Source organism: Populus alba, chromosome 11 (assembly GCF_005239225.2).
Source record: "Populus alba chromosome 11, ASM523922v2, whole genome shotgun sequence".
Taxonomy (NCBI): Eukaryota; Viridiplantae; Streptophyta; class Magnoliopsida; order Malpighiales; family Salicaceae; genus Populus; species Populus alba.
The window spans coordinates 13652314-13724402 of record NC_133294.1 but is presented as its reverse complement, the minus strand read 5'-3'; the positions used below and the strand labels follow the sequence as shown (position 1 = coordinate 13724402).

Here is a 72089-nt window from a genome sequence, read left to right as displayed (position 1 = left end):
ATCAAGTTCTAATTTTGGAAACCCCACTTGTTCGTAGGCATCATCGCAATAGGCACAATGGACATTGGCTTGTTGGTAGAAGTTACGTGGATCATCTTCGGGGAGACTTTTCATCAAGGAAATGGCTTTAGCATATTTGGCCACGTAGTCTTCGTCAACTAAATGGGCCGCACGTCTAGTGCGCAGCGGGGAGAACGGAGAAGGAGGTCTGAAGTCTATGATCTTTCTGGGTAATGGAGAGCAGCAGTCTGTTGGATTTTCGGGGTTTGGTAAGTCCACCAACTTACAATTGGTCAAGTCTGGAGAGGTGATTGGCTTAGCGTAGGCAGTTCTGTCAGCAAGATTGGTAGCGCTATATAGGCCTCCTAGACCGATGAGGACGTCTCTTCTCGTGGCAGGGTTTTGTGTATCATCTGTGGCTTTGCATGAAACCCTAGGGACGTATGTTTGATTCAGCCTTTTGGTTTTGGTAACTTGCTGTGGTTTTGGAAAGAAAGGACTGAAAGATAAGGTGGACATTACGGTGAGGCTGAAAGTAGGAGAGAAATGAGAGGCTGTGGTTCAGATTGGATGTTAGATGGCCGATAAGAAATACTGTCTTGTAATATATATAGGCTTCATTTTGGTTAAAGGTACTGAAAAATATCAAATTCATTATATTTTCATCGGTAGTGATTCGTTGACAAAACAATATTAATTGCACTTGTCGTGGCATTCTACAAGGCCGGTAATGATGGTGTTGTTATCCTCATAAATGATGAAATCTTTTTTTTATCATAGATTAAAATAACCTCATAAATCTAATTTTTAATCAAATACAATATCAAATGATGAAATTAAAAAAAAATTAATAAAAAAATTAGTCAATTAGATTAACCTACTAAACCCGCAACCTAGGTCGTTAGACAAGGACAAACCAATAAAGAAAAAAAAATCATTATTGAAGGACATGAGACTGAGATATCCTCTTATAAAAAAATAAAAATAAAAAACAACATGATTTAACTGGAGTCAAAATACCAAAACCCACGATCCTAATTATGAGACCAGGATATCCTTATAAAAAACAAATAAAAATAGATTATGAAGTTTATTTCCCAACAGACCTAATAATAAATGATAAAATTAAAAAAAAAAATCAATTAAAAAGATCATAAAAACAACTCTAGTTAACTCGTGTTAACTTGTTAAGTACTATTATCGTATCATGAGATTGAAATAACCTAATAGAAAGCAAATAAAACAAATCATGAAACCTAATTTCCAATTAACCTAATATTAAAAAATAAAATTGAAAAAAAAAGTTAAGTAAGGAAATAAAAAAATAAATTATAACAAACCGAGTTAATTTGCCAAACCCACAATCCGTGTTATGAGAATGAAAAAATCTAATAAAAAATAAATCTAATATTACAAGATAAAATTTTTAAAAAATATTAATTAAAACAATTCAAAGAAAGAAAAGAAAAAAAAAAACAAAGGCAAATGTTTTTGTTATAAAGGCCACACACTAAGATGGTGTTTGGTATTGTGGCTGCGGGTGAGGTTCACCCGCAGCCATAAATTTTAACGTTTGGTAACGTTGCTATCACAGTTTTTTAATGGTGGGTCCCACCATCAACTGTGGTGCAACCACAGTTTACAAGAAGCAGCTCTTAGCTGCTTCTTGTAACGGGAAAATGGATGAACAGTGAACAATGGAGCATCCATTTAAATTAAAAAACATTGAAGCCATGCTCAACTGTTGATCCATTTGAAATTGATCCAGCCAGACCGGTTCGGTTCAAAGTTAAAAATGCATTGAACTGGGTCCGACTCAATAAAATAAGTTTTTTAGATATTTTTAATTGTGTTTTATTCAAAAAACTAGTGTTAAATATTATTCAATAACTACATAAAGTAGACAGAGTTCGCTTGATGACGCCGCATTTACAGAATTTGATCACAATCTCAATTTTATTCCTGATTATATTTTACTTGATGTTGTTGTGCTCTTACAAAATTTGTGAAAACTGTAGTCCTTGTCGAATATATTTCATACGTGATGGAATTGTAGATGGTTTAATGGAAGAATAAAAAATATTTTATATAAAGTATTATTTATTTCATGATGTAATAACAATAATTACAATATGTAAATTAAAAACCATCAATATTAATATATATTTTTTTAAAATTATTTTATAACCTCAATTTCAAAAGCATTCTTAACCAAACACATTAAATTACTCTTTGTTCAACCTTAATTTCAACCACAGTTTTAACTGAACACTTATTTTTTCAAACCAACCTCAACTAAAAGTACTTTTTATAAAACAACTTTTTTTAAACCACACCCGCAACAATTACCACAATACCAAACATGCTCTAAGAAAATTACTACTGTTCATTGCGTACAGTACTTTGCGACGTGTTTCAGCGTAATGTTAATTGATTAACAACACACAAGGTATGAGACAAGAGGGGCAACTGGTAGTAGTAGGAAAGCTCTGCAATGAATTTTTAGGTGGGTTTCCAAGACAATATATCCACCTTTGGGAGATTTTTAAATATATATTTTGTTCTTATTTTATTAATGAAAATCTTTGGTGTTCGTATCACATAACTGCAAGCAAAATCTTCAAAACTTCAAAGAAACGGACAGGAAGGGAACTATCATCAAGCTTCTTCGTCGCAGCTCAGAAGATATTTACCACGTGCAAGTATTTGAATGCATGAGAGCAGTTGGAAGAGGAGGAAGAAACACTTTGTAAACAGACAAAGCAAGGAAGGACCGCCACTTTAATGTAATTAATGACTTTCTTTTTCATTTTGTTTCTTCTTTCCAGAATATCAATCAACAAATCTTCACATTACTATATATATATATATATATATATATATATATATATATATATATATATATATATATTGAATTGTATATAACGTGAAACTATTGAATTATAGAGGATAACTATCAACCACAGCCACTATTTACGTGAACAGATGGCTCCATTGTTCATCAATTTAAATTAAAAAACATTGAAGCCATGCTCCACTGTTGACCCATTTGAAATTGATCCAGCTAGACCGGTTCGGTTCAAAGTTAAAAATGCTTTGAACCAGGTCCGACTCAATAAAATTATTTTCTTAAATATTTTTAATTGTGTTTTATTTTAAAAAAACTAGTATTAAATATTATTTAATAACTATAAAGTAGACAGAGTTTTCTATATAGGCCTCCTAGACCAATGAGGACGTCTCTTCTCGTTGCAGGGTTTTCTGTGTCGTCTGTGGCTTTGCATGAAACCCTAGGAACGTATGTGTGATTCAGCCTTTTGGTTTTGGTAACTTGCTGTGATTTTGGAAAGAAAGGACTGAAAGATAAGGTGGACATTACGGCGTGGCTGAAAGTAGGAGAGAAATGAGTGGCTGTGGTTCAGATTGGATGTTAGATGGCCGATAAGAAACACTGTCCTGTAATATATATAGGCTTCATTTTGGTTAAAGGTACTGAAAAAATATCAAATTCATTATATTTTCATCGGTAGTGATTCGTTGACACAACAATATTAATTGTACTTGTCGTGGCATTTAATTTAATATATATATATATATATATATATATATATATATATATATATATATAATTGCTTTACAACATTATGTAATTTAAAAGCTATGCACCTAAGATGGAAAATGCGACTAACATCACTTACCACAATAATAATGCGGTGGTCAATAAGAACATGCAAACCATGATTAATTAACTCAATCAAATACACAATAAGTTTTAATAGATTCAATCAAGCACTTTGTTTGTCTGGATATCTAGGGTTAGTCCTAGGATATAGTCCAATAACAAACACTCGAATAAGAATGTTTAGAAGTTCTTAACTTAATCTTGGATATCACATGACTATACAATAGGAATCATAACAAGTTTATCACCACAAGAATTCACAGTTTTACCGACGGAATTATTCCGACTAACTTACCGATGGAATACGTCCGTCGGCTTACCTTTCGTCGGTGATTCCCCATTCCGTCGCTATATCAGTCGGCAAAACAAAAAAAACCATTTACTGACGACTTTACAGACGGAATTTGCGCGCAAAAAAAAAAAAAAACAATTCCCGCTTCAATAATACCGACGGATTTTTATTCCATCGGTGATATCACAATTCACCGACGGTTAATTTCCGTCGGTAAATTAGTCGGTGAATTATTGAAATACCGACAGAATATACCGTCTGTAAATCCGTCGGTAAATTATAATACCGACAGAATAAATCCGTCGGTAAATCTGTTGGTGAGTCATGAAAACACCGATCGAATTAATCCGTCTGGAAATTTGTCGGTGCGGCTACTGTCTAATGCCGACGGATATATTCCGTCGGATAAATCCATTTGTAATTTTTTTATTTTTATTTTTTTTATAATTATTTAGAATACATAATATAAATTAATATAAATTAATGGTAATAAAAACCAATTATGCAAATAAAAATTATATTAAGCATCAAAAATAAAAAATGGATAAAACATAATATTCATTACAAAATGAAATTGTTCAAAAAAACATTAAATGAAATTTTAAATGTAAATAATATTTATCAAAAATTAATATAAAGGAGGTTGAGGAAGATCAGAAGGAGGAGGAGGCTGACTGTTATGCGGCCAACTTGGATTGGGTGCACATGTTCCACCTTGTGACATGTTTATGACCATTTGACGAAGCTTTTCATAGGCCGCTCTTTGTTGTGCAGATTCTGCTGTGTATTGTTCCTTGAGTTGTGTGTACGCCTCTGATATCTGGTCGCACCTTTGCTGCAAGGCCACAAACTCCTTAGATTGGGAGCTCGATACTGATTGGGAGCTCCCGACAGTTGAAGTAGTACGAGTCGTCCGCAAGGTGTCGGCCCTAGTGTTGGAGAGGCCGTAAACCCGATTCTTATCGGGTCCACTTGACGATCCAGCCTCCATCCACAAATCTGGATCGAATTTCGGATGGGTCGAAGGGTCGTCCCCGTATGTCTCCCTCAGCCGATTATTATAGGTCTCCTGAAAATAAAAAAAGTAATCATCATATTCAATTCAATAAACATAATAATAACTTACAAAATAAAATGGATGAATAAACATACCACAAAATATTGAGCGCGGCTGTCAACAAACTGTTGCACCCCTTTTTGGCAGTCTTGACTCCTCACGTGCGTCTCCACAAACAGCTCCATAGGGCTCGGCTCACGTCCAAGAGACGTAGCCTATAATGAAAAAAATTTATTAACAAAAAATTAATTGAACGATATATTTCATTTAAATTAATCTTACCATCCGTTTCGCATGAGCAGCAAACGGAACGGAGCCGCCGGTGTGCGTTGTCATCGAGCCATGAATTGGCCGATTCCGGTTGCCAGCACTGGACTGTGAGCGTCGTGTGAACCGCTCAGACGTCACGTGCTCAAGATATTGTGGCCATATATCATCCGGGATGTATATCGGTTTGAAATCCCTCCAAACCGCAACATTGTTCCAGCCTTGGAACCCCTTATCCCTCGTAGTTTTTTTTGCCTTTTTTTGGGCTTCGTACCAAAAATCACGCAACCTACTTAACACAATCAAAAATTACATTTCAAAACATAAATTTCTTTGTAAAAAAAAAGTTGTATTGTTTTCGATGTTACCTAGTTGCCGCGTGATTTTCCCACACCCTCCTCACAACATTGTTATAAAAAATAATTTTTAAAAATGTTAATAATTTATTTACAATTATATTAAGAATTTATTAGAAATAAGCTGAAAATTATATATTAACACGAACCTCAAATCTGTAAAACCATGCATTGATTTGAGGCATCCATTCAGGATGCCTGGATATTTGACTCCATTGAAACAATGGAATCTCCGTCGACGCTTTAAACGCCGATGATATTACTCGGGCGGCCTCAATGTTTGTGAACCTGAAAAGAATTGAAATTAATTAAATATTGACTTCATAAATTTGTTTTAAATTTGTTTGTGAACCTCAAATTTGTTTTTTTTTTTTTTTTTTAAATAAAACCTTAACAAACTTACATTGAAAGGTCGTCCTTCCATTGTGCCTCGTACTTGCGGTTGCATCGATTTCGCTGCGAAGGCATGCCGCTTCTGCGACGTGAAGCATCGCTGGAAGAGGCAGCATCAGCTGACGGAGCAAGTGGTGTAGGTGCCTCTTCTTGAGAGGCACCTAAGGAAATGTCTTCGTCGCTGCTAGACGAAGTAGATGCGACCGTACGTGAAGCTCTGGTTTTCATTTTGTGCATCTAACCAATTTTATATAAATAATTATATAATTCAATTGAAATGTTAAAAAAATTTCGGCAGCACCTCCCCTATACTTGGATACTACCCAAATCCACAAACCTGCAAATATTAACAATATCCACAACCAATTGACCCAATCTATACTAATTATTCCAACATATTGAATTACTAATCCTAAAGTAAATTCTACATTAACAATTACAATTCAACATATTATTCAATAATTATGTCAATACAACAATAAATTATTCTAAGGTAAATTCAAGCATTTACAATATTAATTCAACAAATTAATCAACAATTATATATGGCAATACAACAATAAATTATATTCAATAAATTAAAAAAAAAATATAGAATAACAATTAAAATCAATGGAAATAATTAAATAAAAATCATGCAATAATAGAGTAAAATTACTAATTATTCTAACATCGTCAATTATTAATTCTAAGTTAGATTCAACATTAACAACAAACATCCAACAAATTAACTAATACCAATTATAACAACACAACAATAAAAAATATTCAAAAAATTCAAAAAAAAAACCTACATCAAGAAAAGGAACGAAATATACATACCTTAATAATATGTCCAATTTAAAACTTTATTTACATTACAAAAAAATATAACAAAACAACAAAATAACTAAAATAAAAACAACTACAACTAAAATAAAAGAAAATAAAATAAAACAACCACATACCTTTATTTTCGAATCTTGCAAGAGATTCAAGGTGCAAGCCTTGAAAGATTGAGAGCAAAAAACTGGAAATCACAGCGCAGCGGAGGAGAAGAAAAACGGAGGAGAAGAAAAAATTAGGGGAAACGACGGGCGCTGGAACTTATAGGTCATTTGGCAGATTTACCGATGGATATTAAAAAATATTATTAATTTTTTAAATCTGTCGGTAAAAGGCAAACAATCCGTCGGTAATTTTTGAATTTTGCTCCGAATTTTTTAATTGCGCTCCAAATTTTTCGCGGTCCGTCGGTGATTCCGTCGGTAATCTGACACGGTCAGAGGTGCATTTAATTCACACCCTTTGGAATTCACGCATTCCGTCGGTATTTTTGTCGGTAAAATTTTCCACCGACAACTTACCGATGGATAAATTTTGTCGGTATAAACGTTGATAAATTCGTCGGTATGGACGTCGGTGATTGTGGCATTTCGGTGTAATTATTTTTGAACTCTCTGTGAGATGCTGACAGACTGAGGTTCCGTCGGTATTGACATCGGTGATTGTGGCATTTCGGTGTAATTATTTTTGAACTCTTTGTGAGATGCCGACGTCCGTCTGTCCGTCGGTGATTGTGGCATTTCGGTGTAATTATTTTCGAACTCTTTGTGAGATGCCGACAGAAGTCTGTCCGTCGGTATGTTTGTCAGTAATTGTGGCATTTCAGTGTAATTATTTTTGAACTCTCTGTGAGATGTCGACGCACGGAGGTCCGTCAGTATGGACGCACGGAGGTCCGTCGGTATGGACGTCGGTGATTGTGCAATGTACAAAGGTGTTGTGTTTGTATTTTCTATTTACCTTCCTGCAAAAAATTCAATAATAAACCATCGCATAAAATAATAGCAACAGTGTTTAAACAATAAATATATATTTCATGTTACAAAATATATCATCCATAATGTAAATTACATGAAGAAAAGGGTTTTACACAGGGCTTCTTTTTTATAGTTAGTCAGAATTATCTTCTTCTTCGTCATCAATTGAATAGTCATCACCTTCATCGCAATCTTCAATATGAATATCATCTTCTTCATCGACATTTGCTTGTCCACTAGAGCTCAAAACAACGTTCAACTCCTCTACGTCAACATCAACAAGACTATCATCGGAAACATGAAAATTTGAATTTTCTTCCAATTCAATCGAAAGAGCAACTCGATATGGTTCAACCAACTCACTAACTTGAAAGACTTCATCCCGCACACTTGTTTCTTCATTCTCATCCTGAACAACCTCGACACGACCCCGTGGTTTCGTTTTCAAAACGGACAACCAATCAACTCTTGATCGATCCTTTCTAAATGAAGGGGTGTATGTGTAATAAACTTGTTGACATTGCTTTGCGAAAACAAAGACATCGTTTATGTTGCGGAGTCTAGCTTTTGAGTTGATTTCGACCAGACCATGGTGCTTATCAACTCTGATTCCTCTGTCCGTCGTGTCATACCAATAGCATTTGAATAAAAATATTGTATTCTGCTCGCTATGATATTGTAGTTCGATGACCTCTTCTAATCTACCATAGTAGTCAACTTCTAACTCACTACTTGTGGATCCTTTAACACAAACACCGCAGTTGTATGTCTTTCTTCCTTGCCCGTATTCTTCAGTATGGAAAACGTATCCATTGACAAAATACCCGTTGTAGCACTTAACTTTTCTTTTAGGCCTGAGGCTTAGTGAAGACAATGACTTAGACGCACTTCTTCCCATTTGATAAACCTTGTATACATGTAATGTACATCAATAAATGGTAAATGAACGAGAATCTCGTAATGGCATGCATACGTACAATAATTTTGCAAGTTAGAATGAGTTTGTGATAGTGCTTACATGTGTTCTGAACCATGTGGCAAATTGTTCATCTTGTAATTGAAAGATCTGAGAGTCGGTCAGCTGCGAGTTATTGGAGAGCAAATATTGTCGATGTTGCCTGCAAGTGATAATGAGTGTATGATTTCACAATATATAATTACCAATATTTTACTGACAAAACACATATATAAACAAACTTACTGAATAAATGGTCTCAGCTCATCACAGTTAAATAGAACATAGTTGTGTGCTTGTTTGAATTCTATTTCCTACAAAAATCTTCCTCGTACGACATTTTTAGGTGTGGGTCATCCAGTTTTGAAGAATATTGACAAGTTCCTACTGGAAGGCACTTCACCACCATCGTCATGCCGTGGAATGCGATTGATTCTTGTTCTCATATGAGGTTCGAAATAGTACGAGATAAATGTTGATATCTCTTCAACAATATAGGCCTCACATATCGAAGCCTCAATATGCGCCTTGTTCTTAACCTTTTTCTTGAGATTAAACAAGTACCTGCATTGAATTACAATTCAAGTATTTCCAATTAAGAAAAACATAGAAAAAACTTTTAGATATGAATTCTATTGCCACTGTAATATCTCACCGTTCGAATAGGTACATCCATCTATACTGGACCGGTCCTCCAGCTTTTACCTTGAACGATAGATGTATAGGGACATGCTCCATTGAGTCAAAAAATGAAGGAGGGAATATTATCTCAAGTTTGCATAGTGTCTCGATGATATTCGTTTGAAGCCTCTCAATGTGCTCAACATTCAACTTGCTGGAGCATATATCTATGAAGAAATGACTGATCTCCGTCAGTGCATCCCATATTCCCTTTGGCAACAAATCACGAAAAGCTAATGGGATGAGTGTTTGCATAAACACGTGGCAGTCATGACTCTTCATTCCATACAATCTGCAGTCCTCTATGTTAACAAGCCTTGATATGTTCGATGCATGTCCATCCGGAAAACGCAGACTCTTAAGCCATTTGTAGACTAGCAGCTGTGCGTTTTTCTCTAACACGAAGCTTGCCCTTGGTTTTGCGACCCGTGACTCCTCATAAACCAACTCCATATTTTTACGGTTACAGTATAAAGCTATATCCAATCTAGCCTTGATGTTGTCCTTTGTCTTCCCCTTCACATCCATGACGGTGTTGAAAATATTCTCAAACACGTTCTTTTCGATGTGCATGACGTCAAGGTTATGGCGGAGAAGATTGGTCTTCCAATAAGGAAGCTCCCAAAAGATACTTCGCTTTACCCAATTATGGGTCAAACCAAAACCAGAAAATTTTTGCTTATCTGATTGAAGGCCAAACACAATGTCACCATACTCTGATACAACATGATGCAATTCTTCACCAGAAAGACGCGGGGATGCAACATCTTTTTCAACTCTGCCAACAAGGAAATCTTTTCTGTTCTTTCTGAACCTGTGATTAAGTGGCAAGAAGCAACGGTAACAGTAAAAAAAAAAAAGCTTTACCTTCGTTTGCTAGCGTGAATGCCTTGTTGTTTTCCATGCAGTATGGACATGCGAGCTTCCTATGTGTGCTCCAACCAGAAAGCATTCCATAAGCTGGAAAATCATTGATAGTCCACATCATAGCCTCCCTCATAAGAAAATTTTGTTTCCTCGATATATCATAAGTCAGAGCTCCGGAGGACCACAACTGCGCCAGCTCATCAATTAACGGTCGAAGACAAACATCTATATTCCGCCCCAGGCTGCTTGGACCGGGTATGACAGTAGATAAAAACATGAACTCCAGCCTCATACACATTCCCGATGGTAAGTTATAAACTGTGAGTATGACCGGCCAACAAGAATAGGGAGCAGCAAATGACCCAAATGAGTTGAATCCGTCTGCACACAACCCAAGACGCACATTCCTTGATTCAGCTGAAAAGTCAGGATGATGCATCATGTGTTTGGTGCTATGTCATGTGCTCAGCAGTCCTTCGTGACATGAATAACCTCTGCAGTCTAGGTGTGATCGGGAAATATCTAAGTTTTTTATATGCCACTAGAGTCTTTCCCCTGGCAGTTCTGGGTTTGTAACGCGAATGCCCGCATGTCATGCACTTGGTCATCTCAGCATTTTCAAGGTAGTATAACATGCAGAAGTTAGGGCACATGTCAATTTTCTGGTATTCTAAACCAAGGGGTTTCATCATGGACTTCGTAGCATAGAAGTTCTCTTTGAGCCTGTTCCCTTCAGGTAAAATGCTTCTTGCCCAATCAATAATTTTGTCATTCCCGGCCTCACTCAACTCGTGATCTGACTTGATGGTGAACACTTGTGCCACGGCCGATAATTTACTGTGGTTTGTGCATCCATCCCATAATGGTTCGTCAGAATCTTTCAACAAATCAAAAAACCTAGCTGCCTCTGCATTAGGTTCTTCTTCTACGATTGGACATTGACTAACATTACCTTGATTCATTCTCATTGCATCCATAACCATGTTTCTGTAAGGATTAGTGTTGTCATTTGCCGCTTCATGCACATTGCTACCACTTGAAGTTGACCCAACCACCGTTTCTCTCATTCTCCTATTACTAACAAATACCTCTCCATATGCATACCAACACTGGTAATCCTCCACAAACCCTTTGTGTAGAAGATGCATCATTACAACATTCGGATGCAGATACTTTTTATTTTGACACTTCCTGCATGGACACCTAATACCGCCTTCAGTAAAATTTATGGGAATAGATGTTGCGAAATTAATAAAACCCTAAACCCCATTACAATAATCCATCCTCCGCAATCCTTGGGGTGAATCTAGATACATCCATGAACGATCATCCATGACTTCTATCGAACCTCTATAAAATTATGATGACATCATTTATATATTAATTAACTAAGTTAGGTAAATAAACTTGTAAATATATTACTTTACCTCGAAATTATCCAACAAACCAATCATAACTTCTCATAAATATTAAATATTCATTATCATTTATCAACGTCCATACAAATTAATATATATATATATATATATATATATATATATATATATAAATTAATAGAAATTACCACTCTGCAATACCATCGATAAAACTTAAAAAGGATCCATTAAGCAAGCTATTAATTATTTCAAAACATAACTTGTAATTCCACAAAGTTTTAACAATTTACAAACAAATACAATCTTACAAAATCTAAAACAAACCATAACAGGTATAAAATTATACATTAATAAACTACAAGTTTGTTTGAGAAATAACAATAAAACATGTACATCTACTAATAAAAATACTTATACTAAAAAAACAAATTGACATTTAAATGTTAAAATTTAAAAAGATAGAATTACTTACAAAAATTGATAAAATCCGTCGGTAAATCAAAACACGGATGTTGTGACCACAAAACTTCAAGAAATACAACTGCTGAGATGAGAAAGATTTTTGTTTGGGGGTGAGGGGGGGCTGGTTATTTGCAGATGGGGAGACTTAGGATTAGGAAGAAGAAGGAGAAATGGGGGAGGAGAATTTCAGTAATATATTCACTTTTTCCGACGAACTCACCGACGGAATAACACCGTTGGTGAATCCGTCGCTAAATGTCACGGGGAATCGACACGTCACCGCACGGACCGCTTTTTTCAAATCCCTTGGTGATTCCGTCGGTATTTTTTGACTGTGCACCTATCACGTCGTACGTACGGATCTGGCATTCAAATCCGTCGGTGATTTCGTTGGTATTTTTTACGGCGCGAGTCCCAGGATTCGAATCTGTCGGTGATTCTATCGGAAAAATCACCCGCCAAACCCCCGCCTCAGGTACCCGCCCTTTTTTCATTAATTCTGAACTTTTTGTCCGTAATTCGGTCGGTAATTACCGACGGATTATAATCGTCGGTAATTATCAACCAAATTACAGACGAAAATATTTCGTCGGTAATTTTGACCGAAAAATACCAACAGAAATATTCCGTCAGGGATTCTGTTGGTATTTAATGAATTTCTGGTAGTGTATATCAATTGGTGCATGATTGACCATAAGGTGCATTTTACCCCACCAACATACATGCAACATCAACCAATTATATAGCCCAACAATCTCATCTACAACTAATTAAAGATATGCTTATGATGTTAAATTCCTTATTTAGTGTCTTCTAGTAAGGCAATCTCAATCCTCCAATATGTCATGAATCTGTTTTCAACTAGTAAGATGAGGAGAAATTGATAAGGTTTAATTAGCCTAATACTTAAAGGAGATGAGGTTGGATGCTGGAGGAATTTACAAGTCTATATATAATCAACAATATCCTAAATGGATTGGCATGCCTGATCCAATTCCTAGAGGGATCAAGATTACTAACTTCAAATTGTTTTTTTTTTAGAGAGGACAACTAGTCAATAAAGGATCACATCACCATGTATACTAATTAATGCAATGATGGTGTTGTTAATTTGTTTGCTAAAATGAGTCTATCTGGTTTGTCTCTGACCAATATTATCTTTCATTGATTTTTTACATTACCATCTAAATCCATCAATAGCTTGGAAGAAATGAACATTTGTTTTCATAAGCATTTTTTTTAGACTGAACTAGAGGTAACACTAGCTAACTTGGTTAGGATAGTTCAAGACCCAAATGAGTATATAGATAATTATTCCTTTTATTTCATGACTTTGAAAATCAAGTGTACTGTAATTATAATAGGGTATGAGTAAATTAAGTTGATTTTGGAAGGGATCCAATAGAATATGTATAAAAAAAGGTTTATAATGACCAAGTATAAATTTATAGAATATCTATAACTTTATAGATAATGTTGTTAAGCAAATAAGCATAAAAGAAGCTATTTAGAGGAACATACTCAGTTGGCTACTTAAACAACATCACAATGACCCTCTAAATGATTGATTTAAACTTTGATAAAGAGTTAAAAGAAGTTTACTAACAACTAATATCAATTATAATACTTAAAGATAGAAAATCATTTAAGGTTTTTGTATTAAGAAAGCCTAAAAGTTAACAAGCCTATAAGTAAATTTAAAAAAAAAAAAAACCAAAGTGACTGATAAAAATAAATAATTTATATTCAACATTAAGAGAGTTAAACAGATATTTTACCAATTGATAAGATAAGGAAAATCAAAATCCTAGGCAATTACATAATCCCTATTATTGAACAAATGAAGGGGAAGTAATGCTAGAAGTGTCCTGATTGATGGATATATGATACTAATAAAGCATTGGAAGCTGGTCACATTAACTTCTTGAAAAAAAGAAAGATAAAGGTGGATAACAATATATTCTTAGAGATAACAATAACAATAGCTATTATTAAACTAGAAAGACTCCTTGATGAATGAGAAATACAACAAACCAAGCCTAATAGACCAAGGGAGAGGTTGGAGTTAGTCACACATACTATCAAAGAAAAAAGGTATATTGATCATAGTAGTGCCAAATATATGGCATAAGAAAATCATTAAACACTTTTAAAAAATATATAATTGTGTTACACTTATCATATAATTCTACTTAAGGGAGAAGACTTGCATGAAAAAACATAGTAAATTAGCATGCAATGAAAGATCAAAACCTTTAGGCTTTAAAAGCCTGTTAAGAAAAATTAACATAAACAAAAGTCATCCAAACTGAATCATGTGGATGATGAATTAACCATTGATGACTAATATCTCTTAGACTTGGAAAAAAAGGTGACAAGGTCAACTAACCAAGACCTAGTTCAAAAGAATGTGATGTCTAAAAACATATATAAAGATGACATGAGACCATATACCAAACCAAGATAATAGGTTTTAGAAATAAAAAAGACCAATTGTTTGGTCTATAATCAATAGCGACAAGCACCTATCATATTGATAATACATGATGTTGAAGATTAACCACACACATGATCAGTGCTAGAAAGAACACAGCCCAATTTTGTACCATATCGAGCCTAACAACACCATACAATGGTCAATTTTTGCTAAATACCAATTAACTCTATAACAAATGACTTTTGGTAGAAAGGGTGAACAAGACTACAATCTAAACACCATCTTCATTCAATGTCACTTTAAATTCTAAACAACTTTGAAGGCAAATTTATATAGAGATTTTCTAGAAAGGAGAAAGGATATTGAAAAACTAATAAGGAAACATACATAAAGTGACTATCCATAAGTTAAAAGGAAAAAAGGTAATGGTTAATCACATAAAAAAGCCAAATGTTGAATAAAAAAAAAACACGATAAAGTTTCCTAATACACTAGATTGTATTTGCTTCAAACATTGAAAGTAAATAACAAAATATTTTTTTTAGAAAACTAGGGTTGAGTTTTTTAAATTTATTAGGTATGTTGCTCGGTAAGCTTTTTATTTTTGGTTAATTATTTTTATTCAGATAACATTTTTATTCAAATCCTAAAGCAAAATAAAAACATTATTTTTTTGGATTTTATACTAATACAAGTATTTTTATCGAATACTAAAATGAGTGTATGTGTATTTGACTTTTTCAAGACAAATGATTTTTTTTTAATTGTTTTGGATTTTATACTAAGACAAATATTTATATCGAATGCTAAAATATGTCTGTATATATATTTGATTTTTTTTTTACATATATAAGAAAACTAGAGAGACAAATGATTTTTTTAAGGACTTAGCTGTAATGCACATAACATATATATTCACTTAAATTTGATGTTATTATTATTTTTTTAATTCTTGAACATGTTAAACATAAATCCATCAAACTCAATGAATACATCCCAAAGAATTTAACCCAAATTAATAAAGTCATAGCCCAAAACCCATTAATTTTTATCAAGGAAAATCTAAGACCAACCCAAAGTATATTAAAGCCTAAAACACTAACCCCCATGCAAACATAGCCCAACTACTAAGAACACAATCCATATAATAGCAACCCATCATGCACAGCCCAAACCAAACAAAACCAATGAAAGCTAAAGTAAGCCCATACATACATAATACCCAAATCCACCTAATGTTTAATATTTTTGTTTACCTAATCCTATACATACTCGAGTAATAAACAAAGACAAAACGAAAAAATTATCTTTAAAAGACAATCCTACACCTATAAAGGGATGTAAAAAAAAAAACTTATGCTCATGCACTCTCTAGTCACATGGCTTCAAACACAATGTTCATACTAAAAATCTACTCATATCCTTATGCTAAACAATGAGTGTACCAAATAAAAAAAAAATGCAATTATCACTTAGGGGCCTATAAACCATATCAAATAATAAAACTCTCATACCTAAAGAAACATACCACAATCAAATGGATCACAAAAATAAAAAGGAAAATAAAAGAATGAAAAACCAATGAGCTTCATAAATTTCCTTGTAGACAAATTTCAAGAGACCATGTTAAAAGGTAAGCTATATCATTCTTAAATTCAAAATTAACATTTTAAAGGACTCTTATAATGCTTATGAAAGAAACACAACACTTAGTTTTAAAACAATGCTTTCTTTTATGTTAAAGGAAAATAAAGCGATGTTCATATTTGAAAAGATAAAGATGATGTTACTTGGCTTCTATTATATTCACCCCCCTTTCTCTCTCTCTCTCTCTCTCTCTCTCTATATATATATATATATATATATATATATATATATTGTCTTTTAATTTCTATCTCTCATTTTTTTTATCTCCCCCCCTCCATTGATGCCTTTCCTAGTCTGCGACATCCTTTTATAGATGAAGTTTCAATTCAAATTCTATTCTATAATGGCAATGCATGATTCAGGCTTTTAAAGATTAGATGAATTTGGACCAAAAATTTGTTAAGTGCTGGTAATTGTCATGTCTTGGAAAATGGATCTAGTTATGATAGATTATGTAAATGAAGAAATTGAATGACTATTAGGTATTGGATTCATTAGGCCAACCAAATATACTAAGTCTATCTCTAATGTTGTGCTAGGGTTAAAAAAGAATGACAAACTAATACTTTCTATAAATTTAGAACTTTTAATCTTTCAACTCTAAAAAAACTAATATATAATGCTAATGGCTAATATGTTGATTGATTGACCATGTGGCAATGAGATCTTTTGATGATATTTTGATTTATAACAAGAATTTAAAGGAGTATGTTGCATATTTAAGAAATGTATAGGTTGTTTTGCAAAAGAGACTGTTTATATGCTAATATAAAAAAAGTTATCTTTTAAATGGAAAATATTGTATTTCTTGGATATCTTGTTAGTTCAAAAAGTATTAAGAATGATGAGGAAAAAGTTAGAGGTGAATGGCCTGCACCTAAGTCAATCACTAAAATAAGAAGTTTCTATAGTTTGGCTAATTCTTATATGATATTTGTTAAAGATTTAAGTACTCTAGTTGCACCTTAAACTGAGATAGTTCAGTTCCATGGGGTACCTAGGAGCATTACATAAACCCTAAGTCTAAAATCACTAAGTTTGGGTTAAAAGGGGTAATTATTAATTGAAAAATGATAAATTAAAGAGAAAAATTTATGAATCAGAATGAACATTCCCATGAGATTAATTAAAAATTCAAATAAAATAAAGCAATAAATTGGTATGTGAAATATTAACTAGCGATAAATCACGTAAATTTTTTGATTGGGTAAAATAATGAGTTGAAGGAGGAATTTTTGTACATATGGGTGATATTATTTATAAAATAGAAGGAAGACTCAAATAAATTAATGCATGACCTTTTGCGTAAGAAATGTTGATTTCCGGTATAAACCCTGTACACAATCTTGGTATTTGGACCGAAGACATTAAAAACTCTAAGGAACATTTTATGATAGTTATTAATGGGAATCACCAATAAATTAGTCTAAGACCTATGAATATTTAATTAAATTATATGGTAAGCGAAATCTAGATTTTTAGCGTGAAATTACTAACCATCTAATTTTATGATATTATGTATATTTTTCAATCTAACGATTAGATCAAGCTAAAATGTTACGAGTTTATGATAGTTATGATTGATATTCATAACAACGTATGTCCTTTATGTAATTTTGTTGAAAAGCAATGTCCCGTTTAATATTGCATTATGAAAGAGTTTTAAGGTTGTTGTCGTGGGTTATATTGGTAGGGCTCATAGTGAGTGATTCCAAAACTTTTTGATGAGCTTTTTCAACAGTGGCCTTTCTATGTAAATTGTGAAAATGGAATGAGGGCTTTGGCTCTCATTTCTTGATATGGTGTTTTGTTCGATTTTGTTTGGAAGGATTGATTGGATTATTAATACCGTAGTTCCTAACTTGGAGAATCTTTTATCTTTTGATTTTCAACAAAGTAGCATTGTAGAGTAAAACTATTGATGAACACTTTATATGTATATGAGGGGGGACCTGGAGCTTGAAGGATTTTTAGGTGTGCTCATCATTAGTTTTACTCCATTGCAACCATTCTCTAGTTGAGGGCTTATATGCCCTATGATAATGTTGGGGAGTTCACATGCCTCCCATACTCTAATTTGACAATTCTCTAGTGAGGGGCTCCTAAGCCCCCATGCCATCACTAGGAAGGCTATAAGCCTCTCACTTTTCAGTAAGATTTTTCTCTAATAGTGAGTTCAAAAGCTTCACACCATCGATTAGAAAGCTATGAGCCTTTGTCTCTATCTAGTATAGGCTCACCCATATGGTTTCCTTAACAATAAAATAGGGTGATATAGTCCCTTATCAAAGAAAAGTTGTACCTAAGAGCGAGATATCCATGATCATCCCTAGAGATAGCTTAAGGCTTAGGAACTCTGATGATAAATTATGTTAGTCCAAGACTACACTGAAGAGCAAAAGATTCAAGATCATACCTTGAGTTAATATAAGGTCTGAGAGCCCCACTAGAGAGTCACGTGAATCTAAGACAACATTCATTAGAGAGACAAAAGATCCAAGATCAATTCCTGATAAATTGGTGAAAGGCCTTTAAAGATCACCTATAAAATGTGGTAGTCCGAGACTGCATTGGAGAATAGGGGATTCCAGATCAATCCCTATAGCATTTCATGCCCCATGACAATATTGGGGAGGTCACATACCTCTCCCAATCGAATTTGACCACTCTTTAGTGGAGGGCTCCCAATCCTTCATGCCATCACTAGGAAGGCTACATACCTCTCATTATTTAGTAATATATATTTTTTTCTAATGGAGAGCTTAAAAGCTTTACACCATTCATTAGAAAACCATGAGCATGTCTCTTTCTCTCTAGTATAAGCTCACTCATATAGCTTCCCTGATGATAAAATAAGGTGTCAAGGTCCTCTATCAAAGAAAAGTTGTACTTGAGAGTGTGATATCCAAGATCATCCCTAGAGATAGCTTGAGGCTTGGGAACCCTATTAGAAAATTGTGTCAGTCCAAGACTATACTAGAGAGCAGAAGATTCGAGATCATACCTGGAGATAATATAAGATCCAAGAACCCCACTAGAGAATCATGTTAATATGAGCTAACATTTATTAGAAAGGCTAGAGATCCAAGATTAATTCCTGGCAAATTAATGAAAGACCCTTAAAGATCACCTATAGAATATGCCAGTCTGAGACTGCACTGGAGAATAGGGGATCTAAGATCAACCCATGTAGCTTTTCATGCCTGATGAAAATGTTAAAAAGGTCACACACCTCTTCCAATCAAACTTCATCACTCTATAGTGGGGAGCTTCCATTTCCTATGATAATGTTAGGGAGTTCACATACCATCCATACTCTAATTTGATCACTCTCTAGTGAGGGGATCCCATGCCCCAATGACATCACTAGGAAGGCTACATTCATCTTACTTTTCAGTAATATTTTTCCTTAATGGTGAGCTTTTAAGTTCCAAACATTCGATTAGGAAACCACGAGACTCTCTCTCTCTCTCTCTCTAGTATAGGCTACCCCTATGTCTTCCCTGGCATTAAAATAATGCTTAAAGGCCCCCTACCAGAGAAAGGTTGTACTTGAGAATGGGATATCTAAGATCATCCTTAGAGATAGTTTGAGGCCTAGAACCCCATTGAAAAATCATACTAGTCTAAAACTACACTAAAGTGCAAAAAATCTAAGATAATAACTAGAGATATTATAAGGCTTGAGAGCCCCAATAGCGAGTCATGTTAGTCTGAGCTAGAGATCCAAGATCAATTCGTGGAAAATTAGTGAGAGGCCCTTTGACATCACTTGTAGAATATATCATTCCAAAACTGTATTAGAGAATAGGGGATTCAAGATCAACACTTCTAACCTTTCATGCCTTATGACAATGTTAAGGATGTCATATACCTCCCCTAGTCGAATTTGACCACTCTCTAATGGGGGCCTTCCATTCCTTGTGACAATAGTTGGGGAGTTCACATACCACCCCTACTCTAACTTGACCACTCTCTAGCAGGGAGCTCCCAAGCCCCCATGCCATTGCTAGAAAGACTACTAGCCTTCTACTATGTAGTAAGATTTTTCTCAAATGGTGAGCTCTTAAGCTATATACCATTTATTAGAAAGCTATAAGTCTTTCTTTCTCTTTAGTATAGGATTACCCACATGGATTTCCTAGCGATGAAATAGGGTGTGAGAACTCTCTACTAGACAGAGATTGTACCTAAGAGTGAGATATCCAAGATCATCCATAGAGATAGCTTGAGGCTTGAAAACCCTATTGGAAATCTTGTCAGTCCAAGAATACATTGGAGAATGGAAGATTTAAGATCACACATAGATATAATATAAGGGCTAGGAACCCCAATAGAGATTCATCTCAATCCAAGACTGTATTGGAAAAGTTATTGATCCAAGATCAATTCTTGGTGAATTGGTAAGAGGTTCTTTAATATCACCTAAAGAATGTCTTAATTTGAGACTGCACTAGAGAATAGAGAATCCAAGAACAACCTCTGTAACCTTTTATATCCCATGACAATGTTAGGAATGTCACATACCTCTCAACTCTTATATCAAAATTCTTCAATGGGAGTCTCCCAAGCCCCTATGCCATCACTAGGAAGGCTACAAAACTCCCAATCTTTAAAAAGATTTTTCTCTAATGGTGAGCTCTTAAGCCGCAACATTCTCTCTTTAATATAGGATCACCCACATAGCTTTCCTGGCGATGAAATAGGGCATGAGAGTCCCCTATCGGAGATAGATTGTAACTAAGAGTCGTATCATTCTGAGACTGCATTGGAGAGGCTAGAGATCTAAGATCAATTCCTGGTGAATAAATGAGTGGCCCTTTGACACATCTATAGAATGTGACAATCTGAGACTACACTAGAGAATATGGGATCTGAGATCAGCCTTTGTAGCCTTTCATACTCCATGACAATGTTAGGGAGGTCATATACCTCCCCCACTCTAATTTGACCACTCTCTAGTAAGGGGCTTCCATACCCTATAATAATATTGAGGAGTTCACATACTCACTCTACTCTAATTTGACCACTCTCTAGTGGGGGGGCTCCCAAACCCTCATGTCATTACCAGGAAGGCTATAGGCCTCCAACTCTTTGGTAAGATGTTTCTCCAATGGTGAGCTCTTAAGCTCTACACCATCGATTAGAAAGCCATGAGCCTTTCTCTCTCTATCTCTCTTTCTCTAATACAGGCTCACCCTTATATCATTCTTGGTGATGAAATAGGGCATGAGAACCTTCTATTAGAGAGAGGTTTTACTCGAAAGTGCGATATCCAAGATCATCCTTAAAGATAGCTTGAGGTTTAGGAACTCCATTGGCAAATCATGTCAATCCAAGATTACACCACAGAGGAGAAAATTCAAGATCACACATGGAGATAATATAAGGCTTGAGAGCCCTATTTAAGAGTCATGTTAGATTGAGACTACATTGGAGAGGCTAGAGATCCAATATCAATTATTGATGAATTAGTCAAAGGCCCCTTAATATCACTTACAGAATGTGTCAGTTTGAGACTACACTAGAGAATATAAGATTTGGAATCAATCCCTGTAACCTTTCATACCCCTTGATAATGTTGGGGAGGTCATCTACCTCCCCATTCTAATTTGACCACTCTTTAATGATGGGTCCCAAGCCTTTATACCATCACTAGGAAGGCTATAGGCCTCCCACTCTTCGATAAGATTTTTCTCTATTAGTGAGCTCTTAAACTCCACATCATCGATAAGAAAGCAATGATCCTATCTTTCTCTAGTATAAGTTCACCCCTTATGGTTTCCTTGACGATGAAATAGGGTGTGAGAGCCTCTTACTAGAAAGAGGTTGTACTTGAGAGTGGGATATCTAATTTAATTCCTAAAGGTAGCTTGAGGCTTGGGAAACTCATTGGCAAATCGTGTCTGTCCAAGAGTACATTGGAGAGCAGAACATCCGAGATCATACCTGCAGATAATATAAGGCCCAAGAGCCACACTAGAGAGTCATGTTAGTCTGAGATTACATTAGAGAGTCTAAAGATCTAAGATCAATTCATGGAGAATTGGTGAGAGGTCTTTTAACATCACTTGTAAAATATGTCAGTTTGAGACTACACTGGAGAATAAGGGATCCGAGATCAACCCTTATAGCTTTTCATACCTCATGATAATATTGAGGTGGTCATATACCTTTCCACTTTAATTTGACCGCTCTCTAGTTGGGGGCTTCCAAGCCCTCATGCCATTATTAGAAAGGCCACAGGCTTTTTACTCTTCGATAAGATTTTTCTCTAATTATAAGCTCGTAATCTCTACATCATCAACTAGAAAGCCATGAGCCTCTCTCTCTCTCTCTAGTATATGCTCACTTATTATGGCTTCTAAGGTGATGAAATGCTTCTAAGGTGATGAAATAAGGAGTGAGGGCCCCCCACTGGAGAGAGGTTGTACTTGAGAGTGAGATATCCAAGATCATCCATAGAGATAGATTGAGGCTTGGGAACCCCTCATGTCAATTCAAGACTACACTTGAGAGCGAAAGATCTGAGATTATACCTAAAGATAATATAAAGCCCGGGAGCCTTATAAGATAGTCATGCCAATTTGAGACTGCATTAGAGAGGCTAGAGATCCAAGATCAATTCATGGTGAATTGGTGATAGGCCCTTTAACATCACATGTAGAATATGCTAGTTTGAGACTGTATTAGAGAATAGAGGATCCAAGATCAACCTTTGAAAAATTGGTGAGAAACTTTTAGACATTAAATGAAGAATGTGCTCATCCAAGATTATATTGAGGAATAAAGGATTTGAGTTCAACCTCTGGAAAAATTGTAAAAGGGTTTTAAGTATCACCTGAAGAATATGTTAGTTTAAGACTACACTAGAAAATGGGGTATCCGATGTCAACCCCTAGAGAATTAGTGAGAAGCCCTTAAACATCACCTAGATATCTGTATGTAGGAAATGTATGTTAAAGATATATTATTTTTTTTTATAAACAAACATACATTCCCATTAAGGATTGTGTATCATAAGGTTATTTTATAAACACACATACATTCCCATTTAGTAGAAACATGTCTTCAAGGTGGTAGGTGTTTTCCTTGAATGCCTTGATAAGTCTAAATGGGTGATCTCATTTTGATTCAAAGGAGTAATTAATCCTTAAGATACACAAACGCCCATGAGTTGGTCCTTCATGGTTATTCCTCGAGGTTTCATTTCTACTAGAAGAATGATTTCGCGTGGAAGATCCTTCATGTTGGTTATCCTTACAAAAACAAGAAGGTTCATGTCATAACACAATAGCCTCTTCCACCTATATGTGTTTTTACATAACTTTTTTCACCTTGAACACGCTTCTGTCTGGTAAGGCAAAAAGTTTTCTCAATAGTGTATGTAACCTTACCCCTTGTATCAAGGCCTTTAATACTAACTTAAACAACTCTTCCACCTTGAGCATCTCTTTATTGACCCTTTTCAAATATGGCCATATAGACTCTTTCTCCCTTGTTGTGCAGACCATATCTTAGTCCTTTATTTGTTGGGATCTTGGGGGTCCAAGGAGTTTGGCATGGAACAACGACTACGATAACTAGTGTCCATCCTGCGGTAGCTAAGGGGTTACATTTGAAGTACCAGCTTTATGCATGGTTTTGCAATTGCACGAGTGACCTCTTGAGAGACTCTTATGAATGTCAATCTTCCTAGTCTTCTAAAAGTAGTGTAATTGTTTACGGTGTCTAGTGTGATCGATGGTCGTGACATTTGGGCATTGTGTGTTGTTGAGGGTGTCAAGACCTATTAGTGAGGATTTGCATTTGACTGGTAAGTTGTTGAAGGTCTAGTTGGGCAGAAGTGCCCTTGGTAACAGGTAGATTCATTATACGTCCTAACTCATGTATGTCTTTGTTGGTGCTATGAAATGGCCTGGAATAAAAAACAAGTTTTAGAAATAAACTAATGGTTTATATATATATATATAATATTCTCACAAACAACGCCAATGATGAGGTCCTAAAATATCCAAGTAGCTTAGAAACAAGGTTTACATGTTAGATAATCAGTTAATTTCTTAGTTCTAGCAATCCAATTTATTTTTCTATAAAACACCAACTAATATATATATATATATATATATATATATATATATATATATATATATATATATATATTTTGTCGTTTGAACCCTGCAAAATGTTATTTAAATTAAATATAATTATAAAAATTTCAAAATAAATTATTGATATATATTTGATAACTCGAATAAATTCAAACAATAAGTTACCACATTAACAGTAACAAGATGAAAGCAGAGCATGACCAGAAAAAAAATAAAAAAACTACATGAAGGATAAAAATAAATGAAAAAAAAAGTCTGATAATAAAAAAAACCGAATAACATGATTTATATATTAATTTTTTTTTTTGAGAATGGATACAATAAATTTATAAAAAAACTTCTATTTATCATAACTATATTCTTAGAGCTAAGAATACTCACAAAAGAGCTAGATATCTTTCCTACAACCGTATGTTAATTACATTCACGCGTATATATACTATTTTTAACCTGTAAACGAAGGTCCCCCGCGCAAGTGAATTAAGAACCTTTTATCTAAACTGATTTTATCTCTGAAGCATATTTTAATTTTTGTTGACTCTATTTTACTATCTAATTCTCTTTTGTCCACTTTCTAATGTCGCGTCTAAGATTCTAAGCTAATCCCATGATAATATGAACAATCTCTTTAGATAAACCCGACCGTTCGTGTTGTCTAGTTCAAAAGGAATTCGATTGACCGGATGCACTTCATTCCAAAAGGATAGTTGGAATCTTTTAGATTCAGATTATTATATTTCATATGTAGTAAGTGACATCAAAGAACTTCTAGAGACATTATTTTTTATTTCATTCTCTCTCATTCTTATTAGACAATATAATTTCGTCGATCCCATACATTTAATTGGATCATGGGGTCTTTGCAGCTGTTTTTCCGTAGTCACCAAGCTCTTTTTTATAAATATAATATATATATTCAGTTGTTTGAGGTGTACGAAATACTTGTAGTTATTCTTTTAATTTCAATGTTTTTCCTCCAATCTTACGAAAACTACAGTGCACTGTGATTCCAGTAGACGATAGTATTTTTCTTTAAAAAGTGTAAGAACTTATTGTTTAGGTAATAATAATCGTAAGATAATTCAGTCTCATAATGAATATAAAACAATTCTTAGAAACTCACTTAACAATTTAAAAACTTTCTAAGTTGAGATTCTTTAAAAGTGAATCAAAATAAATTATTAATCAAGATAGAAATTATGATCAGTCCACGTGATTTGGTCGCAAGGACTAAATTAATGTGTAGAATGGAGAAATAAAAGGGCAACGGCCATGAGTAAGATTCTTGGACCCTCAGCAATCAGGACTCTTACAGGAGGAGTACTAGTAGGAAGAACAAATTACCAAGAAATCATGGAAGGCCGGCAACTTTTCTTCAAATTTCTTAGACAGGCCTGCAAATTTCGTGTAGCGAAATCAACAAACGTAAGATATTCTTTTGTCAACGCCACACAGGTATTGACTTAGCCACTGATAACTTGAATCTTTCGCCTCTCTCACCCTATACACATGCTTATAAATAGCTGCCATCCAACATATCTCCTCTGCTACATATATAACCCAGATTTAATTCTTTTTGTAGCAAGTTTTTCATATAGGCTCGTGTAAGCACAATGGCATTCATCTTCATACTCATCTTGATCTGTCATGCACCGTCTTTTGAAGCCAGAAAGTTACTGAGCCTGGAGAAGAAAGAAAATCCTGCTTTGGAAGACAAGTTTACTCCATCTTTTCCTCCTGTTCGTGATGCGCAATCAATAGTCATCGGTAAAAGGTTCATCACGTCCCAACTTTCCAAAATCGATCGAATTTTGCAGTCCGTCCCCAGTCCTGGAGCAGGAAACTAGATGTCTTGATTTCGCATCACACCATTGATATACTTATAATATATGGTGTCCTACATATACCTAGCCGCTTGAACTTTATCATCTCTATATATATATATATTGAAGCATTTCTTTTAGAGAACTCGTCTTGTGGGGGCATCATTATTTATGTATTTTATGCTGCAACTTTCATTGTATACGGTCGCAGAGTATATATTATACAAAGATTGTTCGTTTGGCTCTTAGTAGTTGGAAGATGGAATGGATTGAGTAGATTCCTTATTGTATCGCTTCTACTCTTGCATTTGTTTCTAGTTACTAAACAAGGGATTCTTTCTGATCCTTATTTATATTTTCCATTAGATCGATCTTCTAAGACAACAAAACGATAACCTTGCCCAACTTTGTTCTTTTCCTTAATTCTCGATAGTTTCTGAACAAAATTATTTGCCTTGTTAACTACCTCAATTCTCGATCATCAGCGTGGAAGGCTAGAAATGAACTGGTGTTCAATGATGTGCTACCGATCTGGGAGAACATCTTCATGTTAATTTTTCATAAGAGAGTCAAACTAGGCCAAATTTGTGGATCATCATTTTGTTTATACCGCGCGACTGTGCAGAAATTAAGCTATGGACAAACTCAATCAAAACTCGGCTGGATAGTTGTATCATTGTTAAATACATAAATAAAGAATGCATATCTTTATCGTCAGTTATTCTTACTTTATTTTCGTACCTTTCTCTGTAATACTTGTTATTGATCCAATCAGGGTCACACACCCCTGTAGCACCCAGGGCTCACTTCTCCAAGACGGTAGCGAAGTTCTAAGTGAGCATCAACATTGTAGTATCACCAATCAGGGTTTCACACCCTGTGGCGTCTGGGACCCACTTCTCCAAAGCAATAGTAAGGGATCAATGCATCACTCTTTAGGACGGTTGTCAGCGCCCCCTCCTTTCCTTCTATCTACCCTTTTCAGTTGGAATCGAGAACTAATACATCGTCTATCCAACTCTAGTTACACACCCCGTGTGCGGTCTGGGACCCACATCTCTCTTAGATAGCATGAGTACCAGTCTCTACAAAATCAAGAGCGTTAGGGCGGCCTTATCAGGCTCACTGTCTATCTAACTCGGGTTACACACCTTTTTTGGATAGCATGGGTACCAGTCTCTACAACATCAAGAGTGTTGGGCGGCCTTATTATGCTCACACTGTCTATCTAACTCGGGTTACACACTCTATATGCGGTTTGGGATCCACACCTCTCCTGAATAGCACAGGTACCAGCCCTACAACATTAAGAGCGCTGAAATGGCCTTATCAGGCTCACACTGTTTATTCAACTCGGGTTACACACCCTATATGTAGTCTGGGACCAACACCTCTCCTGGATAGCATGGGTACCAACCTCTACAACATCAAAAAGTGATGAAACCAGCCCTTCTACAACAACACCTCTTACTAGTCCAAATAGGGCTACACACCCTTCTGGCGTCTAAGACACACTTCTCTAGGACAGTAGTGAGTGTCCATTGTTTTTGAAAGGAAGAATTGGGAACACATCTTGAAGATTCAAACAATAACTCTTTGGGAACACCATCCCCGCCAGTGAGGCCCTAACAAGAGGAGTATAAAAGGCACCTTGACCAGGGGCACGACTCAATTGAGGTCAATCCAAAGTCTCTTTAGCCTTAAGTCTCCCTATTTCTCCAAAAAATGAGCAGACTTGGGGGGTTACTAATGGGTCATGGTTTCTCAAATCAACCTCATTTAAGAGATAATGCACGAAAGTCATGACCTAAAATGAGGCTATGTCTTTTTAGGTGCCCAACCCCAAGTTAGGTTGGGTTACACCCACACCCGACTCTACAATGAGCCCGGACGCGACCACGCCCAACTTTACGTTGGGCGCGTGCATGTCCACGCCCGGTTCCACATTGGGCTCAGACATGACCACACCCCACCCTATGTTGGGCGCGAACTTGACCACACCCCGCCCCACGTTGGCCCGGACGTGTTGGCGCCCAGCTCCACAATGGACCTGGATACATCCGTGCCCCGTTTTCTCCTAGGTTTCGGGTGTAGATTGAGCCCAACATCCCTTAGATTGGGTGCATAACTGACGAGTTACTCTACATTAAGCCCCCCATACTTTAGGTATGGGTTAGTAATTATGATACCCATCACATCCTATTAAATACGAACAAGCAGTCTATGTTTATATTAAGTAGATATGATGGCACAAGCAGTAGAATAATATTATTCTATTGTTACAAGATTACATCTCTATCCCTCCAACGTTGTATGAAGCAAGTCAAGTAAGGTAATATAAAATGAAGAATGAATATATAGGGAGGGAGTTGAAAACCTTAGACTCCGAGACAAACACTCTCTTCTTCCTTAATTCTACAACTTTTTCCTTCTCTTCTTCTCTATCTTCATAAAAGCTCATTAATACTTCCATTAATGTCTCTTGTTACATAAAAAAATACATGGTACTGACTTGATCTTCGTAGGGCCCCCATCAACACCTCCGAGGGACTTTGTGCAGATATTTATTCCAGCAAGAGCTAATATTTCCCCAAAAAAAGATTTGCTTAAGGAAAAGTCTGTGTAGTCTTTAAATGGAGGTCATTGAATACATCATAAAAGATATGAGGTGATTTCAAGAAATAATTTAACCGAGATGTTTTCTTTGATTTTTATAACCTCATCAGAAACCAACCTAAATAGTACCTTGGTTGGCTTAAGCAATTCTACTCCTTCCATGCCACTTGTCTCTACTTTATGGAAATCGATCGATGATGGAATCCGAAGGACAAATTTTTGGTAGTGTTGGAGAGTCACGAGTCGCATTGCCCAAGTCTGCCTTAGCTCATCGTTTTTATTTAAGTTTGTCAAAAATAAAAAAGGATGCTAATTATACAAGGGCGAAGTGCACAGAAAAAGAATGTTCTCGAAAATTGACTGCTAGCCAAGTAACTCAATCTGTGACTATGCTATGGATACAAGTTACAAACAAGCTTGGTATGGCAAAGAGAAGGCAAAAGAATCAAGGCAGAAGACTCCTATAAACTTGTTCATCTAATGTGTTTTAGAGAATTCAAATCCCGGCACTATTCCTCTATTGTGTTGAAGTTGTCCTATACTGATTTTCCTTACCAACAAAACATTGATCTCATATGTATATAAAGCATTGTTACAATTCGTTGATAGGATTGTAAGATTAAGTAGCTAAAATATATGTAAAATTTACCCAAGCACATGAAGGAATCGGCAAAAATAATAATTAAAAAATTAAGATTAAAAAAAATCATATCAAAGTAGATAACTTAGGGTTAAACTCATATATATGTCATTCATGAAAGGGAATTTTACGGAGAACAAGAAGAATTGAACTCTTTTAGAAAAAGAAAAAAAAAGAAAAAAAAAACTTATTAGGAAAAAAATATGTGCTCGAACTAATTAGTCCTTTTCATATATAAAAAATAACCTATAAACATCTCTAACCTGAGTATCATTTTGTGGGTGAATTTTTTTTTTTTTTTTCTAAGTTTATATTGGTTAGTGAAAAGGGTTTTTTAGCCCCTTCCATCAAGAATATCCACAACCAACTTTAAGGTAAGAAGTCTTAATTTGATGCATGTGAATTGGTGATGTTTTCTAGTGTTGGAGTTTTTGAGATTATCAGCAACGAATTTTGCAAGGATAAGGCTTGAACTTGACATATCTTCCCTTTTGACTTCGAAAGGAGCAACACCAAACTATAATGAGTGATATCAATGATGAATTTACACACCAAACAATTCCATTTCCATTTCCATTTCCATTGATCAATATATGAATCTAATCCCAATTCCAAGCCTCCCTTCAGATTTATGCAACAAATGCACATGGTACAGTATTGCGCAGAGACAAAATAAATGGGCCACCAGCAGTTTTCATGGATTGTTAACCCTACCTAACATTAATTCCAATTTGTGATATTTTTTATATTTTATTTGATTTTGTGTTCTAAAAGGTTTTTTTTTAATTAATTTTTTTATTGTTTTATTTTAAATTAATATTTTTTTTATGATTTTAATCATTTTAATGTGTTGATGTCAAAAATAATTTTTTTAAAAATAAAAAATATTATTTTAATATATTTTTAAAAAAAATAATTTAAAAAACAATCGATACAATACTTCAAAACACTCTTGAAAAGATTTATGGAACCACTATCTAATTTATTCCATTCTTTTGTACATGTGAACAACATTGTGTTTGTTTATTTTTATGTTTTAAAAATATTTAAAAAAAATTAATTTTTTAATTTTTTTACTTTAAATTAATATTTTTTATATATTTTTATATTAAAAAAATTTAAAAAATAAAAAAATATATTATTTTAATACAATTTTATATAAAAAATATTTTAAAAAAACAATTATTATCATTCTTCTAAGCTCCTAAAAAAAATAATGAACCGCATCATTTTGATGAATTGAAATTTTCAAATTAGAGCTTATTCGGCAGTGTAGTTACAATTGTTTTTTAAATAATTTTTCATATCAAAATATATGTAATGAATTTTTTTATTTTTAAAAATTATTTTTGATGTTGGCAAATTCAAAATAATTTAAAAATATAAAAAAAATATTAATTTAAAATTAATAAAAAAAATTAAACCCGCTTCACATGCAAACAACGACATCGCATGTCAACTCATAACTGACCACATTAAATAAAGGTTGCATCATGCACAATTTCTCGACAAACAAGCTGTCCTGTCTTGTCTATGATACACAATCCAATTAAGGCTGTGCATTTCTAAATATACATTTGAGGTTACTTTATGGGTCTAAATCTAATTGCCCTTCTCCAAAGGAGAGTTGGACAGTCATTTTGCATACATCCGACAAGGAAAAAGGAAAAGACACGTTGAAAGATTCAAGGGACTCTTGGGAGATGGTGCAAAAAGGAGAATTAGTAATCGAGGCACACAAAGTAACTTCTAGAGACAAAAAAAGATCACTCAGATGAAGAAGCTGACAAAAAGCTTGTTTATCCAAGGCATCCAAAGCTTTGAGCAAAGTTACATTGCAATTATAATTATATATACTAAGAAAAAGCTAGGGAAATCACTTTATCAACTCACAATATCTTCTTTTTTCATTTCTTTCTCAAAACTTTTTCCCAATTACAGTGTTTAATTTCTTAATCAATTTGTCAAAAAACAATTTAAAAAAATATTCAGCAATAAAAAAACCAATGTGTAAAATAAAAAAAAAATCTTATGATCAATCTTAATTTCGGATAGAAAGATTTTTTTTTTTTTTAATCCACCTACTTCCTGTTTTCTTGCTCCACATTCCTTTTATTTTTTGCCTATTTTTATTTTAATCTAAAAATTTATTTTTTTAATATTTCAATACTTTGATTTCATAGGAAAAAAAATCACCTGTAAATAATAAAGGAGATGAAATGTTGATGAATAACTGTTTTTATTGATAAAATTCATTATTTTTTGTATCACGAGTTTCATTTTTTTCTAAACATATAAAAATTCAGGTATAATTTATATTTTTTTTGGTTGATTTTTGTTTTTCTTTGTGCAATTTTGGGGTGTTTTAGGGTTGGTTAGTAATTTATAAAGGTTTTCATGATAGTTTTGATTTGTTTTTAAGTAAAATAAATTGAAAATAAATTTTTAAACAAACAAAATCCCTTTTTCTGATTTTTCAACCAGCAAAGTGACAAGCGGATTCTAGACAGACACTCAACAGGTGAAAGGTCACTTGTTGCTATAGGGGACCTATCATTATAAGTGATCTATCACCTACTAAAGAAAAAGAAGAAGCACATGACTTGTTCTTCTCTCCAGGTAAAAAAACAAAAAACGAGTCATGGGCCTGGACTTCAAGTCCAAGACATATATAGGCCATTTTATTAAAGCCACGGGTGTGGTGGGCATAGTCTTTTTTTTTTATTAATTTTTTTGTTAATTTTATTTATCAATAATTGTTTGATTTTAATTTGAGTTTTATAATTTATTTTATTTTATTTTAATATTTTTTTATCATATTTTCAAATAAATATCTTTACTTTTAGTTGTTAGTTAATTTTACAGACATATATTTTTGTTACCATATAATTAAGTAAAAACTTTTTTAAAAAATAAAAAATAAAGTTATTACACCTTGTAAAATTCATGACTTGAGTTATAAATTTAGTAGACTAAACAAAAAAAACTAAGATCAATCCAATAAATCATTGTTTTAATATTAAAAATATATATGTAATCTTAGATTTAAAAAAAAAAAAAAAAAAACTAAACCTTTTAACTATTTATTTGAGTTCATTTTTATAGACCCGTTAAGTTTACTGAATAATGACCAGATAAATCCTAAATAATTTAATTTAAAATTTGGAAAGAATAGTTTCAAGATTAAATTCTTGAAATGAATTTAATAACATTATAAAAGAAATTCCTCCGACATTTAACATTTTTTGTTTTTCATGATAAAAAAACCTTCAGCCCAACCCACAATGTAACACGCGCCAGTTTTCTAGTTAAGAACTGGAGAATGACTTGGACGCAATAACTGCGAATAGAAAATCCACATTTATATTATACTTTGAATATTAGCATGTACATTGAGGGCATCCAGAGCACAGGGAAAGGGTGCAACACAGCTAAACAAGCCTTCCGTCAATGGCCTATTATTAACAAAATTGTTTCGTGGATTGAAATAAAAGATCCGAAGGTTCTTTCCTAACTACGGTCCCACGCGCTTTCTACATTCAACATGGCCATGAGAAAGACGAAGACCAGCTGAGTCACTGTTCGTCAACACATTCCAAGACCCCACAACAAACACTATGCAGGTAGGAAAAGCCATTTTTATCATCAGATTTTTACTCAAAAGAATCATGAGTAGTGGCCTGCACCAGTTCATTCTTCGATGTTGTAGGTCCATGCTCAAGTTTTTATCAACGGTTTACCTTGGTATGGAGCTGAGAGAGATAGACCTGGCACTGTATAACAGTTTTACCGATCCTAAACCCGGGAACGACGGTGAATGCCACCGGTGGATCAGCTTCCGGTGCATTTTCTGAAAGAAGTGCATCTTCGGCAACACATTCCATGTAAACTTCAGAGAAACGACACCCTCTACCGACTTGAAAGATTGAGGCTTCTGGGTCGAAAGAAAAGGCCAGGCAATGTAGAAGCCAGACCCGCCTAGCCATTTCAACAAATGTGGCAAAAAAACTGTTGTCGGGAAATTCACCTGAATTCACGAGGCTTCTTTGGTTCAGATTGCCTGAAAAGGACGTTTCCATCTGAGGGTGAATAAGTTGCAAATACTTGGCTCGACAAAATTTTGCAAATGTTGATTTGGGCTTGCGGGCAATGTATTCAGTTGCTTTCGCGGATTTCAGTTCAGTGAATCTCCTGAAAAACAACTGTTGCTGATTCTTTTTGTCTGGTGGAGATTCTTCCTGTAGAGAGAAATTAGGCAAATGGAAACCATCGAACATCTCTCTGCTAACAAAGCTTTCAAATGCAAAACATTTGTCATCTGCTCTCCAGTAGGCCACATCGGATACAATGGATTTGGCGGCGGCATCTAGATCCCAACCAGCAGATTTCATCTCATCAATCATCAACTTGACAAAGCTTCGAATGGACTTGTCTGTATGTCGTAGAACTGCAATGAAATGGCTGGGGCTTAAGCCTGATTGCCGTAGATTGCCAGGCATAGATAAATGTCCACTTTGATTTAACCTCTTCTCAAGTAATCGGTTTTGTCTATTAGATTCTTCCATTTTTTCTCTCAGATACATGATCTCGGACTCCTTGAGCCTCAACTGAGACTCCAATTTCTTCCCCATTATCTCATAGATCTTTGAAAGACTCTTCAGCTCCTGAATGTCAGCCAAAACCAGAGAGGTATCAGGAGAAGGATCAAACTGTTTTTTTATGTAGCACTGCTTCAAATCAGACAGATTCTTCAGCTCAGAGACTACCATATGGTCAGCTCCTTGAATCCCATCACCATCATAAGGAGACTGAGCATACTGTAACTGAGCATATGCAGCTTTTACAGATGATAAGCTAGCAAACAGTTTGGCAACGAGTACTTCCAAGGCCAAGCTTTTTTCATGTTCATCGTTATCATTAATGTCAAATGATTGCGGCCGGCTAGCTGCGCTTTTATGGCGATGCTTGTCATCCTTGACCTTTTCTTGGGCCACAACTTTCTGAACCCCGTCAACAGGAGCAATCCCACTTGCTGCTCGAAGATGAAGAACTTTGGCTACAGTTCGTGCAAATTTACTCTTCCTAGGAGTCACGGCGGATGGTTTTACTGAATCCATCTGCAGAAATTATTGAAAATAGTGACAATTGCAATGATGGTAAGAAGATCAAATAACGGAAATTATGCGATTGCAAATCTAAAGGGCGAAAGGTGAGAACAAAAAAGATTGAGGATGATGGTGAAGATAATGGTGTTGAAGCAAAGCGAAAAGCAAATACTTCAGCACCTATATCAAGGCCATTAATGGAGGATAGAGTTTCATTTTGCTTCTTCTTTTACCTTTCAAGAGTTCCTAATTTGCTTTCCTATTGAAAGAATAAAGGAGTCGGACTTTAAACGCGGGAAAAAAAGAAACTGGTGGAGAGAAGAACAGAAGCAGCAGCCAATTCAAGGACACGCACAAAAAGACAAGTTGAAAGCTTTATATGCTTGTCTCTATTCGTAAACTAGGCATCTCGGTAGGGATGCATAATTTATGAATCTAGCTGAGAGAAAACATTTGGGGAATTAACAATTTGATAGCACTTTCCATGGTTCTGCATAATTCTGTGGTTATTCCATTTCTTTTTTTATTCAGGCCAAGTGACACCTACTATTCAATTCAACATGGGCAGGATAACCACTTTCTTAAACTAATATAATAAAATTAATCCTTTCAAAATATCTTGGAATCCTATCCCCAGGCAGGAACTAGAGCCTTTGGATCGAATCACACAGCATTGCTTAGGCTACACTTGGAACAATCATGCCTTCATTCTAAACAAAAAGATATCGGATCCACTGAAATAACATCAAAAGAAAATCCACTGATATAAAAGCAAATGAGATGTCTAAGAAGAACGTAGCAGAGCTTTGAAACTCGCAGTCACAAAAATGCTAGCAAGTGGTGAATTTACTAACTTTGGGAGTTATTTCATGTGCACACCCCAAAATACTTTCAAATTTCCATCCATTGAACTCCATGTTCATTAAAACACCACAAAACAATTTACTCTCCATGGATAATGACTGTGTACAAGTTCATTTACCCAGTAAAGGTCCATCAGTCTTTTTTCAGCATGCAAGTTAAGTGCAGATGCACAAGCAAAATTCCCTAAAAAAAATTGAAATTAAGAGCCACAGCATGAGATACTTTTGGCTTAACAAGAAAGGCCTTGATAATATAAACTGAAGAAAAGGCGATATGATGTTTTGTAAGAACTGAAAAAAAATGCATGAATTTCCTTCTCAGAGATAAGACAAACTAGTATTGTCAATAAATGGATCAATTAACAACTCATTGACAACCATAATACACCAGAAATATTTACCTATCAATAAAGCTAATTTGTAAATGATATGAGCCTTAATTTTGCCAATGAAGCACACCTTCACACCACATAGAACCGTTGCATCAATGGATTTAATCCAACAAATTTTTATGATTGAAAAACATGTCAAATCAGAAAAATTGAACTCCTTTAATATTACCATCGATTGACTCCATAACAGTGAAGTTAGAGTCGCATCCATGCAAATGATTAAGTTGATGACAAATTGGGTGTGCAAAATAATCATAGCCCTTAAAATCTTACAAGAAATACACATCCATCTTGTTGGGCTCATGTGATATGAGGATCATTATTGTATGACAGTATAAGGTATTAAATTTCTCAAAATCCAGAATTTTGGGACATTTATTTTTCCAATTTCATGAAACAAATAGCTATGATAAGGTAAGACAGGCAAGTATTGTTCAAATGAGGGTACCTCAAGTATTATCTATGCTAAGGGTTTCTCAAGTCCTAACACTTGCATCCCAGGCCCCTAATGTCTCGACTAATTTCTGGTCCTGGGGAGCCCCCCGAAACCTGGGGAACCAAATCTTATTATATCCACAAAAAAGATGATAAATAGTGGATAAACAATGGATCATTGTTCATCTAAGAAAAGTTGTGGTGGATCTTGCAGCTCCTTTTTTCATAGAAAAAGCATGTTATTTAGCATAGTAACTCATTCAGAATGTCTGAGTTGTACCCTCCCTCTGACACACGAATTATTTCTGGTGTAGGATTTTTATGTTTTTGTAAGAGACAAACACAACTCCAGTTGTATCTAATAATTTATCCCTTCACACAAGAGGGCATAATAATAAACACAGGGATATGTGAGGCACGTGCATGATCACTGATGCTATCTACGTGGCAAGCACGTGTGAACACCAACCCCAGAAATCACAAAGCAGGTGCACATACATCAGCTCAACACGGTAAACAATCATCATATCATAACCCATGAAGTTAAAGCCTGTTTTGTGTCAATGAAAACGGAATAAATACTATACAACTACTGAAAGTATCACGAGAAATTATCATACCTTAAGAACCGTACGAGACTTTGTCAAATTCTCTTCATTGGGACGTACGCCTCAAGAAAAACACAAAGGACACCCCCTATTGCCGACCCCTTCAAAGTCTAAAGAGACTAAACCCTGCAATTAAACCCCCTATATATATATAAAATATAAAGACACGTTATTAGGAGGAGAGGGGCCAAAAAGAAGCCTCAAAATTAACAATAAAGATATATACTGCGTCCCTCTATTTGAAGTAATCAGAGAAAAAAAAATAAAAAAAAAGAGGAAGGGGATAAAAAATAAGAGTTTAGACAATAGCAATACTTTTGAGCTCAAAAGAATGATAAACAGAGCTCAAAGAAATAAAAAACAGAGAGGGAGAGATGCATCAAAGGCCAAAACAAACAATAAAGAAATATATACTGCGTCCCTCTATTTGAAGAAATCAGAGAAAACAAACAAAAAAAAAGGAAGGGGATCAAAATAAGAGTTTAGACAATATCAATACTTTTGAGCTCCAAAGAATGATAAACAGAGCTCAAAGAAATAAAAAACAGAGAGGGAGAGATGCATCAAAGGCCAAACCAATGATTTTAAACAAGAAAAAAGAAAAGCAAGGAAATCAACAAAAATAAACTGAAGGACGAAAGAGACAAGCTTGAAACAAACATAAAACAAGTTCAAAGACTACCGGTGATCCCACGATAAAACTAATGCAAACTATCAAAAGCACCAGCCTTTGCTTTTCAAGACAACAGCAACTAGCACCCTTTTAGCTCTTTAAACCATACAGACATCTAAATACACATATGGTATCTTATAACTGGCTGTTAAACTACCATATCAAATATGCGGAAGCAGGGAACAAAACCCAAAAATGGAAACTTGATCAAAAACCAATTTCAACCTTCAAGAACTTACCTTACAAAGAGGAAGAAACTCTTCAACGCCTTGAAAATATAACAATCACAATATTTTAGCTAACAATCATTCAAGAAGCTGAGGCTTTGTTAAATCTCTATTGCCATTTTAAAGACAGAAAGGATTAAATAATAAAAAACAAGAGCAGGAAAAGAGAAAAATAAAAAAGAGAAACTCTGGGGGAGAGAAATCTGAGCTTGAAACTGAGAGGGGCTAATGTGAAAAGACAAGGGAGGACACAGAATGGAAAATGTCCGACAGCGAAATGCGTTGGGAATAAAAAGAGAGGCCTGGGTTGGGTCGCTTTCCATGGTTTATCTAGTTCAGCATTTTGCCCTTTTTGTTGTGAGATATTACTAGCCGTTGTAGCAGGAAAGTTGTGGAGATTTGGGAGGAATATGGGGATAGTATGGGTATTTCGACGAGACAAGTCTGAGGAACATGGATCTTACGCAAGGGCACAACAAATAGACATGGAAGAAACGAAAGGTCGGCATGAGGCTTTGGCGATTTTCTTATGTGTGATTATATGGACTGTATACAGATGTGCAAGTGATCTCCATGGTGAACAAGTGGCAGAGAATTAAACTTTTGGTGGCCCATAATTGACTGATTTTTAGAGAATTGATGGGTCTTGTCGGCTTTTGATTTTCACATGGGTGTTAAAAAAAGAAAAGAAAAGGGATAATTTCTAATATTTGTATCATATCACTGGAATCAAACCTTTAAAATCTGATAATATAAATATTAAAACAAAAATTGAAAAACTAAAATATAAAGATTACAAGTTTAGTGGCAGATTCAGATTTTTAACTATCAACCTTACTCCATACTTATTTTGCCTTTATATTTAATATTTTATAGATTGAATATTTATTTTCTATTAACTTATTTTTTATGAAACAAACAAGAAATGGGGTAACTAGTTTATTTGTTGAAAGAAATAGGGTAACTAGAATTTAATAGCAATGTAATGTGTGAAAAATAGACATAATATTATAAATATTATGTTATCTATTGTCCATGTTGTATGTCTTTATTTAAATGTAGATCAATAAAAGTTAATAATACAAACCTAATTCATGAGTATTTGTAATATCCACAAAGAATTTAGCCCAACATAATTATCCAACTTGTTCAAATAAATAAAAATAAATAAATGGAGTTTATAATTTATAAAATATTAAAAATTAAATTGAATACAATTATAAGTCCATACTCAACTCGACTATATACTTGAATACCTCTAATTTCCACCATAACCATTGACTAACTAGTTCTTATGAAATTGGAGATAAAAAAAAATATTAAGTGTCTAGATTTTTTTTAATTTTTACATTTGAGTCTTTCAACTTTAATTTAATGCTTAAGTTGCTCATTTTAAAACTGAAATTTTTAACAAAATTATATTGTTTTATGATTTTAACATTTTATGTTATGGGTTGATAACACATTAACACCACGATAGATAATTGAGAATTGTTTAATAGATAGGGATCTAATTGAAAATATATTTTATTTGAGAAGTCCATCAAGAATTGGATAATAATTGATGGACAAATATACCCTTTCGTGTTCTTTGAAGAAAAACTACCATTTTCCTTTTCCAGTTATATTAACATCGCTAGCAATGCCTTTAAAAAAGATAATAAACAAAAAGAAAACTCTTATATTAACCTCTATAATAAGTGATGGATTCATAATTTATTCATGGTGTTTTGGTATGAGATTAATATTTAGAAGAGTATAAAATATATTTTTAAAGGGTAAAGTGTCCAGGATGTTTTATATATATATAAGGATCATACTAAATCAAATCAATTTTAATGTATATGATTATAAAATATTAAATAATGTATATTTATGGGTTCAAAAGTTAAGAGTTGGAATAAAAAAGAAAAAAAAAATGAAAGTTAAATTTTTTGAAAAAAGGAAAATGCACAAAATCCAACATTTTCCCTCCTTAAAAACCTTTACTCCTCATTTCTCATGCTAACATTTAATCTCTTTTTTTTTTAGTTAAATGTTAACTGTTTTAAAACTTCCCTCTCTTTCAATATATATATATATATATATATATATTATCATAAATGGATAAAGAATGTCAAAAACTATAAGGATGATTTTTCACCCATTTATCCTTATATCAAACATATGTTAAGGAATATGAGTAAACTAAACTTCAAAATTATACAAAAGTGATTTCTCAAATTATTTTATTTTAGTTGTTGATGTAATATATAAAGTGCTTGTCAAAACTCATGGAAGGATTACAAAATTGATTCTAGCTTTTTTTTTCCATCATTTTTGTTCCAAGTTCAATTAGTAAAATATAGAAAATCAAACTAACTTGGTGGATAATTACAAGTTTCCCTTCTCTTAAAACATTTACCAATAGTTAAAGTGGGTAAGCAATAAGGCCTCATATGTCTTTTGCCCGTAATATTAATAGCTTATTAGAGTAACATGAGTGTGTATTTGGTATTGCGGTAGTTTTTTTATTACAGTTTAAAAAAATTAATTTATAAAAAACTATAAATTATAGGTTTTTTCTTGATAAGATTTTAAAAGAGAGATTTTAATGGAATCCATGTAAAAGTATGATGTATATTGATTAACTAAAAACTTTTAAATATATAATTAGGACAAAACATAGAATGCATTATATAAACAAACAAAACCTCAGTCTATTAACTATATTTGAATTATGCTAACAATTTGGTTAGAAAAAATTCATTCAATCCTAATCCTATATTTAAATTATGGTGTATATATTAACCAGAAACTCTCAAATATAAAATTAGAACAAAACACAAAATGCATTGAGAAACAAACAAAACCTTAGTCTATTAAAGAGTGTGTTTGGCTTAGAGGTGTGGTGACTTTTTGTCAAAGGTACAATACCTTTTAAGTACAAACCACACCTTTAAAAACTACAAAAAAATGTTTTTTACTCAAAAAAACACAAGCTACCTCCCATTCAAACACTCTCTAACTATATTTGAAATAAGCTAACAATTTGATTAGAAAACATTCATTAAACCCAAATTCTATGTTCAAATTATTTTGATGATTTTTTAGAAAACTAAAATACATACATCCAATTTTGGCTAGACAGTTCCTTGTTTCATTTATGACATTACATCATTTATAACTAATTTCTAATTTTTTAAAAGTTTAGAGCTGTTGATATCCTCACATGCGCTCACATACTAACCCATGGTCTCCTAATCATTTTTCCCTTATGTAGATTTGTTTCCCTAGAAATTTCATCATAATCATACCTTTAAAAAAGTACAAGTAATGAGATGACTTCTCACTCAGATAAGATGGGATACATGTCATTCAGGTCGAGTTGCAAGCTTTTCAACACGCTTCACCACCTTGAATGAAATTTGAACATGTAACATTAATGTTATAAAGGTTAGGCAAGGACTTCGTCTTCATGCCACAATGTCATTAAGACTTAGAGGGATAACTAATATATTTAGGGATACAAATACACCTAACAAAGAAACCTACTCAACTTTATATTAGCACTATAAACGATAAGAGGCTCGTGTAACTAGGACAACTCATCTAGTCTACCTAGATAGCATAAACCTATAAAAATGACATCTAATCAAGTTAATGGGGCTCAAAGGAATATCCCTTAGGCAACATAAAAGAAACCCTACCTATCTCATGTATAATTTTACTTAGCATTAAGGTATGCCTATACCAAATGGTTGACACATATGACATCATATTTTTTTACTGAATAGCTAACCATTAATCATTACAAGCTATTATTCTAAATATAGCCTTTATGATTGATACCGTAATGTTTTCCCTTATATACCATTGTTTTTATGCAAGTTGGCATGACTCATGACCATATAACGCTCATTAGCTATCAAGTGAAATGGTTTTAATCTCTCGATTCCTATTTTCTTCTTCTTCAACCTCTAATCATCTCTTTTCTTATACATTCTTTGCAAACACATGCACATAAATCTTTTCTTGATTCCAAAAACCTTGTTCTCGTACTGACTTAATCATCGAAGAGTTTTTATAATCCACATAAGATACTTGTTTGGCAAGTTTACAACCCCATCTCCATCATCTTTCTAATGAATGACTAGTCACTTATCTTTAACATGAAAGCTTGTTTGTTTTTGAGAATTTATACACTCGTCATTATATGTACTATAGAGGTATAAAAAAACTTATAATATAGATATTATGGAGGATCTCTTTAGATATGTACTATATATGTATAAAAAAACTCCATGTTATATATTTTCATATACTTGCTAAAAAAAAATGTTTGAAATAAAATTATGAAAAGTGATTAATATATGAAAAGTTAATATAAGTTCATAACCATAGCAATAGTCAAACAAGTCTCCTCATGACTTCATTTGATTGAGCAAAACACAACACAACACAACATCTCCATCCAAAAAAATTGTGTCACAATCACTACAAATTTAAGATGTATTTCATTTTGATTTTTATAATTTCAACTTCTAAAAAACAATCCTAAAATCTTCAAACAATTTCAAAATCACCCTGACAATAACAATTCCTTTTTAAATTCAAAAACAAAACTTGTATCATAAATTGTAAATTTTTTATTCGCCGTAACATGACATAACATCTCTGTCAATTGTATCCCAAAACTTGTTTCTTATGATAAAAATGACATGGGTTCATCAAATAATATAAAAAATGAAAAATATCAGATATTTTTATGGAAAGAATAAAATTAGAAAAACAAGTTACTCAAGGTAGCAAGTCTACACATATATGTTGCCACGTAGCATGGTCGGTTTAAGACTTGAGAACTTTGAAAGTATATATTAAATAGTGATAACGAAACACGACCCCGCAAGATACCCACCATGATTTAGCAATGACCAGCAATCACGCGTGGAATGTGGCTGTGGTCGCCTGAGAAAAAAATTAAAAAATTAGCTAGAGCTTTCATATTGACCAGGGCCCTAAGAATTTAATTCCACCAACTACATAATACATCCAAAAGACAAATCAATCCCTCTAGAGTATTGTTTGGATCATGATTTATATAACATGATTTCTCCCATATAGGTCAAGATCTAAGAAAGCAACATAAATTAATGATGTGAAAATGACTCCCCATGCCAATTAAGAACGAAGAAGAAATCTCTCTATGTCGTTCTTCTTGGTTTTTTTTTTTTTTTTTTTTTTAATTTTTTAATGTCCATCACTTGTCATTCCTAAAAGGGGTGTCTCATGGGAGTTTCTTTATGAATATAAAAGGCACACAAGTAAAAAATGTGCTGCCATGATTCATGATTCATGAGTTTTTTATCAGGAGAAAAGCTTAAATGTTCTGTGGTAGCTAGCTTAGATGGAACCTAGGTTATAATTTATAGTACAGATAGTATGGTAAATTATAATAAATAAATTTCGTGTTTAATGAGCTTAAATTAACGACCATGTCTACTAATTAATTGGAGAGCGAGTCTACAACGTAAATTGCAAGGGAGTCGTGTGATTCTTTTCGGGCGATGCTACTATAGACAAAACTATTCATTTTCCTCTCAAGACAAGTTCTTTTTCTGGCGTCATTCTCACGGGATGATACAGCTTAGCAGGGACTTTTCTTAATATTGATAGCCTCCTTTAATTATTTTCGTATTTTCCTTTTTTTTTCTTTTTTAATTTTCGTTTTAGTAGTTCGTAGTATGATTATATACGGTATTTTCTGGCTACATTTGTGTTCCAAGCTTGTAACATGGTCTATCCATACTGATGGTTTGATTTGTGAGTTTCACGAGCATAGTTGAGTGTGCATAGTTGTATAGTTTGATTAACATGGTGCCTAAGTTTGATTTGTACACGTATAATTTGCGTACTAAAAATAAACAAAAAAAAAAAAGAAAAAAGAACAGAAGTTCACACAAAATTAAGCACAAAGCTTCAGCGCCATGACTGGTTTGGGATTATCTCATGTTCATCAAAAAGTTATACAGAATTATAAATTGACTTGATATTATTATTTCTTTTTCTTTGATATTCTTTTATTTAATTTTTATTTATTTTTTTATTTTTAAAATTTTTGTTAACATGAATATGATAAGTAAAATGGTCAAAATTATGAAATGACCACAAATTGACAAAATTGCATCCAAAATAAATGTTTTGGAATTTATTTTTATTTTTTTAAAATAAATTAAAAAATGGAGGTAAAAAGCATGCAAGTTATGACATTTATGTTTCATGTTAAAGAACTATTGTTGGAAAATAATTTTTAATAAAATTTTAACTCTAAAAATTTGATATTAAATGTTCCCATCAACCATCATCTTTAAACATATTTCTAACATTATCACCTTCACTTTCATGCATATTGCAGCTAAGACCTCACCATTTAATATTTATGATTAAATCACTCAATATTATTTCTTTCTAAGTTTTTCTAATTAAGAATATATTATTATATTTCTAAAATTAAGGTTGTATAATAATGTCCGTATTCTTTTGTTAGATAAATAGTTTTTATAAACAATAAATATTAAACATAAAACAGTTTTTAGTTTCTAAAAACAAAAAATCAAAAACAAAAAATGAAAACAAGCAGTTAATTTTTATATAACAAAAAACTGAAGTTGCAAGTTCCTTAAAGTCATCTTATATGATCTAACTTAGCATGCATATATATATATATATTAATGAGAGGTTGAATGAAATGAATTTCGGGCTAAGGCCAGACTTCCCAAGCACAAGCAACCTTGTTATCGACCAACAGCCGCGACATTTTTTTTGATTTTTTGAGCTTTTGTGACTTTTGAAGTAGAATATTTTGGTAATAGATGCAAGTTATAGATGACCATTTCATAAACAAAAGTAAAACAAGGGAGGGAGGGGGGCTTAGTTCTTCACATAAATAAATTATAGATAGTTGAGGCGTCTTAATCTTACACACACACACACACACAAGTCTTTGCTATGTCTAATCTTAACAAGCAAGTTATATTGTAAGTCTGGAAATGCCTTTCGTGTCTCGTAAATGCTCCGAGTCACAACAACGACAGGTTTCTTGTCGATTCTTGCGTCAACGGTTTCACTTCTCATTTTCAGTTTTACTCTTCGGCTTTGCTCTTACTTCATCATAGCAGTTGGAGCATAAATGAGAGCAAATGATCCATTGTGAAACGAAGCTTCTTTCCATGGCTTCTTTTACTTCATCATAGCAGTTGGAGCATAAATGAGAGCACAAAGTTTTACTCTTAACCTTTTCACCTCTCAAAAAATACAAAAACAATTTCTCTCGTTTAGTTTCTGATCTGATACATGCTTCTTTATCGTGAAATTTAACACATTGTAATTTGTAGGTAAGATGAGTGTTATCCTTACCATGTATTTTACATTTGAAAACCATTTGTTGTAAATTGCTTCTAAATTGTTAACTAAGAGCTAAATGAAAAAATAGAGAACCAAAGTGAAAAAAAAAAACAGGGAAAATAGATGGTTGTTTCAAAATTGATGCAAAAAATAAAGCTTGGTCCTTATACATTCCAAATGATCAACTTTCAGACCCTTTTGTTATATATATAAAAAAAGAATTATTTTAGTCAAAAACTTCATTTTCTACTCCCTAGTTTAAGAAAAGAGAGAGAACATCGCTAAATCTAATGGTATAGAGAGAAAATATTGATTGACGTCGATTTTGACCATAAAAAAAAATTGATTTTAGTATCAATGGATTTCATTCGATGAGAGAAGTTTCATTGAGATATTTATTAGTCTTACCATCACTCTAGAGGGTAGATTTGAGCTTATTTTTTTTTAATTTAAGTTTATTTTGATTTTTTCACTACTAGAAAATTGATAAATAGCAACGGAAATACCAGAGGAAATATTTTGTTGGTACTTTCTAACATAAATAACAATAAAAAAAAGTATATTGATAATTTATGATGGAAATTACCACATAATTGTTTTCATTGGTAATTTCCAACATAATAGAGAAAATAAGAAAATTATAAAAATTTCATTGGCAATTCTATCAAAAATATTACACATTAGTATTTTCCAAAAGAAATGCAACAAACATTCCATAAGAAAAATAAAATAAAATAAAACTCGATAGCTCTGATCTTTCCTCATTTTCTTCTACTTCTACATGCCTAAAAAAAATAATAGCCCCATCCCCTATTTCCTCACAAATCAAGCCACCATCCTCACAAATCTAACCACCCCAAACCGCTAGCAAATTTATCAATAGTATCAGCAACCATCTCTTGGTTTAATTTCTTGTGAGGTTTTGCTACACCAAGTAAGCAAATATATCCTTTTTTTTTGTAACCCATCTATAGTTTATGATAATTTATTGAATTATTTTGTACTTTTTGTAGTTTGGTTGTTGTATATTTAAGTGTTTTACGACTTTTTTTCATAGAGAATTTTATTGTATAAATGTGTGATTTGTATGTTAGGGTCTTTTTAGGATTTGGAGGAAATTGACTTCAATTGTCATTTTATGAGAATGAGTTTGATTTTATAATTTAGGTGTGTTATAATTGAAAAAATAACAGGTTATTTTATGAGTACGAATTATATTTTGTTAATTTTATTGTTAAGTTGAAAATTTGTGAAAATCTAGAGAAATTGTTATTTTTATGAAATTGATAATAATTAAAATGTATTAATTTAGATTGAATAAGTTTGAATTGAACAAATGATGGATAATTAGTTTGGTTACTAATTATTTGTTGTTAATTTTATTGTTTAGTTCACATTTGACGCAAAATTGAATTTATGTAAAAATAGTAATTTGTTATTGAATTATGAATTCATTTTTTTTTAATAACTTTTGAATTGATAGTTACATTATTAAAAAAATATATCTTCATCAGTATTCTATATAGGTTTTTTTAAGTAATGAATTATCATTCTTGGATGTCTCGAGATTCTTTCGAGTTGTATAAGGAATATTATTGTAAAGAGGTTGAGGTTTTTATAAATTTGTACTTTTTAATCCAAAGAATGTTAGTGAAGGTGAAATTAGATGTCCATGTTTGAAGTGTAAGAATAAAAAGTTCCACTACAAAGATGTTGTGACAATGCATCTACTTTAAAAAAGATTCATTAAGAAATACTAAAGTTTGTTTGCTCACAAAAAAACCTTATATTCCTTATAAAACCATATTAGAAATAATAGTTGGCTCAACTTCTAGTTTTAGCAATATAGAAGAGTTTGCGGATGATAATAGTCATCCTTAGAGGAATATGGTGATGCATACTTTGATAATGAATCAAGATTATTCAAGTAAAAGTTCACGTATCATCCATTTAGATGAAGAATTGACTATAAATGCAACTAGGTTTTTTGAACTTTAGAAAGATTCTCATGAACCATTATAGAATACGTATACAACTCACTATAAATTGCCGGTCATTGTATAAATGTTTACTATCAAGTTAGATTATGGTTTAAATGAGGCCACTTACAATAGGATTCTGGAATAGGTGAAAAACATGTTACTTGAAGGGAATAACTAGAAGATAACTTTTATGTTACAAAATCCATGATAAAATCTTTTGGCTTAAAATACTAGAAAATCAATATATGTCCAAACTTTTGCATGTTATATAATGGTGATTTGCAAATTTCACCGAGTGCAAAACTTATCAGCATCTTAGTATAAACCAATTAGTTATAGAGGAAGGACACTTACATATAAGAAATTAAGATACTTCTCAATCATTTGTAAGCTATAAAGATTATTTAGGTCTCTAAAAACTGTTGAATATATCTAATGACATCATTCACATGATGAGGTAGATGGAGTCATAGTTCATTCTTCTAACAGTGAAGCTTTTAAGTAGTTTAATAGGGAATATCCTTAATTTTTCATGGAACCACAAAATATATATCTTGACTTGTGTACAAATGGATTTAATTCATTTATATTTTTTGTTACACTCTATTCTTATTGGTTAGTCATTCTAACAGCTTATAACTAGCCCTCAGGGATGTGTTGAAGTTAGAATTCATGTTATTATCTATGATCATACCTGGTCCTTACAATCTAGGTAACAATATAGAAGTTTGTCTTCAATCATCGTTGTTGATGAGTTGAATCAGTTATGGCCAGTCGGGGCTTTGACTTATGATGTCTTAAGAAAATAGAATCTTTAAATAAAGACAACTTTAATATGGGTTATAAATGACTTTCTTGTGTATGAGATGGTTTTGGGTTAGAATACACATGGAAAATTAGTTTGTCCATATTACATGGATAATAATAAGGCAATTACCTTAATAAATGGTGATAAACTTCATTTTTTTTTCACTGGAGGTTCTTGCCAAGTCATCATTGATTCAAAAATAATAAAAAGGACTTTTTGAAAGATAAAACTAGAAGAGATGTTACATTGTTGGGTGAAAAAGTGCACGATGAATTCTCTTAATACAAGGGCATTGCATTTAGTTTTTATCTTGGTAAGCAAAAATGATTTGGTTATTGTTAAATGTGAGGATTAAATATTTGACAGACATCAAATTTAAACAAGTATATTATTATGTGCTACTTAAATGTGATGAATTGAAACTTTTTATTTAGTAAGTAAAAACCACAATTATATATTTTTTTTTAAATAACTTTCTCTTATAAAATAAATTCAATTAACTTCATTATAGGCAACATTATCAATTATTGTTATCTCAAAATTCAAATGTTAGTGAATCTCAAATTTACCAATTACAAGAGGAATCATTTGCCTTATGGTTTAAAACACTCGTAAGTATTTACTAATTTGTAAATCCTAAGTTTATATATAGTTATATTTTTTCTTTGATTGTAATTGTAATCAATTGTCCAACATAGAAGTCAATGCTAGTATATTGAAATTTCTATCTTCAGGTCTTAAAAGAAAGATCAATTGTTATAATGAGTGTTTTATCAATGGATATATCTTTCATAATGAATAATATGGTGAAGTTATAAAGACCTATAAAAGTGGGGGTTTGTGTATATAGTCAAAATCAATAAGTTTGAAGTTGATTATTATAGCAAGTTACAAGAGGTTATTGAATTGTGATACTATAAGTTAGAAGATACAATGTTTTTAGTCAAATGTTATTAGTATAATACTGATAGAGAAATTAGAATAAATCATCACCATGGTTTGGTTATAATAATTAAAAGAGGTCAACTTTGCAACATTAATGATATTTTTGTTCTTACAAAACAGTGCCAACAAGTGTATTATACATACACTCTTTTATTTAGAAAGGATCATAATAGGGTTGATTATTTATCCATTGTGAAAGCCAAATTTAAAATTCATGTCTAATTTGAAGTTGCTAAAGATAACGATAATAAAGTAATTTATAGTGACCAATTTTTTACCATATAATGATATCAAATGGAGGTGTTGGTGTAAAAGGCATACCAATTTAAAGGCAACCAGTTCAAAAGCAACTAGTTCTTGACAAAGTACATCTATGTGAGAAGATTGAATTAAAAAGAACTTTAAGAACAAGGAGACCAATACTTTCTAATGATTATATTGCATACCTTCAAGAGTCTAACTTTGATGTTGGACCTAAAGATGACCTAAATTCATTTTCACAAGCCATGAATTGTGAAAGCTCTACTACGTGGTATAATGTCATGAAAGAAAAAATAGAGTGTATATCTAAAAATCAAGTTTGGTACCTCATCGAATTACAAAAAAGGATCTAAATTTGTTGGCTATAAATAGGTTTATAAAACCAAAAGAGATGCTTATGATAATATCAAACGATATAAAGCTAAACTTATAACTAAGGGTTATACTCAAAAGAAAGGCATAAACTACCATGAAATCTACCATGAAATCTTATCTTCAATTTCTAAGGATTTATTTAGAATAATAATGATATTAATAGTTTATTTTAATTTAGAGCTATATTAGATGGATGTAAAAACAACATTTCAAAATAAAAATTTAGATGATGAGGTATATATGAATCACCCTAAAGGTTTTTGTGATAACATAAATAGTCACTTATTTTGTAAGCTAAAGAAATCTATATATGAATTAAAACAAGCCTCCTAAAAGTGGTATATTAAATTTTACAATGTTATAGTATCATTTGGTTTTATTGATCCTTAAGGTTAGTAAGAGCAAATTTATCTTTTTTGTCCCATATGTAGAAGGTACTCTGTTCACAAGTAATGACTTAAGTTTGCTACATGAAATAAAGAAATTTCTTTCTTGAAACTTTGATATAAATGATTTGGTTGAAACCTTATATGTCATTGGCATAAAGATTCACATAAACAAATCTTAAAAAACATTAGAACTATCTCAAAAAGCCTATATTGAAAAGGTTTTGGAAAGATTCAAGATGTCAAATTATGCACCTTTAGTAGCACCTATTATCAAATAGGATAGATTCAATTAGAATCAATGCCCATAAAATACATTGGAAAAAAAGAAAAGCAAATGAGTAACATTTCATATGCATTTATAGTTGGCAGTTTGATGATGCATAAGTATGTTCAATACCTGACTTGGCATTCACAATAGGAATGTTGAGATCTAAAATAATTCAGGAATAGACCATTGGAAAGTTGTTAAGAAAGTCATTAAATACCTACAAAGAACTAAGGATTAGAAGTTGACTTTCAGACATACTAATCACTTTGAGAATATTGGTTATTCATATTTGGATTTTGCTGGTTGTGTAGATATAGAAAAATTTAATTTAGGATACATTTTTGTTCTTACTAAAAGAGTTGTATCTTGAAGAAGTACTAAGCAAACTATTGTTGCTTTATCTACTATGGAAGAAAAATTCATTGCATGCTATAAAGCAACGACACATGTGATACGATTAAGAAATTTTATTTATGGTTTTAAAATTATCAATTCCATATCAAGACCAATAATGATATATTGTGATAATTCAACTATAGTTTTTTTTTTTTTTAAAAAATAATAAGAGTGAAAGTTAAAACAAGTATATCGATATAAAATATCTCATTGAGAGAGAGAAAGTAAAGGAATATAAAGTGCTCATTGAGCATATTAGCACTAGGCTAATGATTTGTGGATCTCATAACTAAAGTATTTTTAGCAAAACAATATAGAGATCATGTGCATTAGATAGGTCTAGTTAACTCAATTGATGTTTGACTTTATTTTTTTTTAGTTGATTATCTAAACATTTTTATGTTATTCTTGGAGACTAAAGTGATGTTTTGTGCACATAAAATATTGTTTTCTATATCTATAGGGATATATAAAGTTAGACCCAAATGAATTATTGAAAGTTTATTCATAAAGTTTATTTGCTCATTAAGTGTTTTTTTTTTTAGGATGCAATATATTGTAATACGTGGAAGAAACTACTTGATTATACAGTGTGATTGTTATGATTCATATGTTGTATTTCTAATTTAAATATGAGTATTTCCACCTACTAGATATTTTGAACTCTATAAAGATATTATTACTTTTCAGCTGGTGTAATACAAGCCCAGTGGGAGAATATTAAAAAAAATATCGAGCCTATTGGACTTTAGTAGTAGGCCAACATATCCATGATGGATGAGAGTGTAAATGTTAGGTTATATATAAAAGGGTTCATAGTCTAGCCAAAAAGATATTAATGAAAAATCCTATGTTTTTCATCTATATAAAGTGATCCTAAAGTTTAACATATATTAAAAGACTTTTTATTTTTTACAGTAGGAAGATTTATAGAAAATTTCTTCAACACTTAATCAATCATGGCAAGAGATATGTATCATATTAGTTTTTTGTTGTGTAGATATGTCATGTTAAAATTATCTTACATCACCTCTTCAAGTATAATATTTGTCTAATTTATTTCTAAAATACATTTTATTTTAATTTTCTTTTTTACATTTATACATTACTAACATACATAATTTGAGAGTTTTTAAAAATAATTTCTTTAACTTTTGTAAGATCCCTTTCAAGTTTGTAAATATTTTTCGATTACCCATCAATATTTTTAAGGTTTTGCGAAAGAACATCAAAACTACTCAACCTCATTTTCACACCTTTCTATACAAATAATTTATTTAACGATTGCATTTCACATTTAACTAAACAAATGTAATTAATGTTTTTATAATGTCACATATCCTTTATTAACATATAATCAAACACCCTTCCCTTAACAAACAAATTAATGAATTTATAATTAAAAACTAGATATAAATAACGTAATGAATATCTATGATTGTCACATCAATTGAGTATGCATTACTATGCGTTTATAATGAGTGATAAAGTTTATTTATAAAATTAAAGTAAAATAAAGTTTTGAAGAACAGTTCCTTAATAATGCCTCTTTGAGAAATTTTTGAAACATCATGCAGAACGAAAGCTTCATCATGGTGTAAAGACTAAGTGTTGGGCAATAGGTAGCCAGCAATAATGTTGGTATTATTACCAGAGAATATACTCAGGAGAACATGAAAAGTTTTGAATTTTTTTTAACTTACTTTTGCTGATTTACCTGCCGCATATATCTCGTTCTTTATGCGTGCTCCTTCTGAAAGGCCATGTTTAGTATTTTCAAAACCAAACTTCAGAGGCCAATTGATCCTCCTACACTTCTCTTCCATTTTTTTTTTTTAAATTGGCAAGATAATAATATATTTATTAATATGGTTTAGAATAACACCGTTTCAAAAAAAAAAATTAGTGAAATAATATAGTTTGATCATATCACATTTCAAAAACACGGCATGATCAAACTCCAATTTTTAGCTTTAATCAATCGACCAGTTGAATTTAGTTGTATTAATTGGTCGACTGTTTTACACAAAATCATAATTTATTGAAGTTTTTTTTTTAAATATGTTTTATAAGTCAAAATGTACATATTTATTCAATTTGTATACTCAAGAATAAACTCCAATTAAAATTTCAAAAAGTTATTATTCACACACAGTAGCGAATGATTCTGAATAGTTTGATGTAAGTTTGTTATAACTAAATAAGAATCTACCATAAATATATTATGTGGATAGCCTAATAGATACATTTAAAGACTAGTGGAACAAATCTAGACCCAAGAGGAGGGTCTGATCTCGCTAGACCATAATAACAACTTAAAATAACCATAACTTTTGATTTAATATCGCGCTTAAATTTTTACAGGAGTTTCCGGAAGTTGTTTTCCCTCCAACAATCATTATGTTGCTATGGATATTATTAGATCTTCATATATTAAAAATCTCGTCGAGATCCTGGTTTTGACAGTTTTAAGATTTTTTTTTAGTTTTAAAACTGGTCGACTAGTTTATTGACCATTACAAATTGGTCGATAAATTGAGTCATAAATAACATAATTTAACCATGTTATATTTTATAAGCGCGACAATTATTAAATATCATTATTTTAAAGCATGACAAATATCATAGTGCTTTTATAAATAACAATATTTAATAAATATTGTGCTTCTAAAACATAATATAATCAAACTGTGTATTTCACCACAAAATTTTGCTTACGTGTTAATTTCCTTTTTTTTATTATTTTAGTGCTAATTAGCAAATTTGTGCCTTCTTTTCGGGGCATCATGGCCGTTTTCAGTCACCGCATGCGCATAAAAAGAGTTTGATTTGATAAGACAAACTTTAGCTGAAGATACAGTGAATGAATTGCCAGCATATGATTGCAGCTCCAGCACGAATGTCCCATCCAAAGCATGGAATCCTATGGATTTAGGAAATTTGTTAGTACTGGGATACCAAGGATGCGTGCCTAAGATTCAATAATTGGACCAAATAGACAACTGTAAATGGCGTATGGTCTCCTTCAACTGTTCTTAGATTCATATATCTGCACCTAACTTTATCGCAGCAGTAGTATTTGCCTGCTTCATTACCCTCGACGTCATTTGGGCAAAATAAAAATAAAAAGGCATCCACCAGAGTTTAACCGGATGTTTAGAGTTCATATACCTCCGGTGATATGCCCGCCCTGCTTAGGATGCCGGTGCTCTTTTCCATGCCTTCGGGTTTTAAATGACACTGAAGAAAGCCCAGTCAGGTTGTAAGCAGACTGCAGACCCTATCGTCGAAAAGAATTTTCCTCCTTTTTGTTATTCAAACACAAGTCAATTATTTCTGATTAATCCCACCCCCTCTCAATCCATTTATCATAATCTCAGTTTTTGTATGTATGTGTTGTAGAATGAGTGGTTATTTTTTTAAAATTGTTTTTGACTCGAAATTAAATCTAAATAATATTTTTATTTTTTTTTAATAACTATTTTTGACATAGTAATCAAAACAATTTAGGAATATAAAAAAATTAATTTAAAATTAAAAAAATTCAAGTTTTTAAAAAAATATATTTTCACTCTCAAATAAGTTCAAAAGCTTTAACTGATACCGGAGCCTAAAAGCCCCTGGCAACAACATCATTTACCAGATATCAGTGCCAGCTTCTCCAAGCATTAAACCAACGGCTAAATTGCAGGCACAACATTAATGCAGATGTCTAACAGATCATATACGTGGTATTTATAAAAAAACCATCCACATGTAACAATGAACCACAACTAGAGTTTTACCAAGTAAAAGCCATTCATCATGTTTTTGTAAAAAATAAAATTTTAAGCTTTTTTTAATTTTAATATTGATATCAAATTAAATTTTAAAAAATAAAAAATATTATTTTAATATATTTCCAAATAAAAAATATTTTGAAAAACAATATCTACAAAAAAAACAAAAACTGTGACAGTGTCAAGCATAAAGTAACGTTGATGAAGCTTTCATCAAGTCCAGAAATCCCAGATCACTACTTTCAATGGTCATTGGCAAGTTTAAACTAGTAAAAAAAATCCCAAGATTCACAGGACCTAGAACCAGGAGGTATCATCCACGGTTACATGAGAGACTCAGTAAAGGGTGAAGGGGAGTGGGATAAAAGAACAAAAATTCAGTTTCAAGGTGATGCATGTCAGTACTCTTTTAACTTTGAACCAACTACCCTGATATCTTCTAACTTCAACTTTTGGTGTCAAAAGGACCTTATATACATTCTCCGCGCGCACCAAAATTGCAGGGGAGCTTGTTGCTTCCGCCATCCAACACTTAATTTAGAAGCCAAAGAAGCCAAGCTCGCTGGCCTTTTCCTTCTCAAAGGTCTCAAAGTACTGATAAATTATTGTAACTGCGAGTAGTATTCCTGTTCCTGAGCCGATAGCTCCCATGAAATCTGCCAACACTGTCAGTGCACCAATGCAAATGCCTCCAAAAGCTGCGGCAGTGGGTATGTAACGGTTCAACTCTTTCTGTAAGTTGGACTCGCGATGCCCCGGCATAACCATTTGTTGTTCCTGCATAACCAAGCTATGTTAATGAACATGTGGATCTGATAAAACCAGCTGATTATCTAGACCAACTGAATACCCGTGACTCCATGACTCCCTGTAAATTGAACTTTCTTAATTTACGAGAAAACAAAAACATGATGAGATTCGGGTAGTGCTTGAGGGCAGGAGCTAATGGGCTACTAGAGAAAAAACAAAACATTAATCCTGTCAATATATTTGAAAGATGCAATATCACTAATCACAGCTAGCAATAAAAGACATCGTCCAAACAAACAAGGAATTTAATTAATATAGAAAAATTTGTTTTATTTGAAAATACCTGCAGATAGCCATCACTATTACTAGCTCGCTTCAGATAAAGAAAAATGCAGAGAAACAGGCAAAAACTTTTATCCAGTGTTACCATGTTAAAGTAGACAAATCAAGCCAGGAAAAGCATATACTGCTCTCAATTTCACAAGAGTTATTACTCATTTTTGCACTTGCTGTTTTATTTTCTAATTATTTCTTTAATAAATATTAATAAATATTTAATTTATTTCTTTAAATTAATATTCTTTAATTGATATTTAATTAATAATTACAAAATTACAAAAGGAAAAGAGAGTATTAGAATAATAAATAAGAGCAGAAATTCTCTTATATCCACTCCCTTGACTACCCAAGGAGGACAGCCAAATTCACAAAGACTTCAAGAGACCTGTCCCAAACAATGGAGCAAAAACCTAATGATAAGAATGCGGCCTGAATAAAGAGTAAAACTGAAAGATTGTGCACCACAAAAGCCAAAAATATGTGCTGTGCCAGAAGCATAGTAAAAGTTATGTTCACCATAGAACATATGAAATAAAAATGTCCACATACCTTGAGCTGCTTGGCTACATCTCTAGCAGATGATCCAGATACTTCAATCCACGTTTTTGAGAAGAGAGCACATGCTGACAACATAAACACAAAATAGAAAAGTGCATGGAAAGGATTTGCTGCCATATCAGCTAAGCTGCAAAAGATTAGTAAGGACAAGTTAGCTAGCGATAGCATTGCCAACAGCAAAGGGTTGGGAAGCAATTACAGGGCAGAAAAATTATTCATGAACCAATATAAGTGCAGATATACAAAATAATAAGACAAACAAATATGGAATTGAAAAAAAACAATCTTAATCACCTTGAGGGTGCAGTAATATAATATGCAAGGCCACCAACAGGGACAAACTGACCACCTGAATATTCAGATTCCTTCCATTTGCCCAAAAGATTCACAAGGAAGTTTCCACTGTATCTCCTGTACAACAACTGTAAACAAGCAAATTAACAGAAGAACTTGAAAACCAAATTTCAAGCAGAACATAAAACCATATAACCCTCAGTACCTGGGAGATGAAGTACAGGTTCGATACAAGAGCAGACTGCAAAATAATGGGCATGTTAGAGGTGTAGAACAGCTTGATCGGATATGAACCCTGCTGCCCACGAGCATTCTTTGACCTTACAGGTAAAACCACACGGAACCCTTGGAAGTAGATGACAATAAGAAAGATCAAGACTGTAGCGAGAAGATTTGTCACATTTGGAAGATTCTGCCGGTAAAATGCCTCTCGGAGAGCACGAACTTTGTCTGTTCGGGTTATCAGCAGATGGAATAAAGCAATGACAGCTCCTTCAAATTCAGCACCACGCCCACTATTGATGGTGGTTGGACTAAATGCTTTCCAAATAATGTTTTCACTGAAAATGAATGACTCTTTAAGTATCCAAATTTTGGTAGAGATGTTAAAGATAAACTCCCCAAAGCACTCCAATCTCACAACAATCAACATAGAGAAGGAAATTTCAAAAGTGGATCCATAAACTAAAGAATGGAACTCACCAGATATTGGTTGCTATGAAAAGGGAAATTCCAGAGCCTAAACCGTATCCTTTCTGAAGAAGCTCATCCAAACATATCACAATGATCCCAGCAAAACAAAGCTGAATGATGATAAGAATGGCATTTCCTACCCCAAGTTGGCCAACACTGCCATACATCCCTGAGAGCACATATGCCACCGCTTCACCAACAGCTATCAGGATACCTAGCAACTTCTGCGCACCGTTTCTGGGAGAAGAAAGCACTCAACATGACAATGTAAAGAGCCCAAGCAAGTTGCATTTTCCACATAATGTAAAAGATAACACCCCTTAGTGTTTGTTAACATGGGAGAGCCCCAAGTAGCACAAGTATTCATATGAAATGAACATTATCATCTTAGAGATTGAGTGAAAATGCAGTTCAATTAACTGCAAAACTTCAGCCAACAAAAATTAATAAACTACCCTAATTTATACATTTTAAAATATAATATCAAGTAGCTGATATCTCTAAGTGGATTTTAGACATCTTGTAGCTTTTTCCTAGTTCATTGTTCACAGAAAAACCATTACCATAATCTGGGATTGCGAACCCACTGGTAATAAGCAACGAAACACGAGCAATTCAGCGAGGGTGGAGACATGCATATTAAGGTAATACATAGAAGAAGACACTCTACAAGGCCCCTATCACAGAATGTACATGGAAGGCAGAGCAACTTCTACTGGAATAGCAATCCACATGAATTTAGCCACACAAAGATACTCACAATAGTGCACGATCTTCACGGACGTTGTTGTCCACTTCAATGATCTTTGAGCCAGCAAGCAGTTGCATTACTAGCCCAGATGTCACAATTGGAGTGATACCAAGCTCCATGACAGTACCACGGTTGGATGCAAGAATAACACGCATCCAGTAGAAAGGATCAGCACCGGTTGTCGAATGAATGCCATACAATGGGAGTTGACTGCACACCAAGAAAATAAAAAGAGCAATCACGGTGTATATGACCTTCTCACGAAAGGGAATTTTTCTGTCAGCACTCTGAACTTCAGGAAGAAATGACAGAAATGGTCTGACAAGATGAAGCACCCTAAATCCACCTCCCATCTTCCTTTCTTTTCCCCCCTAGCTATTCAGCCTATAACCACATAACAGCAACAGACAGATTTAATTAGCCAATTAATTAATTAAATCAGGATGATAAATATCACACAATCAACATTAAAATAAAAACAATATTTACTAAAAGGAATAAAGATTTCAAAAATCAAGCTTAATATGAAGATCCAATTCAATCTCAAACAGCCCAAACCAACAGATCTGTACATGCATGCATCCATCAAATAATTTGGTAGCTCTCTGTTTGGATTCCGGGAAAGCAAGATAAAATTTCATGCTCAGATCTCTTAAGAAATGAAAATAACAAACGTGTTTCAGATCAAATTATATCACACGGACTCAATAAGATCGGATCGAAAAAAAAATTATAAGAGTAGATCTTGAGATCGGAGAGACTAACCGTACCGTAGAGAAACGTAAACTATGCGTGTAGAGAGAAGAAGGCGAGTTGCGAAAGGTGAAAGGTGGTTTTTTTGGTTTTAACGTTAGGGTTTTGATAGAGAGTGGTCACGTGGCCTAGAGGCCACGAGGCCACACGAATAAATGAATGACACGTGTTAAGTTACGTGGATATAACTTATGGGGAGACGGCGTGTTTGACTGACCTGGTTTATCTGGTAAAAATATAGCACATTTGCTCATAAATTTTATATGTTTAATTAGCGTGCTCAATTGTTTTAGAAATGCAGGAAAAAACATAGAGGTGAAGTTTTTTTAAAAAAAATCTTGTTTGAAAACCAAATAAAAATAGAGAAATATTTTATTAAATAATATCTTAAAAATATTTTTAGTTAATTGAAGACCGAGCATCCAAAACATATTTTTAATTAATCTATTTCAATTACTTTAAATTTAAATTAAAAAAAAAAAAAGAGAGAGAGAGAAAGAATCAGATACACATGCTTGACTTTTCTAAAAAAAACATTTCCCACTCCAAAAAGATGGATTGACTTCTTTTATTTATTTATTTATTTTAAATCTTGAAGTAATATTATTTGACCGAGCATTACATCGGTCTAGGTTTTATTAACAACAAAAAACAAAAAAATCGTGTAGTGTTTTTAACTACACTTGCATTATAGCATACGAGTAAAAACATTATAAATTATAATAGTAATTTTTTCTTTGCCTTAATTTTTTCTATTCGGGTCATTTAACTTCTTCTTTTTTCATTTTGACTCTTATATATTGCTTTAATTAGGGATTGTACTTGATAATTTGTGTTGATATGTTTTTTATAAAGTTATTTACGTGTAAAAAAACATTTTAATATTGAGTTAATACTTATTTTTGTAAAAAAATCAGTTTCAATATTTATAAAAATTTAAAATTAAAAGGAACAAAATTGAAAATTAGGAGAAAATGAAGCTTTTTTCACCCAACACAGTTTTATTCCTTTCGACATGCTGACTGTTAATCTTTAATGATAGCTCAATCAACATAACTATTTTTTTTATAATGTTTTTTTTTTATTCATTTTTATTTTATAGTTCTCTACTTACATAATTATTAACAAATTCTAATATTAACAAATTCCAATATTACACCATTCATGATAAATAAATAAATAAATAAAACGGTAAATCGATGCCTACGACATTTCATAAGCACCAAATCTAAATATATAACAAGTGTTGTTTGTAGATGATTTAAAAGTAATTTATCATTGTATTATAAGTTAATTTTCAAATTATATATTATTTTTTTGTAGATATTGTCATTAAAATGGAAGAAAATATTATCACATTGGAAAGTTAAACATCGCATGGTTTACTTTAAAAGAATTGAAAAAAATGAATTAATCATGTGATTAAAATTGAATTAGTTTCATATTAATTAATTTCTTAAAAGAAATAAATAGGGTGGGATTTGAGTTCATTATATAAGGATATTTTCCTTATTTCTAATAGGTAACAAAAGGATACATCATTATTATTATTATTATTATTATCCATTCATTCATTTTTTTTTCAAAATAAGTTCCTATTCTTTTAATTTTGGCATTATAGGTCATGTGGTATAATAGTCTGTTACATTTATATATTTATTTGTGTAATTTTCAAAATTTTAATGTAACAATGGATTACGTAAAAAATCTATATAATAAATCATTAAATGATTATTAATCATGTTAAGGATCTAATTGTAAAAACAAATCATCATAAAGACTAAATTGCAATTTTTATAAACTTACAATGACAAAATTTCAAGTAAGGATCAATTTGGTTAATAACAATAAAATATAGAGACTAAAATAAATCTCTTGAAAACTACAAGGACTAAAATGAGACTTTATATTATATTAATACGGTGAATCATCTTATTATATTATATTAGTTGTTTTTATTACATTCATGGCATATTTTCTCGAAGAAGATGAACCCAAAAAAAAAAATACCACAAAGGTAAATAGGATAACCAATGAAGAGTATCTATGGCAACGATTTACAATCAGACTTCATTAATGGTGGAGCCCAACGTAGAACATCCCAACAATCTCTTTACTTTGCCCTCCTCCTCCTTTCACTTTCTATTTATCTTTTAGTGGCCTCTTAAAAAAAAAAAAAAAAAACATGCGAAGAGAGATGGCAGAAAAAAGAAAAGAAAAGAAAAGCAAGAAAGGTCCTTTACCACTCACTGCTCGGTGAGCTAGCTAAGTAACAGCTACAACGCAGAGTGTTGCCAAAAACAGTGTCAGTTCCGTTTTTCTTGATAATCTAACCAGGAAACTTTAGTACCAGTGAGAGTACTACTAACAGCAGTACTAACCCCTCTCTCTCTCTTTCTATATGAGTGTATCTTGAGGTGGTTTTGTTTGGAGAGAGAGAGCTATGAGAAGATCCCATTCCTACCATACTTTAGTACTAGCAGTTCTTTCTTTAGCTTGTACATTTCAGTTCCAAGCTCATGCTGCTCCTCCAGGTTTTTCTTTTTTATCTTGTTCTTTTGGCTACTTTTGATCTGTTTTATTTAATGGGGTTTGCTTATTTTCTTTGATTCTTCACTCATTTTGTGGTTTTTTTTCCCGGTATTTGGGTGCTTAGCGCCGTTGGTTAAGCACTTGTCTTCTCTTCTCAAATGGACCACCACCGTGGCATCCTTGAAAACACCCCAATCAGGTTCACTTGAATTACTTGTTTTTCTTCTTTGTGTTTTTGTTATTTCATGATCAAGCTTTATGATAATTTTGCGGCTTGTTGTTTTGCTACAGATGAGAATGTTCTTCAATTTGAGGATGGATACTTAGTTGAGACTGTTGTAAGAGGAAATGCAATGGGAGTGGTTCCTTACAAAATCCGCTTATCTGAAGATGGTGAACTATATGCTGTCGATGAAATTAATAGCAACGTTGTTAAGATCACTCCACCTTTGTCCCAATGTATGTATGTTTGATGCTTTCCTTTCTTTTGTTTTAGTTTATTGATTTTAAGCTGTGTTTGAATGCTGTGAAAATCTGTCAAGACAACCAACATATTGCTGAAGTTATGGTTCTTTTAGTTTAATATTCCGGGGCCAGAAAATAGCAGATAAATCTTTTAATTAAGCATAATTCTACTTTGCTGCAAACAGACATCGAACTAGATGTATCAATGGGCCTGCTATTGTTGGCTTTCTCAAAAAGTAAAATGAGATTAAAGAATTCTTATTTGTGCATTTGCTCCTTTAAGAGCAACCTAGTTTATGTTCTAACTCTGCAAGATCAATATGATACCCGCTTTCCACTGAGTGAGAAAACGGGAATTCTATATGCAATAAATAAATGAAGACTTGGATTTGAGCTATAGAGTTCGATGGATTTTCCTGTTTTGATTTCTAATTTTACTTCTTATTTTTGCAGATAGTAGAGCAAGATTGGTGGCCGGCTCATTTCAGGGTTATACAGGACATATTGACGGAAAACCAAACGAAGCTCGTTTTAATCATCCCAGAGGTCTAACCATGGATGATAGAGGAAACATATACGTTGCCGATACTTTGAATCATGCCATCAGAAAGATTGGAGATGCAGGTATCAAGAGCTTGCACTAGATGCAAAGTTGTAAATATTAGTGTTCTTCCTTTTTTGGTGCATGTAAAAAGGATGCAATTCAACTACATATATGTTGTGTTTGGCATTGCCTGTGGGAACAAATTTTGAGAAGTAGCTTCTCCATAACCATAGTTTTGGATGTCTTTGGTTTTCCTACCGATCATACTGCATTTCTAAGTTATAACCAAACATTTTTGGGTTTCTATCTGTTCCCTGCTTACCTTTATTGGTCACAGCTAAGAGTTCTTTACTTTAAGTCATGGTTTTGGGTTGAAAAGGCCTTTATCGTAGCTCAACTCAATGCCAAAATTACTCATAAGGGGTATACTTCCATACAGAGTTGCAGACATGTGATCAGTTTTGACAATCTGTGACTAGTTATATTGGTATAGCTGAGTGCACTAAAATTTAAAAAATCTTGATTGTCAAAAGTTGAATATTTGAGTGTATATGGTGGAATAAAGATATCAACAACTTTGGAAATTATTTGCAGGTGTCACAACCATTGCTGGGGGGAAATCAAACGTTGCAGGTTTTAGAGATGGACCCAGTGAAGATGCCAAGTTCTCAAATGATTTTGATGTGGTGTATGTTCACTCTATCTGTTCCTTGTTAGTTATTGATAGAGGAAATGCTGCGCTTCGACAAATCTCTCTCAACCAAGAGGATTGTGATTATCAGTCCAGTTCATTTACCATGACAGGTTTGAATTCATACCATTTGTTACCACCTTTTCTTTTTTAAAGATGGAGCAGTGATCAAGTCATGTTTTTGGTTTATAGTATTAGCTTGCTTGAACTTTATCTCGAACAGTCCATCTTGGCATTAATAGAACACAATTCAAGCCAGGAACTATTAATAGAACACAATTTAAGTTTTGAATTTCAACTTTACCAGACTAGTCTCTAGTTCGACCTTGGCATGGATTAATCATTGATAACAAATGTGTAATATGGTAGTTGATTGCATGGTAGGTGTTTAGTTTATTGTAGTGAAGAGTTTATACACATCCAACCAATAGAGTGCACACAGGTGACAGCAATAGAAAGCAATAGACTAGCTAACAAAACAAGGTGTTGGAATGTTTTCTTTGATTGTCTATGCCATTGCTGCACTCTGAATTTTTCTTTGCATGATTGAATCTTTAGCTTAGTGTCAAGATATGCTCAATTTTCACATAATTTGCAACTCCCTAGTGCAACACCACCTCGGAAACAGGAAGCTAGTAAAAGATAATGAGCTATGGAACCAAAATACCTACTCTGATGTAGGATTTGGTTGCTTCATGCTGTTTAACCTTTTTAGTTATGCAGTCAATGATCCCATTGTCATTAAACTCCTGTAGAAAGATTGTGCAATGCATGGTTATTTTTCAATTAATGTCACCTGGTCTTTTTTTGATGCAAGTTATCTCCCAGGCATGTGCTAATGATCCTAGAAATGTGAGGAATGATTTGGTTCAGAAACCAAGAAAATGATTGCATTTTGGTTTCAACGTTAAATTTCCAAGTCTCATGCTCATTGCCCAAGGCCCCAAGCATCTCTCCTTCTCCCAACCCAACTTATTTTTATTTTTTTACAGCAGGCATTTTGTTTTGTTGTAATATGACTTTGTGAGATAAATGGAATTAAACACCATTTTACATCACTTGGATTTTGAATCCATTTGGGAATATCCCTTACTGACTGAAGTACTTCGTGAATCTTTTAGAAGATGTGCTTATGGTCATTGGTGCTGTCCTGATTGGATATGCTACGTGCATGCTTCAGCTGGGGTTTGGGTCTTCTTCCTCCTCAAGAATGGTATCAGTCTTACTTTTGTTGGATTTCTCATTTTTTGTCTGATTTCCTCGAAATGGTTAAACTGAAAATTTTAAATGTGTACTTATTTCATCCTTACGTGTTTTCAGTTGCTTCATAGTGTTCTTCCTCTTCAATTCTTCTTGTCCTGTTAGCTAAATCAAATCTTATAATGCAGCAACAATCTTCAGAGAGTGAATATAAAGAGAAATCAAGTAAGGAGAAACCGATTCCTGTTGTGGACAACATGAAAGAGGAGCCCAACTGGCCATCTTTTGGACAGCTTTTCATTGATCTGTCTAAGCTTGCTCTTGAAGCATTGGTTGGTGTACTCCTCTCTTTTATTCCTTCTTGGTACAGACCAGGTGGAGCAAGAAAAGACCTCACCCCATTGAAAGATTCTCTAATTATGCCTGACGATGGAGTTGAGCCTCCATCAGTTCAACCTCCATCAGTTCAAAGGCCGAGTACTCCTGCTCCTATATCTGAAAATCGCCAGGTCCATACTCCAACTACAAGTGATAAGTACTCGGAAATGAAGCTACCGAAGATCAAGTCTGCCAGTTTTAAGGATCCTTCTCCGTTGAGCAAGCACCGGTCTTCAAAACAACAAGAATACGCAGAATTCTATGGATCAGGTGAGGTTCCTTCTCATGGCAGGTCAAAGAGCCACAAAGAAAAATCAAGACATCGCCAACGAGATAAGAGTGGAGAGGTAGTTTTTGGAGCTGCGGGGGCTGAGCCAAAACCTGCTGAGAAGATTCCTGTGGATTACAACAGTCCAAAATTCAACCATTACAATAACAGAAGCAAGTATGGATCTGACAGTTTGTATTGATTTTGATAGTCTAGTGCTCTCACTCAGTAGCCAACCCCTGTACTCCCTGCCTCAGCTCTGCTTGTTTTTTCGCTCCAACATTTTTGTACCCTTATGTCTGTCATTGAGCTAAAAATCTAATCCAAATGAAAACTTGTAAGCAAGTATTTTTATGTTAGACATGCATAAAATAGCTCAGAATATTTCTTAAACTGGCTGCTGCTACATAATCGATCTGCAGCTGATAGGGAGCATTCGACGGTGGAGCTGCTGGTAGTCCAGAGGGGAAGTGATCATGCATTCCTCCTCCCGGAAGCATATTTCTGATAAGAAAGAAGCCGTGCAAAGGTTGAGCATCTTTAGCAGACCCATTTTGCTTTCTTTACGCAGTCAGCCTTTTAAATCTACAAAACTTACATAGTATATGCTCTGGAATCTGGATAACCTTGATGTATCACGTTTACAGAGTGCAATAGCTTGGCATTGATGCATGCCAGATGACAAATTTACAAGTCAGATGCATCATAAAACAGTCCAGTTCATCATCATTTAACAGAAGTTTCCTCCGAGCAAATGTGGAAGGAGGCGCAGCGATGAGAGTCCATAACTATAGTTGGATTGCATAACTTCTGCTTGGAATCCACCCCACTTTTTGTGTTTTCATCAACTGAAAGACAGATTAAAAAAAACCTGAACTAAAAATAAAAAAGAACAAAAAAGAACACTACTTCATCGTTCGCAAATGCATGCAATTAGAGTTGGTTTGTTATTACAGTGGTGATTACTTTTTTGTTTGAAAATGTACTGAAATGATTTTTTTTTGTTTTTGTTAATTTATTTTTAATATCAATATATTAAAATTATTTTAAAAAATAAAAAATAATTTAAAGTAAAATTATTTTTTTAAAAGTAACTTTAAAACATAAAAACTCAATTGTTTTTTATGTTTTCATTAACTGAAAGATAGATTAAAAAAACCTGAACCTAAAAAATAAAAAAACACTACTTTTTTGTTTGTAATTGCAGCATTTAGAACCGGTATGATATTTTGGTAATAATTATTTTTTAAAGTGTTATTTGCTCAAAAATGTATCGAAACGATTTTTTTAAAAAAAATTATTTTTGATATCAATACATTAAAACGATTTGAAAACATAAAAAAATTAATTTAAAAAAAATATATTTTTTTTTAAAATGTTTTTAAAACGTAAAACATCATGTGTTTGGGAATATGGTAGCGATTACTTTTCAAAGTGTTTTTCATTCCAAAAAACATCAAAATAAAAAAAAAAATTATTTTTGACATCAACACATTAAAATGATATGAAAATATCAAAAAATAATTAATTTAAAGTAAAGAAAAAAATAAAATAAACATTCAAATTTTTTAAATGTGCTTCCGAAACTCAATGCCAAAGAGCTTATAATTAATGTTTTTACATTTCAAAAACGCTTTTGAAAAAAAAAATAAATTTTTTATTTATAAATTATTTTTTTGTATTTTTCAAATTGTTTTTAGGTGCTAATATTAAAAATAAAATTTAAATATATATATATTATATATATATATATTATTTTAAAATATTTCTAAAAACAAAAATATTTTTAAAAACATCTATTCACACCATAATTTCAATAAAAATACTTTATAAAGTATAAAAGATGAAGTCATCTTGCTGAAGTGACAGTAGAATCATTATATAATAGCAAATATTGGGATTGATGTTTGGACGGTTACATAAAACAACAAGATCGAAAGAGGTGGGACTGATGTGAATCGAACCTTTGTTCCAGAGAGGTTTCAGTGGTATGCATGTGATGAAGGCAAGAACTCTTTTGCAGGGTTGGTCGTCTCTAGCTAGATGCGGCACCGTGGGCAGATACTTTTCACGTGTAAGAGATAACTGTGATGCGCTGGTAGGTTTTCGCGTTGAAAATACACGGCGAGTCAAACTCTTCCAAGGGGAGCTACCCACCGGCCACCACCATGTTTTCTTTTTAATGATTTTTTTTTTTTTTTTGCAACAGTAAGAAATATTCTTTATTAACTTATACTAAATTAAAATTAAAATAAATTAAAGGGTGTTGTGATTTGTTTTTATTTGAATTTGATCTTTCTGTTTTTTCTATTGGATTCGTCATAGTTATTTGTTTTTTACTGAATTCCAAGCTGGAAAAAAAAATTCAGTCCCTTTTATTTGCTAACATTAAGGACTGATTTGCATGGTTAATATGAATTTTTTTTTGTCTCTTAACTTTTTTTTCTTCTAAATGGATTCTTTTATATTGAATTTATTTGTGGTTTGATATGGTATTTTGTTTTAATTATCTTGATACAGGGATTTTGCAACATCAGAAGAAATTTCTAGCACTCAGTTTTGCAAAATAAAATAAAATTTAGCTAAGAATATCATGATTAGACCATGAATTTGGTACTCTAACTCAATTGGGTATAGGTCAAGTTATTTTGACATGTTTTAAATTATATTTTTTTTCTATTGTGTTCTTCAACTTTTAATTTATTAGAAATTGAACTTCAAGTTTTTTTTTTTTCATTTTATTTTTTATAAATTATCACGTTCTCGTTTAATTTCTACTTCATTCACCAAATAAAATCATAGAGATCTTTAAAGAATATTTGAATGATATCTTTCCATGATATTGGTAAACATTCAATTTATGAGTTGATCATTGCTAATTTTTTTTGTTAGTTAATTCATTATTGTTGTATTTTTTTATTATATTATTAAATTAACTAGTCAAGCTTATTAAATTCTGTCAAGCCAATGTCCCGGCTGTTAAATTTTTTTTTAGGAATGTTTGGGCAACTCAAGTCTCAGATTTCTTTTGTTTTTTTTTACATTAAAAACAATTTACCCCGACTTGTGACGTGGTGAGAACCCCTTATCTAGTTAATATCTACATATGATCTCATGTACGTATACATCATGCTAGTTTGAATGCTAGACTTATGAACTTAGAAAGGAGGACAAAAAAAAAAAAAAAAAAAACTCTTTATTGACCAATCCCTTGAGATTATCATTTGATATTTGCTGTTCCCATGCTTTCACCGTCGATCCTTTTACTTCTTTCCAAAGAAACATGCATAAATTTGGCAATGCTATTTCAACATAAAAACAAAAGAAAGTGAATAAAAATCCCGGGGAAAATAATGCTAATGCTAATTTCACCAACTAATGAATCTCATAAATTTATTATGTGCAGGGTATCGCTGTGTTTTAGAGAGCCTAATCCTAATAAAAAATGTTCTTGAGGTTTAGCAGGTTTTAATCATGGGCAAATGAAAAAACTGAGCAATGTTACCTAAAAGCACAGTTGCACATTCAGAGAGAAAAGAAATCCAAAAATATGAAATACATTATCTGATATAAGAAATCCTAAAGCACAAACATTTGAATTGCAATTTGGTAGTCAGTTTTAAGATTAAAAAGAAAAAAATAGTAAAAAGTAGAAATCATGATCATGAGAAAACGATTTGCACTCCCCGTGCATGCATTCTTCCATTTTCCAATTGATGAAGCTCATTAATGAGAGTAAAATAATGATTATACAAGTTACGATAACTCCCTTTTTGAAGTTGCAGCCTCCAATAAAGATGTAGTTGTTCATCATGGCTAAAGTATGTAACAAAATAATAAGTATATAGTCTTATACGGTTTGATCGGATGATCAATAGAATGTATATTTTTTATTAGACATTAAAGTTGAGCCAATGAAACTAAATATCAAGAAATACAATTCATCCTAAATCTATGTTTAAGATAGCTAAGCTGCCTTAAGTATCTTTAAATAGATGATAAATAAACTTAATATTAGTATGTGACTTTGAAGGAATGTTTTTCTAAATAATAATCAATTATTATGTTGCAATTTTGTAACATAATAAATATTAACTAAATATTGCCCAATTTTGTTTGTATGAAAAAAAATAATGCTTTTAACTTATCAATTATTATGTTAAAGATAGGGTGATATAATAGTGACTTGATGGATAAGTTGCATGGATCATGATATTTATTGAAATTAGACTCGAGATCAAGTTATCATTAAGTAAGGATGTATACTATTGACATTAAGAAGATTGTCTTCAGAACACGCCATGGGTATTATGAGTTCAAAGTGATGTCATTTGGACTAATAAATGCACATGAAACATTTCAAGCATTAATGAACAATATGTTAAGCCTTTTCTAAGAAGATTTGTATTGGTATTTTTTTAATAATATTCTAATATACAACCCTACATCTGAATTGCATGTTAGTCATCTTAGGATAGTATTGGAATTGTTAAAGAATCACCACTTGTTTGCCAAATAATCTAAATTTATATTCTATGAATTACAAATGGAATATTTATGGCATATTTTACTAGTTAAAGATGAAGCTGTGAGAAACTGGCTTATTCCTAAAACAGTCAAGGAGCTTAGGGGATTTATGAGGTTGACAGGCTATCATAGAAACTTCATAAGAGGACTTGGAATTATAAATAGGCCGTTGACTGAATTGCTAAAAAGAAAAAAAAAAAACAATTTCAGCTAGAATAAGAATTCATAAATGGATTTTGAAAGATTGTGTGATGCACTAGTATTGGCATTGCTTGGTTTTAAAAGGAATTTTAGACTAGAAATTGATGTTTGTGCTATGAGAATATGAGCAAACTTAGTAGGGAACGAGACCATTTGCTATCTTTAGTAAAATTTTATGTTTTAGGCATTTGAAACTATTTATATATGAGAAGGAATATATTGTAATTTTAATGATAGTAGACAAATGCAGATATCATTTGGAGTATGATCAGTTTGTTATCAAAATTGATCATGAGAATTTGAAGTACTTGCTAGATCAAAAAAACTCATTATTCCATGTAGGGAAAATGTTTGACAAAAATATTAGGGATACAATATCAAGTTCTTTATTGAAAGAGAAAAGAAGAATACGGTTGTTCATACTTTATTAAGGAGAATGATGACCGGTAAAGGATTGAGAATACTGGTATCAATATGGTATAAAAAGATCATAGAAACCTATAAATATAATTCTCAACTGCACGAGATCATTACTATGAAATTAATTGGTGTTGACAAATAACTTGAGTATATTTTACAAATAGAATACTCAAGTATAAAGGAAGAATTGTGATTAGAAGATAAAGTGGTGATTAGAAGATAAAGTGATTTGAGGGAAAAGGTAGTTAAAATAGCTCATGATTCTTGTATTAAAGGGCATGCTGGAATTCAAAGCTCTTATAGGTGGCTTAAAGCTGTGTTTTATTGGCTTTTGATGAAAAAAATAGTGAAACAACTAATGAATGAGTGTGATATTTATAACCAAGTAAAAATAAAAAGGGTGGCTTATCCTAAACTCTTTAAACCATTGTCAAACCTGGTGGAGTTTGAAGAGACATTACAATGGATTTTGTGGAAGGACTTCTAAAATCTAAAGGTGAAGATATTGTAATGGTGATTTTGGATAGATTTATCAAATAAAGTCAATTCATTGGCTTATCACATCCTTTTAATACAAAGATGGTAGCCGAGATGTTCATGAACTATTTTTTTTTAAGTTCCATGAATTACTAGTGACCCTTATGACTAAAAAAGACATGATATTTACTAATTTATTCTAGAAAAAATTATTGAAGTTATTAGGAGTCAAATTGCTTATGAGTTCAACTTATTATCCACAATCTAATGAGCAATAAAAAAAGATGAATTAATGCCCGAAAATATAGTTAAGGTTTGTGTTTATGAATAATCCTACATCATTATACTCATGGTTGGCTTTCGTATGTTGATGTTATAATTGGAGTCACCACTCTAGTATAGTTGCCACTCTAGTATAAAAAAATAAGTTGTGGTTCCTATAAAATAATCATTAAAAAGATTGTAACAATAGCATATAAACTATCGCTGCCAGCTCTTTCTCTTTTTTCTTTTTTTTTTAAATTTTTTTACAAGGTTCCTTCTTTTTTATTTTTTCTAACTCTCAATTATAGATTTTAGACCTAGTCTGGTCTAAAAACTGGGTTTTGGGTTTTAATTGGGTTACCGGGTCAAATTTTTTTTTTTAATAAAAACGATGTCGTTTAGTAAAAAAAACAAAAGTCAACGAATTGCAACCAGGTTTTTAATCGGATCGCCAGGTTAACCCGCCAAATTACCCCAGGTTTTTCCTTCCCTTATTTTTTTTAACCCAACCATGTTTCAACTCTGGAACTGCTGGATCCTGAATAAATTTATCAGATCAGGTCAGGTTTTAAAACTATGTCCTCAATCTTCTTTTTTCACTTCACCGATTCCTAATTAAGAATAAGTTCTTAACATTTTATACCTGGACGAATTGAAACATAATAAATTAATGTAAAGATAACTCGATTAGATGTTAGGAGACAATCAGTGGAATTGACATCTTTTTGTTTTTTACCATATAGTCTGTAAGATATAAGGACAGGTTGACATTAAAGTGTGGCTTCGACACCGCACATATATTAGAAAATTGTGGTTTAAAGTGTTGTCCGAGATAGGACATGTAGGACTGAATCTACCATAGGAATTGTGAAATTTGCAATTTTCAACAAATAATAAAAAGCTGATTTATCTGTGATTTTTTTTTCCTATCACAACATCAATCTATCGTGATGAAATATAAAATTGGAGAGGATAAATAATGGAGGGCAAACCATCTTCCCACACTATGTAATTGATTGGCTAAAGAGCAAATCATTAAAAAAAAAAACATAAAATTGAAGAGAGTTGATGTACCTCCTTTTTTTTTTTTTTTCTTAGATTAATGCAAGTGTTAATTAACAATTGTAACTAATTTTACGGATCCTGAAATTAACAATTATATAAGCTTCTAGTAGTTTTGAAATGGCTCGAACTCGTGATCATTGAAGAACAAACCCAAAACATGACCAATTAAACTACCCCTCAGGATTATATACCTACTTTTTTAATAATACAATGGATTACTTATCTTTATTATTTTTTAATACTACCATTGCGGAGTTTATATTACTTTAAATGTAAGAGCTCGTTTGGTATTATAGTAATAATTATTTTTTAAAATATTTTTTATTTAAAAATAAATTAAAATAATATTTTTTAAAATTTATTTTTAATATTAACATGAAAATATAAAAAAAATAATTTAAAGTAAAGCTTTTTTTATTAAACGCTTTTAAAAAAAAAAAAAATGAATTATAAATATAATGGATTATTTTATAAGATTGTTTTTAAAACAATAGAAATAAACATAAAAAGAATGATATTATTCTTATTAAAAAAATAATAAGAATATTTTATCTATTTTTTGAAAT

At 32.5% G+C, this 72089-nt stretch overlaps 4 protein-coding genes and 1 long non-coding RNA gene across 8 annotated transcripts in view; 1 reads left to right on the top strand and 4 right to left on the bottom strand.

Annotated features, from left to right (window-relative positions):
* LOC118038374 (polyphenol oxidase, chloroplastic) overlaps positions 1-583 on the bottom strand; it is a 1910-nt gene extending 1327 nt beyond the window's left edge. The window contains exon 1 of the mRNA XM_035044701.1: positions 1-583. This exon is cut by the window's left edge and continues 1327 nt beyond it. Within this exon, the coding sequence (XP_034900592.1) occupies positions 1-519 (519 nt within the window). The 5' untranslated portion in view covers positions 520-583.
* Positions 584-8285: 7702 nt separating this feature from the next.
* Positions 8286-9107, bottom strand: LOC140956120 (uncharacterized). Its single transcript, XR_012171177.1, has 3 exons — positions 9051-9107; positions 8868-8967; positions 8286-8756 (listed from the first exon to the last, which is right to left on the bottom strand). It is a non-coding gene; the product is annotated as an uncharacterized lncRNA (long non-coding RNA).
* Positions 9108-32805: 23698 nt separating this feature from the next.
* On the bottom strand, positions 32806-38034 carry LOC118038285 (protein GRAVITROPIC IN THE LIGHT 1). 2 transcript variants are annotated; one of them, XM_073412700.1, is made up of 4 exons: positions 37780-38034; positions 36880-36993; positions 35834-36762; positions 32806-34581 (listed from the first exon to the last, which is right to left on the bottom strand). In XM_073412700.1, exon 4 carries the CDS (start codon positions 34579-34581, stop codon positions 33193-33195), a length of 1389 nt encoding a protein of 462 aa, XP_073268801.1. In that variant the 5' UTR covers positions 35834-36762; positions 36880-36993; positions 37780-38034; the 3' UTR covers positions 32806-33192. The 2 variants fall into 2 exon arrangements, with proteins under 2 accessions (XP_073268801.1, XP_034900493.1); XM_035044602.2 differs by lacking the exon at positions 35834-36762.
* A 16586-nt stretch (positions 38035-54620) lies between these two features.
* On the bottom strand, positions 54621-58633 carry LOC118038273 (uncharacterized). Of its 2 annotated transcripts, none has more exons than XM_035044585.2 (7): positions 58509-58633; positions 57748-58122; positions 56997-57224; positions 56500-56854; positions 56295-56422; positions 55992-56127; positions 54621-55130 (listed from the first exon to the last, which is right to left on the bottom strand). In XM_035044585.2, the coding sequence occupies exons 2-7, from the start codon at positions 58089-58091 to the stop codon at positions 54891-54893; spliced, it is 1431 nt and encodes a 476-aa protein (XP_034900476.1). In that variant the 5' UTR covers positions 58092-58122; positions 58509-58633; the 3' UTR covers positions 54621-54890. The 2 variants fall into 2 exon arrangements, with proteins under 2 accessions (XP_034900476.1, XP_034900477.1); XM_035044586.2 differs by having other exon boundaries at positions 58504-58619.
* Positions 58634-60640: 2007 nt separating this feature from the next.
* On the top strand, positions 60641-64928 carry LOC118038283 (uncharacterized). Of its 2 annotated transcripts, none has more exons than XM_035044601.2 (7): positions 60641-61025; positions 61148-61222; positions 61315-61482; positions 61942-62112; positions 62627-62836; positions 63848-63936; positions 64112-64928. In XM_035044601.2, the coding sequence occupies exons 1-7, from the start codon at positions 60935-60937 to the stop codon at positions 64769-64771; spliced, it is 1464 nt and encodes a 487-aa protein (XP_034900492.1). In that variant the 5' UTR covers positions 60641-60934; the 3' UTR covers positions 64772-64928. The 2 variants fall into 2 exon arrangements, with proteins under 2 accessions (XP_034900492.1, XP_034900491.1); XM_035044600.2 differs by having other exon boundaries at positions 60642-61025; positions 63845-63936.
* Positions 64929-72089: the final 7161 nt, after the last annotated feature.

Excerpts from the sequence above, each read along its gene's own strand:
- LOC118038285 (XM_073412700.1), bottom strand. The coding sequence starts at position 34,581 with ATGGATTCAGTAAAACCATCCGCCGTGACTCCTAGGAAGAGTAAATTT.
- LOC118038273 (XM_035044585.2), bottom strand. The coding sequence starts at position 58,091 with ATGGGAGGTGGATTTAGGGTGCTTCATCTTGTCAGACCATTTCTGTCA. Across the intron at positions 57,225-57,747 it reads CGTGAAGATCGTGCACTATT|AAACGGTGCGCAGAAGTTGC; the intron begins GTGAGTATCTTT and ends TTCTTCTCCCAG. Across the intron at positions 55,131-55,991 it reads ATGTAGCCAAGCAGCTCAAG|GAACAACAAATGGTTATGCC; the intron begins GTATGTGGACAT and ends TTGGTTATGCAG.
- LOC118038283 (XM_035044600.2), top strand. The coding sequence starts at position 60,935 with ATGAGAAGATCCCATTCCTACCATACTTTAGTACTAGCAGTTCTTTCT. Across the intron at positions 61,223-61,314 it reads CTTGAAAACACCCCAATCAG|ATGAGAATGTTCTTCAATTT; the intron begins GTTCACTTGAAT and ends GTTTTGCTACAG. Across the intron at positions 61,483-61,941 it reads CACTCCACCTTTGTCCCAAT|ATAGTAGAGCAAGATTGGTG; the intron begins GTATGTATGTTT and ends TTATTTTTGCAG.